This window comes from Nymphaea colorata, chromosome 3 (assembly GCF_008831285.2).
Source record: "Nymphaea colorata isolate Beijing-Zhang1983 chromosome 3, ASM883128v2, whole genome shotgun sequence".
Taxonomy (NCBI): Eukaryota; Viridiplantae; Streptophyta; class Magnoliopsida; order Nymphaeales; family Nymphaeaceae; genus Nymphaea; species Nymphaea colorata.
In genome coordinates this window covers 24,723,824-24,793,930 of record NC_045140.1, presented here as the reverse complement: position 1 = coordinate 24,793,930, position 70,107 = coordinate 24,723,824, and the positions used below count along the sequence as shown (strand labels likewise).

The window sequence follows — 70,107 nt, the reverse complement described above, 5'->3', positions numbered from 1 at the left end:
ACCAGAAACCAAGGAAAATCAACGAGAATAAAAAGGACTATTAGATGACAGAATTTTTTATGTTTACGCATGCACCCAAAAGGATCTACGGGACTCGCATATCTAAATTTGAAAACCCATAGTTCTTAATTTCACTCCAGTGGAGTTGTTTATCGCACATTTCAACAAAAGCGCAATGACACTCAATTTGCAATTTGAGATCAAGCAGAAATGACCAACTTCAACTTCTCAAAACTATATTTCTCCAATCCACTCAAAACTATATTTCTCAAAACTATAGTTAAGAGGAAAATTCAATCAAGGATGTAAACTGATAGAAGCAATCCATGAAGAAGACAATTGAATTTGCATCTTTCGATCAAAATATATGGCAAGAGAACTAAGAAACGCACGAAACCATCAAAATTTTTCAAAATCAAACGGCCATGCAAATCGCTCCAAAAACAGAACAGAGTTTATGAAAGAAAAAACCGACAAACTGGACGACAGAATCAGGAGAAACAGAAAGGAAACACCGGCTACATAAGTCACAAAGGGTCGTCAAGCCAGCAACAATGATATAGAGAGAGACCGACAGGCAGAGAGAAAGAAACGAAAGAGACAGAGACAGAGAGACTTACGCCAAGGCGGAGGGCTAGTAAGGCAGTAATCCACACCGGGGAGCTGCTCCTTCACCGGAAATGGTTCGAACACGTCCTGCGGCTTATGCCCCGTCATTTCACCGCCTGCCCTTCCTCCTCTTCGTCTTTCTCCTTCTCCGCAGCCACACCTTTTCTCCTTCCACTACGACGAATATGAGAAAACGAAGAGAGAGAGAGGGAGAGGAGAAGCAGGGAAGGAGTGAGGGGGTGAAAGAGAATATAAATGAAGAGAGACGACGACCAAATGCACTTCGACGTTGGTTTGGTGGCGGTGATGCCTGGTGCCTCCAGCCCTGCTGCCGCTGGTCTCACTCGTGTGCTCTCGCTCTCTTCGACTCTCTATATCTGTCTCCTCGTGCCGGTTTGAAAATCGGTTGCTTTCTTTTTTATTTCTCCTGTTGTGATTTCGAAATAAATAAAAAAAATGTTGTTGACTAATATACCCTTCCCAATAGATAATGATTTTTACAAAATAAACTTCACCATTACTTTCAGTTGGCAGTCCAGCTTCGTTCCTAATTTCAAAAGACCTCTTCTTACTTTCTAGCTTGCTGAGTGATCTTCGACTTTTATAGTTTTCCACAGTCTTGAAAGTCGAAAAATACTTTCTTAAAACTAAGAACATTATTTATAATTGGTTCAACCTGAGTTGGTTGAATCGAGTAGAAAGGATTTGAGTTTGGATTAAAGTGCTACAACAAAGAGAGGCATATGTTTGTCAATTGTTAGGAACACTTTTATAATTATTGGGAGGTTTTTTAGTACAGGTGGAAACTGGAAAAGCATATGCATTTTGTTGGTTTTCCCAACTAAGTTCACCTGTTTGGTCAGAAAAGAATATGTTGGAAAATGTCTCCCAATAGCGTTGCTTTTGTCTGGGGAAAAAAAGGGGTGAAAGAGTTTGCTGGGTAAAAAAAAAGTTCAGAATGGAACATTTACCTTTTCTCATTCAAAAAAGTTCATCCACAAAAAACTTTATGCTTGCAATTGGCAAAACATTGATGTCGACTTCATCTGCTAGAGAGTATGACCAGTTTCTATTTTGAAAAAGGAGAGGGAAAACTTATGGGATTCTACCTGTGACATTCATTCAAAATGAGTTCCTCTTCACCTCAATAAGTGATTTAATTAGAATTGAAAAAAAAAAAAAACTTTGATTAGGTCTTTAAATCTCTAAGATGTTGGAATAAATACCATGGCAAATAGGAAAAGTGGAGAATCAGGAGGCCCATATTCAATTTTCTGAATCATTTGAAGAAAGGACAAAAGTTATACACATTAATTATACATTTAAGGGATATGATTGGCTGTCCTGGCTCCTCTAATATGATAAAATTCAACTTCCACATGAAAATTTCTTTTTGTTTTGATGTCCATTATGTCCTTTTATGAGGTATATTGAATAAGCCAGCAGATCGCAACCATAAGTTTATTTCATTTATTCAGCGTGACGTAGGGGTATTATCGTCATTGTGAAAAATAGGAATTATTACTGCGGAAAGCGGAATGGCTGGCAAAAGGGGGAAAGACATTTATTAACCCCATTAATTATTTTTGATAATTGGACGGTTTCTTCTTTCTTCCCTCACGAGGCCCTCAGGTCCTTTTTCATCTTCCCCCCGTTGACGATTTTGCCCCCACCTGCTTACTTTGGCACAAGCGTGTCCCTAAAGCCAATATTTCCAAACGGCACCTCCGTTCTAGAAATATTACTAAAATAATCATCCCGTTTTGGTGCCCACCCTGTAGAATCCAGAATTCCATTTCAGTACCGTACCATATCTGGTCCATTCACAACTGACAGCTCCCAAATGCAGGTGAAAATAAATGGACCTGAGGTTCTCTTCCCATATATATATATATATATACATATATATAGCATTGGTGCACCTACTTATCACAATCATTAGATTATATAATACACAGTTTCGCATGATGTGTATATATATATATATATATATATACACATGCCAGTTTGCATGCATCCATGTGAGACATTATGTAAACTCCAATCTCACTCTACTTTGGTCAATAGTAAAGGATCATTAAATGGATTAATTAATCAAAGTCAAGTTGGATTTTCAAATCGGAAAGAAATCTTATGGTTAGAGTTTTTCCTATTCAAGTCCTGTAGGAGTTTTGATTTCAATGATTTCTGAATCTAGTTTACAGAACCGGTTGGTGCTGGCACTGTGCTTTGCCCATTCAGATCTGGACGGGTCCGGTCAGATCCGGATAACGGACTGGCGTTGTGGTAATTTTGGGAAGATTGGAGGGGTGAAATTAAAATTTTATCATATTTGAGAGGAAAGCCCTCACGTTGCTTCCATTTATGACAATGATTTGCTTAAACCTAAGGTTTCTTGGATCACTAATTTTCCACCTCAAATGACGTGACCTTTCCATGTTTCTCACCTTCTAAGATACTTTACTTCAATGAACCGGGGACAGCCGGCTCGGCCGATGCGGGTCGTCTCAGGTTTACTTTTTTTTTTTGGTATATTTTGAAAAAGATTTATTTTTTATAATTTTTTGAATAAGGAGCTAAAGTTTTTAAAGTTCACTTGACAAGGTCATGCTATTGAGAACTAAACTACACTCGATCTAAGCCAAAAGGCCGAGGAAGATAAAACTTAGAATACAAGAAGAATTATTTGATCGATGGTAGTTATTATTATGGCATTGCTTCTCACCTGCCACAAAGTGTTAACATCGAGAAAATCTGACTGGGTTTTTCCTTATTAAAAAGAAACAGCAAACAGCCGTTGAAAACCATAGTTTCTCTGGTGATTTCTTTAAGATGCCTTCAAGTTCTTTACGTATCATATGTAAAATTATTTTGTCAAAAAAAAAAAAGCGACACTTATAGTTGATTCTAATAAAAATTAAGTTTCTAGGTGAAATTTTATGAACCATCAATGTGTTTTTCGAATTTGTGAACACACTTCTTACCGGCCATTGAACAAAAAAAGATGTGGCTAAAAAAGAGGCAGGTTTCATAAGGACAACTTTAGAAAGCACATATGACCTTCCTCAATATAAAAATATTATTCAAGCCTTTCATATATATATATATATATATATTTGTTTTATGTATACATGTGTGTATTAAATCCAAATTACTGCTGTATATTAAAACTCCCTCCACCTCAGGCTCAATAGTAAGCATTTAATAATAAAAGATATTAAGATATATATATATATATAATCGTTTCATATATACATGTGTGTATTAAATCCAAATTACTGCTGTATATGAAAACTCCCTCCACATCAGGCTCAATAGTAAGCATCTAATATTAAAAGATATATATATATATAGACACACACACACACAACGTTGGGGCTTTATAAGTCAAATCTACCTAAATCCTCCGGGTCATGTTTGAGTGTTTCCTCATCAAGGCATTTGGTAGGTTGGTTTTACGTTGAGTAATTGTGGGCATAGTTGCTTCTTATTTTTTCAAAAGAGGTTTTTTCTGTCTACAAAGAAGGCTCGAATAAAGAACTTCCAGTTGTTGGATTGGGATGACCAGAAAATTGCACAAACGACAATCAAACAGAAAATAATACTTTCGTTTCAAAGCATTTATCAAAAAATTTGAAGAAGATTTCTGGGTCCATGCCCACTAGTATCATCTGCAGTAGAAACCCTGATTCATTGTTAAACAAGTTTTCCTTTGACATGTTTTAGCACCATCGAAGCTTCCAAAAGAAAAAAGTTGAGAAGGTATCTTACAAGAAAAAACTTTTCTAAACTTCTGTGTGGCCAATCATTAGGAACCAATTTTATTAAGAAATGGACTCATGAGAAACCAAGGACCATGTCAATTAAAAATCATAAATTAGAAACAACAGGACAAAGATTTAGCTAAGCCAAATCTTTGGCTTGGAACCAATTATGTATCACTATTCATTTGATGCTTTCATTTGCTCAATTATATAAACACAGTGTCATATAATTTGTTTATAGTTTTGGAAACGTTAGGTGAACATAGTTCTTTAGGTCAATGGAGTGAGGTTCAGTCACACAGAAAATGCGTTTGGTGCGGTTGTTGGCAGACCCCCATCAACCATGACTCATCAGATCATACGTCCGGATTTCTTTTTCCATCGCAGTGGTTCGGAGTATCAAGCGCAGAGGCGTTGTTTCTTCGTGAAGGAGACGGTGTAACGGCTACTCAACTCCTTTTCCAATTTTTTTTTTTCTTTTTTGAATTAGCTCATGAGATTAACTAAATTAATTTTGATTGATGATGATCAGGTGTTATTGAATATTATGTTGTCGTTTTCTTTCCTTTTTTAGGTTCATGGGAGGTCTCGATCTTGATTTGATTATCTTCGCATAACGAAAGCAAGGAAGAAGAAAAAGTAGAAAGTGCATGAGATTAATTTTGCATAGAAAAGAAGGAACGTAACCTAATCGATGCCCTACCTGATTACTATTTCCGGAAGAGCCTTCTTTTCTTTATTTCCGGTCAAAAGAGTAAGTAAGATAAGAGATGGAAGTTGGCGACCTAGATCAACTATTTAGAGAAAGAGAGAGAGAGAGGTATATATATATATATATATAACCCAACCTAGTTTACATTCGGGTTGGTTTAACTTAATCCAACGGAACCACAGGAGTTTGTCCAAATGGTACTTCGAACTTGGAACGAGCATGAAAAAATTAACGATACTTTTTTATTTTTTGAGTTGTTCTGTGTCTTCACCCGAGCCCGATAAACAAAATTGGATCACTTTTTATGGATTTGCTGAGAATGATTATAACCTCTCAGCTTGTTTTTGGTCCATCGCACCCTTGTTCTACTTCTATATCCGGATCAAGTCGGGTCCGAATCCAGTACTATGGGTTGGGTACCTTATAATCCAGATCCAGATTATGGCCCCACATGGGAGTGATGCACGTCGGATCCCTTGACACGTCAAAATGATCTGCTACGATGACACACGCATGCAAGTTGAAATCCCGCAGGGAAAAAAATATTGTGATCGTGGAAATTGTTCATGGCTGACCACCGGTAGTTGATGTGAGTTTCAAGTGACGTGCATTAGTTCCATATTAATTATTTTATTTTCATCTTAGATTAATTCATGGTAGAATTCCGTAGCTGGCTTTATAATTAAAAACTGATAGCGTCATGGGTTGAATATGACATTCTGTGATGAATCCAGTTCAAAACTGAACAGAAACTCCAGCCGATCGACATGTTTTTCTAATTAACCCGAGATTATGATTCCTTAATAATGTGTGTCTAGAGGATGAACTCATGACTCGGACGTAGTGGACGGAGGGATTCCAAATTCATGGATTTTAAGTCAGACAGACCCTTTCCCTTCTAAAATCCGTCTTCAAATTTGATATTTTAGCCATAAACTAAGGATCTCAAATTGTTTTTCATGTAGTCGTAAAACTTAGATGTATGTTTACTCTGTGGACCCCATGTAAAAGGAGCCTTAGATCAGTCTGAGACCTGAGATCGGATGCTGTATATCAAATCAAACACACCCTCAAACTAAACTTTTATAAAAAGAAACCAATTTTATCATAATTATGAATTAGATAAACTCCTGTCACAGATGCAACTCAAGCTGCACGTTTCATAGGAAAAGCATTGTATTTTTGAAACACATATGCTTATGAAGCATGGTTCGATAACACCATGTTCTGATTTTAAGAAATATAGAGTGATTATGTTTAATGTTTAACTGATAGATCTAGAAACAATATCTATTACAATCACATAAAGAACTTGATGTTCTTAAAACACTTATTGTATGAACACGCATTATATTAATAAAGTGATCATTACTCTCTCTCTCTCTCGCTCTTTATGCATCTGATTAGATAAACAGGTACTCGTGCAGTCTTTTGTTCATCGATTATGTTATAATTTGTTGCTGAACAGGGCATTATGAATTCCCAAGGGTATGGCGGTTGGGAATCAAGAACATTGCCAATGCCGTGGGAAGTTCAAGGAATTCCCGACAGATACGTGTTGGGAATTAAGAAAAATTCCCTAACGGCTAAGAAACGTTGGGAGTTGAATGAGTTCCCGACGACTGTTGCAACTAACCGACAATCCCCGGCGGTGACTACTGTCGGAATTAACTGATAATACCCACGGTGACTGCAGTGGGGGATAGAGCACACGTGACGCTTGAACAGTCCGAACGTCAAGCCCATTCTCTCATATTCTTCCACGCCCGCAGAAAATGATATGGTCCAAGTCCAACAACCCGATGTATCGGGGAGAAAGAGATTTTTGAATCTTCTGTTGCCCGATTCTTGAGATTGGGCTGTTGGTGAGGATGTACATGAATCAAATGTATCCAAATATATCTGATTATGATTCTGTTTTTGTCTCCAAATTCAGATTTGGTATCTTGTTTGGCATTTTAATTCTGATTTTTCATGATTACAGATAAATGAGGGGTTTTACGCTAGTCAGATCCAAACTCGGTTTAAAAAAATTGTGGTCCAAATCCAAACATAAGCCGGTTAAATGCACGTTGGTGAGAGTTGAATCTAACTCAAATCCCAAACCATTTGCATTCTTAGTAGGTTGTGTATTCTTCGCTAACCAAAAGTAAGAGTTAATGTAAACATTTTGAAAATATAATTTTTCATTTTTTACAATTTATATGTAAATGTAAAGAAAGGAAAAATTGACTGGGGGCCCAAGGTCATATCCTTTATCATTATTGTTTGGCATCTCCTTGTTCATAGGCTTAAGTGATTTATGATTATTTTAGGCAATATGGTTAGCTGCTTGCCTTAGAAAATCACCATCACATTCTGGCTGGTTGTTCCTCCTAATTTGGTGAGGTTTGTCCAACCAATTCCTGGTGGTTGATTTCCCTATCTCTGGCATTCAAACACTAACAATTTTTTTCGCCAATAAAAACTAAAAATGATCAACATTGTTAGTTGTATAAGTATACCAGCTGAGCATGCAAAGCAGAGGCCTTACATCTCCTTCCCATAGTTAGGTCGATGGGACTATAGTTCTTTTTGTGAACTTAACGAGCGAAATAGGTTTGATATCTCTTAGTACATGGAGAGGTGGTTACGTGCACGAGGTGCACCATGTACATGTGCATAAGGGTGAGCACGAGACCGAGTTTAGTCAGCTCGAACTCGGCTCCACTAATGAAACCTCGAGCTCGACTCGGCTTGAGCTTGACAATAGCTCAATGGAAGCAGCTCGAGCTTGACTCGGTAGTTATGTGTTGAGATTGAGCTCGACTCGATTAAGGCTCAAAAAACTCGTTTGAGTATAATTGATATTCATCGTTACATGTTGAGCTCGAGTTTGACTCGATTAAGGCTTGACAAACTCGTTTGAATAGAATTGATATTCATTGTTACGTGTTGAGCTCAAGTTCAACTCGATTAAAGCTTGATAAACTTGTAAACTCGTTTGAATATATCGACTTGATTAGGGCTTGAGTTCGATTCAGCAGTTACGTGTTGAGCTCGAACTCAACTCGATTATTTTAACGAGTCAACTCGTTAAGCAAATGACTCAGCTCGAACTCGTTCACAAGCCGAAGTTTAACAAGTCGAGGTCAAGTAGCTCGGCTCGTTGTTCATCCGTACATGTGCATAAGTCTATATGTTCGTAACTAGCTTAACAGTAAGCATGCTGAGTAGACAGCTTTTGTGATGCTCTTTTACCAATCATGGAGGAAATAGCTCAGATTGAGAACGAAGAGGCAGATATCCATATACATAAAGCAAGATGTAAATTAACCCACTAGAAGAAAATAGCATCCTTTTCTCGGCATAAAAATGTTCATGCTTCTGTTCTTGCTTGTGAATCAATCATCGCATTACATGTATTTAATTTTCCTTTACCAAAGCCCATCTCTTACAAGAAATATGAACATCAAGTGCATACCATTAATGTTAGTATCAGCGGCTGTTGTCGTCATAATATCCACACTGAGTTATGAAACCCACCTTATCTCCTAAGTTACATAGGTACATGTACGATATGGGTATGGGTATGAAGATACAGATATAGATATAGATATATAGATATGGTGATTTTAAAAAAACTGGGTATGGGATGTGGCATAGTGTATGTGTAAAATATATATACATATATATATTACATATGTGACAATGCACAAAAATTTTCAAAATTAAAGGAAAATGAATGAAAAAGTATAAAATCTTGATGGAAAGGAAATAGTGAAGAAGGGAAAAATTAAGATTAAAGAAAAATTAAGTTTGAAAATAATATATATTTTTTATTTTAAAATGAAGTCATACCCACATACCAGTGTCACTGTACCGGCATACTGCTACGGGTACATGGTCAGACCAATGATAACCATAGTTATAAAAAAAAAAAAAAAAAAAAATCTCGTGTTGTAAACGATGAGGCTTTTCTTTTTCTTGGATATAATATGGTGTGCATGAAAAAAATGGGGAAAAGTATGGCAGCTTTTTAAAAACTTTAAAAAATCTTAAAAATTAAGGGAAAATAAAATAAGTTATAAACTAATAAAACAAATATAAAAAAATAAGTAAATAAGCAACAAATAAAAGTTAAAGAATAAAAACAAACATTTTGGCAGTTGAAAAATGCCTAAAATGAAAAAAAAAACACGAAAAAAGACCTGAAAAACTCATTTTTTCATTTTGGTTTCAAAAAAAGTTTTAAATGGCTGACCTATTTGTTGCGTTTTATTCACAAAAAACATGTTTTGTGACATCTAATTGAAACTTGAGATCTGTACTACCTTTGGCTTGAGGTTCCTTCTTTCTTTGGGAAATCATCTTATGCACGCATGTCTCTAACTGCCGTTACTACTTACTAATCAGAAGTGTTGGAGGCTCAAGATGCTGAGTAGAACATAACTGACCGTTTGGCACCAACAGATGATTATTTGAGCAAACGAAACATGGGTGTCTCTGCCTGCGGTTTGGAAGATGTAAAATTTGGTCATTGTAGAAGCTGTTTACTTTGTAGAAATTGATCATTAAACAACGCCACAGCAACATTTTTTTACTTTGATATTGCACTCAGCTTTTACATATAGTAGATTTGTTCTTACTTTCCAAGGTTTAGAAACTATTTCTTCAACTTGACGCCTCTCTTCGTGTCCAAAACAGCATTGTAAATACCCGTCGCTTGTCAACTTTCATCTAATTGTACAGTACAGACCAATCTGCATATATGAAGATCTGGGCTCGGATGGGTCAATTGGCCAATAGAGCTCTGTTCTATCTAATATTTTATTATTCAAAATTATTTTATATACTTTTAATTGATTGTTGTGGTAAATATGATTCAATATGATCCTATCCGTTAGAGGTTGTCAGGTCTCAGAGACATTCAGAGAGTGTCTTAAAAATCTGCCTAAAAAATGGCAACATATTCATGAGACATCAAAACAGTTTTGATGTATTATGAATCTGTTCATTTCTTGAGGCACTTGCAGAGTGTCTCAAGTTCTGATATGTGACTAGACCAGTATTTCAAGTGAACAAAAAGATTATTCTATCGTTTAAACGAGAGTCGAAGCTTTCCTTTTTGATCTTCCTTTTTTTAAGAATCCAAAACTATGTCGATGCGATAAAATTCACATTTGTGAGGCAATACTTTGTTTTGGATCGGGTCAAGTCCACGGTGACATAACCATGAGGTGTCCATCATCTTCGGAGATGGATTTGCATGGAATTCATTAAGGTTGGCGTCGAATCGAGTGCTCAAAGGGTACCCACTACTCGGCCGGACCGGAGCTTGAAAAAAGGGCATTCGGGCTTAATGCTCGAGTGAACCCATTAAGATTTTTTTAATATATATTTTATTAGTTTTTATATATAAATATAATATTTTATTATAAATAATTATATTTATGTATTATTTTATACTAAAAATATATATATTTAAATTTAATCAGCCAAACTCGAACAAGTTTTAAGTGTTCGGTCAAACTCGAGCCTGACTAGGATCGGCCCCGTGTTCAAGACTCGAGTCAAGTGGGGCTCGGCTTCATTTTTCCACCACCGTCCATCAATCTGATGGACGGCATCCGTAGAAACGAGTGGCTCACATCCAGGCGCCATTGGGTGGGTGGGTTCTGCCGCCCACCATCAAGATGAACGGCGGATAAGATCGCCACCCGGGCGATTTACGGTCGGACGCATCCGTGACCTGAACCTCGCCCTCGCTCTTCTGCTGACTGGTCGCCGTCTCTCCCTTCGTCTGGGAGCGCAATCTCTCTCCCTCTCGAGATCTCCCCCGGCGACGATGAACTCATCAAGGATGATGGGGCTGTGCCGGGCACTCGCAAACGGTTTTGGCCGGTCTTCTTACTCCTCCTCTCGCGGTCTTTGCTCTGAAACGGCGGGAATCCGACCTGTAAGAAATCTGCTTCCCTCTCCTTTAACGCCGTTCTTTCTCCGTTATCTCCCCCGGCATTTTCTTTAGATATCCTGGAAGTATGGATTGCGGCAGAACTTAGAAATATACCAATGCCCTACTGTGACAATTCCGCAATAAAGTTTAGCGCTTAGTTGTGTCGTTGTTGTGGTTATATCCTGTTGACTACCACCAATCTTTTGGGAAATACACGTTTTCGGTGATCATGAATTGCTCTGTTTGGTCTCTGGCACAAAAGTCTGTCAACGACGAATTGCTTTGGGGATTGGGACTTAGTTGCTAGCGATCACGCTTTTCGCATAGATGGTTGGAGCAGTACCGATCGGCACCATCAGATAGGAATGAACTGGAGTTCTGCTTTTAGAATTCGTTCTTGTGGTTTCTTGCTCCAAGAGAATCGTGAAGTTAACGGAGTTATTGTCTCAAGGATATAAATCTCAATTATCGACCTCGTAGATCATCGGCCTTCTTAAGTCTGCTGTGCGGTCTTAGATTCTTAATGAGTTGGAGGGCTGCTGTATTCGGATGCCATTATTGCACAAAAATACATCCGTATTGGAGAGCTTGCCCGCCTCGATGTCTTCCATGTGTTTCTCGTGAGTGTTCCTTGTCTTACATTCCTTTCTCAGGAGCCATTTCAAAACTAGAAGCTCAATTTCTTGTCATGCACTATGTATCACATGGGATTCTTGATTTCTAGACGCAGGGAACGGTTCCCATCTAATATGTAGTTCCGATGTCGAAACACAGTGGCAACATTGCATGGGAACCACGGTTTCATTGAACACTGAAAGGGGAAGCGTATTGAGCCTTAAGTGTGGTGCTTCCAGTGATACCAATGTTAAGGTTAGCAGTCCGTCAACTACAATGAAGATCCCACTTCATATTTCCTAATGCAGCCTGGAAAGGATACCATTCTGCAAAATTAAGAAGGTTCATTTTTTTTTTCTTGTAAAGGAAAATGTGCTTAAATTATGCTTAGGGTTCCAGGACTAATGACGTCCATTTAGTAAGTAAATAAGATTACAAGAGCCAAGATCTTGCAGGTTTTCGTATTTTGAAACCAATCAAGGGGTAGTCTTGCCCTTTTTACTCCTAAGACCTAAGGCAGCATATGTACTCTCATATCTTTGTTTTTGTGATTATAATTTACTTCGAATTGAAGAAGCTGATTAGAATGCGTTTGTATAAGAAACATTACAAAACCAAAAAGCGAAGGTGCAGCTTGCAAGTCTTTCCAGTTCTCTCATTTTCATGTTATAACTCAGGAACAAGATGGTGCCCGGTCTGCTGGTGCAAAGTTGCTTGGAGCTTGGTCATTCCTTGGAGCAGGAATTTCTGGACTTCTTAGTGCTGCAAGTTTGGCATCTGCTGGAGATGAGGCAGAGCATGGTTTAGAATGTCCAAATTATCCTTGGCCACACAAGGGGATACTTAGTTCCTACGACCATGCATCGTAAGGCAATGCTTATGTCTTTGTTGGTTCTGCAACACCTTTTGGAAAAGATAGGAAAAAAAAAAGATTGTCCTGAAAAATATGTTTACATTTTGTTGAAAGACCATTGTTGTTAATATTTTGTCAATATGTAGACATGCCAATTAAAATGCTGCGAAATACATGTACTTTTTCTAATTGGCCACTTCATTTGAAGTTTTTTTAATACGAAGTACGTTAGGATCACTCTTCATACTTGTGTACTGATAATTGTTACTGTCGAGCATGCCAATTGTAGGATTCGACGAGGTCACCAAGTTTACCAGCAAGTCTGTGCTTCTTGTCATTCAATGTCTTTGGTTTCATATCGTGACCTTGTCGGTGTGGCATATACTGAGGAGGAAACAAAAGCCATGGCAGCTGAGATTGAAGTGGTCGATGGCCCAAATGATGAAGGTGAAATGTTTACCCGACCTGGCAAGTTAAGTGATCGGTTTCCCCAGCCATACGCTAATGAACAAGCTGCAAGATTTGCTAACGGTGGGGCCTATCCCCCAGACCTGAGCCTCATTACAAAGGTGTGAGTTTGTCGCTATGATACTTTAAATAGCCTACTGAGAATTTTTAACTTTTATAAAAAGGAAAAATGAAAATCAATTCCTGTCATGTTACTTTAGGCACGGCACAATGGGCAGAATTATGTTTTTGCTCTTCTCACTGGCTACCGTGATCCACCAGCAGGCGTAGTGGTAACTATCAGTAGCATAGTGCTTCTTTTGGTCATGCATTTCTTTACACTTGTCAGTCATGATATTTGTATTGTAATTATAGATTCGAGAAGGCCTACATTATAATCCTTACTTCCCTGGTGGTGCAATAGCTATGCCTAAAATGCTCATTGATGGAGCGGTTGAATATGAAGACGGTACACTTGCAACTGAAGCGCAGGTACAGTTCGGTCCTTCATGGCATTCTATCATTCTATGAAGGCCCTTGTTTTCTCGAGCAATTTTTTTGGTTGATTAAACCATTTCTTCTTGATATCCATCTGATGCAGATGTTACTGCAATTTACTCTATGTAGATTTGGACTTCCCATTAAAATCAATTATTAATGTTTTTTTTTCTTTTGCAATCTAGCTCTATAGATATGATCTTAAGGGTGATTTGGTGAGAAACATATATTAAGTTAGTTTTTTTTTTACTTTAATATATTTTCTAATAATTGAGAAATAAATGGCTCTTATAACATCAAAATAATTTCAACATTTGATTTTAGATCAGTGTTGAGAGAAAAACAAGGAGAAAAACATATACTAGATAACAAAATGCTGTTACTTTTTTTTTTTTTTCTGAACCACTGATCTGGAAAAGGGCAAGAACGGAGTTTCCTTATCCATTTAGCATCTAAGTGTCTAGCATCTACCAGTTTATATATATATATATATGGAGATAGAGAAATAAAGTTCGAGTTCTAGGGCATGACTTCCAGATGGAAACTCACAAATTGGATTTGACATACCTAATTCTGGCAGTAAACAGACTATTTCCAAATTTCCAGGTTTTAGGTTTACTTTCACATGTGATGGCGGATCTCTTGCATATACATGACCTGTTGTTTTTCGTTTTTGAAACTATGAAGTTTTGGACTGACTTACGGTTGCTGAATGTTTTTTAGATGGGAAAAGATGTGGTCGCATTCTTAGCGTGGGCAGCAGAACCTGAGATGGAAGAGCGAAAATTGGTACATCTGTTGGCTTACTATTGTTGGTCTTAGCTTTTATTCTTCACATTGATCTCACTACCGCTGTACTTCTTCCTTTTCAGATGGGCTTCAAGTGGATATTTGTCCTGTCACTAGCCCTTCTTCAGGCTGCATATTACCGTCGACTTAGATGGTCAGTGCTGAAGTCGCGAAAGCTTATTGTTGATGTGGTCAACTGATCACGTTCTTGGAAAGATTTTTGAGGGACTCAATCAGCAATAACGAGATCTATTGATGTGCAATTTCCTATTACCCTATTGTTCATTGACTAGCAACTTTGGGTATACGCGTGCAAAGAATTTTGATTCTTGACGACATTGTGCCTTCTCCAAGTGTCACATGAATTACTGAATGTGAACGGGAAGGCAGAAGGCTCCAGTTTTCCCATGAGATATGTATACTTCAATTTTGTCCTCCAAGAATAAAAGTTACTGAGGCAGAAATTTTGCCATGGTAGCTGCCCAACTGTAAGCGTCTTCAGCTGGTATATGTGTTTTAACATTGATGGTGCCATATTTGGTTCTTGATGCAACATATGATCTTACATGTCCCACAAATTGAACAGGGAACTATTCAAATGGAGTGGATGAGTAACATGCATGTTTAAACCATTTTTCTCTCTTGTAACGGTGTCACTTGATCTTCTCCTGAATCATCCACGCATAAATGGGGAGGAAAGGTCGTGTTTTTCTTTCAATTAAACGATGAGATCAACGGGTAACATGTTACCAGAATATTTCCTTATTTCTCCTAGTGTTATTTGACAGGTCACCTGATATTACAGGTTAATTATAAAACAAAAGGAAGACTATCATATTTTTCAATTCAACAGACAATGATATGCCATGTCTCTAGTATCAGCATGATGTCGGAAGCAAGCCAAAAATATGGAGGAATTGCCAATCAATGTCATTGACCATCGACGATATTGAGTTATAATGCTTAGTTAATCAACAAAAGCTCTATTAAGCAAAGTTGAAGTTAGGTTCTGAAGGTCAGATAAGGTCAATACTTCAATACCCAAAGTGCCACCTTCACATAATCTGCTAATTCTTTGCCAACTTCCAGCTACCACTGCAGGTGGTAAGAGAAAAATATAAAAGATAGCGAACACTCTGGATCAAATCTCAACTCATGTTATTGTCCTTGTAAAACTGTGTGGTTAGGTTTTCTTTCAATTCAATCGGTAAAAAATGTTTTCTACCATCTAGTTGTGGAACTACATGTATATCATTCTCAAGCTTATTGGTTTGGTGATAACCTCAGCTCTGCCAATAGAAATCAGGTAGCTATCGGTTATAGGGGATAGATCGGATTCGGGTCACATTCAGAATTCGACTTAATTGGAATATGGATCGAACTAGCACAAGTCTGCCATTCATATGTAACACAACCAGGTCAGATTTTTATCAGATAGCGGACTCACACAGCTTTAATTGTGAAGCTGTATACTGAATCTGCAGTAATCAAATACAGATCTTTTTACTAAATAGATTTGAAATCAGATCAGGATCGTGTAAGTTCGTTTTGACAAAAGAAATTGCCACCTAATTATCAGATTTGGCAATAAGAAACTGCCTGTTATCATATTCCAACGGGTCTCTGGCTAGGCGTGTAAATAATGTCACACTCCGATTCGATTGCAAGTATTACCAAGTGTAATCAAGTTTTTTCCATGGATTTTGGAGTCATGGAGTTCCTTTAAAATTGATCCAATAACAATTACACCGTACTTTTCTTCCGTGCAATCAAACAAACGATGTAGCCGGATGGATCGACCGCTAATTGGATCTTATTTTCATACCAAACCCGGAGGCAGTGACTGAAATGCCTTTTAGCTTTTTTTTTTTTCACTTTTCCACTGCAATATCAGAAAACGTCTGTGGGCTTCTGAAAATAGCCAAAAATTCAGGCGGTTTTCGGATGTTTTCAGGGGTCGATATAAGTCGTCCCGTTCTCCTTCCCCTGGGAAGGACCCAAGGAGGAAGAGAGGGAGAGAGCGAGATGGCGAGCGCGCTTCGACGACGCGTCTCGTCTCAATTTGTTCCTGCGTATCGGTTGTGGTATAGATCCTTCTCAGCCGACTCTTTGGTGGAGTTCAAGCCCGGCGAGGTTGGGATCGTTTCCGGCATTCCTGAAGAGCATCTCCGGAGAAGGGTAAATCCCCAACAATTACTTAGTTATGGCTCTCATCTTTTGTTTCCCCTTTTCCTCTGTTTTCCTGATAGATTATTGGGCAAGAACTTACTAGTTTAATCTTGGATCATATTGCCAATCTGAAATAGTAGTTTCTTCGCAGTTGATGGACAGTTTTACTGATTTGGTTCCTTTGGGATTTATTAAGGTTATTAAAAATAATAAGGGTGTGCTAATTACTTCACCATTGTCCTTCACTTTGTTAAATTTGGACAGAAATGTGTTGTGCGGCTTGGTGATGGATATTGCGGACTGAAATTCATGGTTAAACTGAAAATTGTTTTCGTACATGGGTATTTCGGTAGACCTGTAATGGGCTCCATGTGGAGAATTTTTGTAGTTGCCGGTTGCGATGAGTTTCTTTTCAATCTTCCAGTGTTGTGTGTAATGGAAGTTCCGAGTACTTTTGGATGATTGACCGCCTACTGTTTATGACCGTTGCTTCTAGGATGTTGAGTTCTATGTAAGATGAGCTGATTCGGACGTGAGGACTCTGGATTTTGCCATTGATTAGTGAGAGGTTTAATCTTCAGTTGTAAAATCATTTTTACACTTTTATGTATGAGTTTATGTGAAAAAGTATCAGATGAAGTTTAAATTTAAGTTTTTCTTGTTAAGAAAACGGATAAGGATGGATCATAAGGGCATATGAACAACTTTCATTAGTTAAGTGTGACAGTGGAATATAAAGACAAAGAAATGTATGGCAGTTAGAAAATTAACACTTTTATGTATGAGTTTATGTAAAAAAGATTCAGATGAAGTTTAAATTTAAGTTTTTCTCGTTAAGAAAACGGATAAGGATGGATCATAAGGGCATATGAACAACTTTCAGGGGAATATAAAGACAAAGAAATGTATGGCAGTTAGAAAATTATGTATGAAATGCAATGTCGTAAGTTGGGCCTTATGTCATACGTCAAAAGGGTCTACCAGGAAAGGCATCTTTTTTTCACTGTTTTGTTTCTATATGCAGGTTGTCATTTATTCACCTGCTCGCACTGCCACTCAGCAAGGTTCAGGAAAAGTTGGAAGGTGGAAAATCAACTTCTTGTCAACGCAAAAGTAAGTTATGGTGGTCCTTTCTTTCCAACAGCAGCATGTTCACATGTTTTGCAGGATCCTGCTGTCTTCCCGATGGTTATTGTCATAGGGAAGACAGTGTTAATGACTTCCGCTACAAAGCCTGCCAGGGAGATATCCCCAATATTTATTACCAAAAAATGGCTATGTAGTATGTACAATGTACAAAAACGTAAGGGGGAAAACAGCCTACAAAATCAAGGCAGTGCATCCCAATTAAGCTTGCCTCATAAGCAGCTGCTCATACTTTCTTGGCTCAATGTAGCTCATCGGCCTCAAACTTCATAGACAGCGTCAAGCTCTTGGATGCATGCCATGGCATGTGAGCCATACAAATGTTGAATGTGAGATTTCTATACATACGTCAACTAGCTAGGAAGAAAAAAGCAGTATGCCATGGTCAATGTACACTTCTATTCACTTACAGAATTTCATTTAGTGTAGGAATAGGAAAACCCTCGAGACACTTGTCAATACTAAATAACTAGTGGACTTGGAGAGTTGTATGATATATATATATATATATATATATATATATATATATATATATATATATATATATATATATATATATATATATATATATATATATATGTATGTGTGTGATCTGTAGAAACCACACCGTTAGGTCAGGGACAAAAAGCAGACCCTTTAATTTTTTGCTAAAAAATTATTTTAAATAAAATATAAACATCCTTATATATTTATGAAAAGTATTTTGATATAAAACATGCTTTATTTTAAATTTTTTTTATGAAAAATATTGATTTATGTTATGGGAGGCATTCATTTTTGCTTATATAAAAACACGATTAAAGTCCAAAAATTGATCAACTTAATATATATTTTGCAGTAACCTATTCTTTAGATCATATCGGTAAGGTTAGATTGCGATATTTTCAAAAATATCACGATATTGTGGCTATAATAAGACATACATACATACACGCATACATATATGATTCTAGAAGAATTCATATCGTGTGAAAACTGGAGACCTTTGAAGAAATTTTTAAGCAGAAATATGTGCTGCTACTGATGTGGAAAACTGGCAGATAACCATCACATGAAAGTAACACAGAAGTATAAGATGAAGTGACACCCTATAACACCTTAAATCGATTAATAGCAAAAGCATGGAATTTGCCTTACAACTAGGTGCTGTAAGGGTTGAAAAGGTTAGTGTTTCACTGAAAAAACAAAACTTCCTAGTTTGACAACAAGGCTTACGAAATCAACCATCAACCTTCTCGCAGTTCACAATGATTCTCCAATACCAAGAGTTCTATATCACTATCTTGTCACTTAGCTTGCAAGGATTATAGCTATTGTATACTATGTACTTGCTTTCTGGTCAAAGTGGATGTTGCATCTATGCTAGATTGGTAACTGCAAATAAATGCAAGTTTTTCCATAGTTTGGAGAAGTATAGTATAATGAAGTGCAATATGTCTCTTCCTACCAAATCTGAGTATCAGAGGAGATTCTTGAGCTATCAACTTATGCACGTGTGATGTGACTGATACTTACATATGGTCCTTTTCTTCTGCAATACTTAATTGATACAGTGTTCTTGAAGATTAAGCAAACATGATATGAAAAGCTGTAAAAGTTTGTGGTGCCTAAACATTAGCTGCTGTTTGTTTATAGATCGGAACCTACTATGAGATTGAAATTACTAAAGGAATTTGACTGATCCTATTTTATGGTGGCCACCACTGCCTTCATTCAGCAGAAAGAGAAGAAGGAACAGAGATGAGTATATGAACGAACTGTAGCCACCTGCCAAATCCCATTTAAGTATATATATCTAACATTACACATATTTACATGGACTTAAAAGTTCTTGAAACAAAAATGGTAATACTGCCACTACATGCAGTATACAATAAAATCACTTATAACATCAAACTATTGGATCTTGATCCAACCCAGCTCCACATATGTCCCTCCTTTGAGTTGTTCATAGACTCTAATTTAATTGTGTATCTGAGAACCAAAATTACAGCTTCATGCAGGCAAGTTGCTGCCTGCAATCCAGATTGTGGACGTTTTTGGAGATAGCTCACCTCGCTAGATTAGGACTCTGAGCTATAGGCGCCACCCCATCTCCATTGGATCCTATCATTCATGGACTTTGCTAAGATCCTTCGATTTAGAAGCACCTTTTGATGGATAGCCTTAACACTAATGGTGAGGTTTAAACCTAGTAAGCCGGATATTTAGGCACTCATATACGAGGAAGGGGGTAGCAACTAGCAAGCAACAAAATGATTTAGGGAGTTGAAAATAAGCATAGACCCAGAGAGTCTCAAATAGGTCAACCTTTTCAATTGATTCTCTGATAGGAGGTTCCATTATTTTCTTAATGGGAGTTGTAGTTATGGGTTTATATGGTTCCAATGAACAAACATTAAATTTTGAAATTTGGGTTAATCGATAGTATCCCTGAACATGTTAACGACTTGGCTTTCGAGTGAAATGTGATGAGACTCGATTTGTTTGTCTTCAACCTTATTTCTGATAAAGTGTTGATATATCTCAAATCTCAATATATCTTGTGCGACTAACAAGGTTAAAAACAATGCTAATAATTTCTACTAGTCACACAATAGAAGAGACAAGGAAACTATTTTTTTGAAACCAGCCAAATTTTGAAAATACTATTCCCCCTTTCCTAAAAAAATTACTGGCTCTGCCCCTGGTTGATGATACTATATTCTTTTTGCGAACGTGGCATAATAAGATCTAAATGGGCTTGGCATCTCCCGGTAAGCAGGCTGAGATAGACAGATTCTATGATGCTCTTTTATCAATCATGAAGGAAATAGCTCAGATTGAAAACGGAAAGGCAGATATCCATAAAAATTGTACATAAAGGAAGGATGTAAATTAACTCACTAGAAGAAAGTAGCCTTCTTTTCAGCATAAGAATGTTCATGGGTTCACGCTTCCTAAACCAGCCAATAGGTGTTTGACCCATGTAGCTTCGGTTGTCCTAGCTGCCATAGACCTGTATTTGGCTTTTCTGCTAGATCTCGCTACAGCTTTTTGTTTTTTACTACTCTGTGAACCTTATTTTTTCTAATAAATATGCAATATTTAGAAATATATCTTTTTTTGTTTTATTGAGGTCTCATGCTCATTCTGCATGTATGTAAGTAACAAACCTACACAGTTCTTTGGCAAGTCAATTTCCTTGATAAACAAAACCATCTCCGATGATTCAAATATTTTAAAATTTCCTTCACAACATTGACATAGCCAACTCTTGGTACATGCATAAATTGAGACATTTGGTTAATGGGAATAGACTTAACAATTCTCTAATATCTAATTGGATCATCATGCAAGTCCCCTTCTTTAGACAACTGAAAATTTATGGAAAAAAATATCATAGCTAGCAGCCTAGCACAACTTTGGATTGAATGGTGTGTGCTTTTGATTTTTTATTTAGGATTGACTTGTAGTTCATTGTGCTGCATCTAGAACAAGATCTTTTTCCTTTCAAATATAAACTTGTCTAGAGAACCTCTGAATTCCTTCAAGCCTCACATCTTGTGATGCACTTGAAATTTTCTCAGTCACATCTTGTGATGAACCTCAACGTTTTGATATAGGTTCTATTTTTGTGGCAGTGATGTAGTTTCAGAATCCTATTTATCAATACAACATTTTTGGAAATCTTTATATGTTTGGTAACAGGATCATAGTTCTCCCTCTTTTATTTTTCTCCTTACTGGCACTCTTTCAATCACATTCTTGAGTCACAATTTCGTTCCTGCAATCAGACTTGCTAACACAGTATATATATTGAGTTATGGACTGAGTACTAAGAAAGAAAGCACTTCGAATATGTTGAGAAATTTCAGATTATAACCATGTTGCAGAATTTTATATTCAAGAAAAACAGAAATTGATCAGTCAATTCTGATCTATGGCCTGAATGGACAAGATTTTGAGGTTGAAACGTAATTTGATGTGATAACAGATGAGATTTCAGAACAAAGGTTTGCTGAAAAAGAAATGTAGTTGATTGGAGATTATTGATCTAGAAGGAAACAAATACGAGAAACGTAGTCTAGAAGAAAGTAGGAGGAAGCAAAGAGGAAAAAAGAGTTTCAGACCAGAAAGCGAGGAAAAGGAAAGACTAATTTTTCTGACTGGATGATCAAAGTTCGGATTTTTTGCTTATGAACCTTTTGGAAGAAAGCCCCAAGCTGGCTCCGATCCCATGAAAGAATGTAAAGGATAATAAATTATGGTGGGTACAACAGCTCTCGTTCAGCAGAAAGAAAAGGAACAGATAGGGCATAAAGGAACAGCTGCCGCGTTATACTGTGTGCCTTAATCCTGTTTTAAGTATATATATGATGTTACACAAAGAAAAGGAACGGATAGGGCATAAAGGAACAGTTGCCGCGTTATACTGTGTGCCCTAATCCCGTTTTACGTATATATATGATGTTACACATATTTTATATTTTCATGGACTTGAGAGTCGTTGAAACAAAAATAAATGGCAATACTGCTATTACACACATAGGATACAGTATAATCAGTCACAATTAGATACATATGGATCTTGATCCAACCATGGCCCAAATATTTCTTGGCAATTGTGAACCAAATAGGATCTGACAGAATACTGTTTATAAAACAAGAGAACTCTGTCTAGTCTATGATCTATTTTATCACTAAATAGGTTATTTTCATTTTTTTGATTTCAAATGTGCTACTTATATGGACAAACTATTTTGCATTTAGATATCTTCATTATGGTTATAGGTGTAAAAATGTGACTCCACTTTGTGGCCTTCATTATAGCATACACAATGAATAGAATTGCACTTTATACGAGAACTAGAAAAACAAATATGCAGCTCTACTTTTCATGATAATACATGTGCCCTGATGACCTTATTTGAAGGTGGTTGTTCTTCTTATACTAATTATGTGATCAGTAAATTGTTGGGTCTTTTTCTGGTTATGAATCTATGGTTCTTCCTATTCTAGTTAGACATTTTAAAATTCCAAAAAACATGGTCTCCCTTATATCTCTTTTGGATTTGAAGAAATTTATTTTCATCATCTTTTGGTGTTCTCTTTGCCTGGTATTGATGTAGTCTTTTCGAAGTATATGCACTGGTAGTCTAACTTAATTTTCTTAGCTGGTGAGACCTTTGTCTCTTAGATGTATACCAAAAAGCAAAAACAAAACAAACACCTCATTCTTTTATTGCATGAAGAAATCTCAAGACTGCTGGTTTCTGTTTTGTTGAATGCAATTGAAATAACATTGTGTATTTAATAGTATACTGTTTTAGCAATTTTCTTCCATAACTAAAATATGTTGCTAATGCCATGATTAAACTCAACATAGAACAGGTTGATCCCAAGTGCACCTGTAAAATATTTTTCCCCAGGTCTGTTGCTAAGAGTTGCTTGTATGATACTTTTGTCATTTTGATGAAGGTGGGAGAATCCTTTGATGGGATGGACATCTACTGGAGATCCATATGCCAACGTTGGGGATGCAGGATTTAGTTTCGATAGTGAAGAAGCTGCTAAAGCATTTGCTGAGAGACATGGCTGGGATTACACGGTGGGTTCATTTCCCAGCTTCTATGGTTAAAAGAACCTTTTCTTAGAATAAACTTTTGAGTTCGCCTTTGATTGAATTAGCTGTCTTGTCAAAAGAATATGTTCGATCAAATAGAATATATATATTCACACTTCACAGTGTATGTGGGCTAAGTAAATTTGAGGACTCTGTATAATAGTTGCTCCTAATCCGTATATATGTATGCATATAATGAAATATGTTAGTCCATATATATGTATATACATAATGAAATAAGTTATAAGGAGGTTGAGTATTTCAACATATGAAGAGGAATTTCTGCTATTAAACCAAACGCAAGATATGACCAGTTAGTTTTTGTCGTCTGTTGAACTCACTTTTGTATGCTCATGTAAATTAAATTCATTGCAGCAAAAAGATGCTTTTCATTCCCTGCAAGGAAAAAAAAAAATAAAGTGCCAAAATTTATTTAGCCATTTCTGGCGTCAATGATGATGCTTGTACATTTTTTCCACATCTTTTGATAATATCCAAGATCGAATTCATGTTGGTACATGCACGTGCTCTTAACATGGTAAAATTAGAGATTGGTTGATTGGTCGATTCATCTTTTTCATTGTGTAACATTTAAAGGTATGAACTGTCTGGACAGCCATCAACTTGTTTGGTCTAGGTGTGTCTTAAATGATCAGTTCGCATGTTCTGTGGTTGCTCTTTCTGTGTTCCATGATTAGTTAATCGTAGCAAGTATATGCGATATCATTCGTGCCAGAGTATGATCCTATGTAAATCTCTTTTAGTGTTAAACCTAACAGTCTCCTTTCAAACTTGTTGCTTAGCTTTTGGAAAGATTGTGTTGTCACCTCAACTTCTGTGGAATTCCGCCAATTAATTCAATTACAAATGTATATCATGAATTTTGCTCTGGATTGGGTGAAGGTCCAAACGAATATCTGACCAAAATTTAATTCGTGCTCTTTAAAAGTTTAAATTACCTTGTCTTTCCCCATTTACAGGTCATACCAAATACTACTTTTTTTTAACTTGATTTGATCGTAAAAAAGTCTTCTAGTGACTGTTGCGGGTTATGACCGATCAATTAATATTACCAAACCCGTTAGTCCCTCTATCAACTTAAAGGTCTTCGGGATTTCTGGAAAGCAATCATAATTTTTTTTTATCCTGAATTAGTTGACCATGTCATTCATCTTTTCGCAATTAATCTTGTCTACTTTAGATCTGATTTTCAGACTATTCTATGCAGGTAAAGAAGCGCCACACACCGGTTTTGAAGGTACTTTATCACCTTCTCCACAGAAAATTGCTTTTTGCTGAGAAACTGATGATGCTCATAAACTCATAATTGTTTAGTGGACACAATATTTGTCATCTGAAGTATTTTTTTCTCATTTGACACCTCCAATAATGCGAATACAAAGAAATTTCCAAATTCTGCGTGCTTGACACAAATGGACATACTGCGTGCTCGTAATCACGATTTCTGTCGTAATAAGTATCGAATACTGCAATGCTGGCGTTGCAGATATATGGTGATCAGTCTTACCGTCCTCTGATCCCGTAATTTTGATCACGATCACAATCACACGACATATCCTGCAATAGAAGATAGTCCAATGAGTAAATAAGAAGCTAGAATTACAGGAGATGCTTAATGTCGTTCGGGCTTTGGTTGCTGTCAAGTTTGTATCTTTATTGGCTTTCCTTTTTTTCTTTTATTAACGGAACTGGTTATTGAGAGCACCATCGGCCGCATAAACATGCACAGTAGCGGCGATGAAAGTGCACTATGGATGCATTACAATTAAAATCCAATATAGAACGACGTACTTGCATTTGGAATTTTTGCTCATGAATCATTAAGCATATTTACCTATTGAGCTTGCCATGGATGCAGGTGAAGTCTTACGCAGACAACTTCAAGTGGAAAGGACCGGCCAACCCTGAGGACTGAGTGGAGACTTTTAGGTCTTCCGTTTCTGTTGAATTCATGAACGTATTTCATTTTCTTATTTGCTGTTTTGTTCTCGTCATATTTCTAGTTCTCACTTAGTATGGCGAACAAGCGAGCTTTCAAAGAACTGGCTGAATGGAATAAAAACGTGTTTTATATCTGGGGAAAAAAGAAAAAGAAAGTTGGCTACTTGTATTTCCACCGCTGAGTATGGTATATACAGATGCCCAGGTACAAGATCGCGCTTTACTTACAACTAGCATCGCAGGCTTCGCTAGTTACATGAAATCTCCATGTGAAGAGATAGTCCTTAGACTCGCAAGAGAGTCTAGTGACATTGCATGCAGCGGCGGTGGAGCCCTTCTGCCCATTATTCTCCCACTCTATCTTCACTGTGCATGAGAATGCATTTGAAGAGTCGGGCAATGGGCAATCCGCGAGAAGCAGCATCACCTCACCGCTGATCCTCTTCGCTGCCGGCCTCAGCTTCCCATGTCCAGCTACCATGGAGTCCAGCCAAGAGCATTCTGGTTGGCCCACCAGTTCCTTGTAGGCCGAATTCGCCAACCTGACCCTGTTGTTGGAATCAGACACAACAGCAGGAAGGGCTTCCGACTCCATCTCTTCTTCTACTTCCTCTGGCCTTTTGCACGCAGGAACAGCGGAAGCCCCAGCGTCCGACTCGCATATGCTCCTCACGCTAATGGTGGAGCCAACCGGCTTCACCGGCTGAGGCGCTATCACTTGCCCATGGCTCGTCCCTCCGGGGCTTGATGGTGCCTGCAGTTTCTGCAGCAGATCTTTCTCCTCTGCTGCTGCATGTTCAAACTTGTGGTTTTGATTGGAAGAGGCCATGTCTGTGAGGTTCGTAAGCACTGATTCATGCAGAGGCACGATAGAAGATGGAAAAGGCAAGAACGAGAGGTTGAAGAAATTAGGGGCAGGGGAAGTTGTTGGGCTTTTCAACTTGCTAACGAAACCTAGATTTCCAAAGGCAAAGCCAGCAAGGTTGTGGTGAAAGCCTTGCAAAGTAAGATCCAAAGTAGTGATTGTAGGAAGGGAAGCGGCCCCTACTAGTTGGATTTTTGCCTTCTTGGTTCTAGGAGAAGCGAGGAAGTTGGTTCTTCTTTTCCTGCCTCTCCTGGGCTTGCTTATGAGAAGGGACTGAGCTGATGCCGGAGGGAGGCCCATGAGGCAAGGGAGGAGGTTATTGTCTGTGATGGGAGAGGTGTCCCCATTGTGGGGTTGGGATACTTGGGGCTTAGGGGCAATAGGTCTATACCTTGCCATAATCTGCTCTGCTTTCGACGGTGCTGGAACTATGTCAAAGGGGTGAACCATCATGGATAGTGATCGGGGACTCAGGTGCCCTACAGAGGGTGTATGAAGGGGTAGTGGAGGAGGAAGGGGAAAGGCAGGGCCGCCCTTTAACCGCTAACCCTGCAAAGGAGGGAGGCATGCAGTTGGTGTGGAGGTGCCCATACGCGGCTCTTTTAGTATGATCACTAGGGCTGGCAGCCAATGGCAGGAGGCCAGGAAAGTGGAGCCATGGTGGTCTCGATGGAGGCACGTGTTGGCGCCATGGCGATCTCAACGGCGGCACGTGTGGGGTCCTCTACACGTGCTGGTCAACTACGGAAGGCTGGCAGAGGTGAGGTTCAGCTGGCAACCGATAGGAGGGGTGGGTTCAGGTTTCGCGTGCCAAGTTTCTTCCCTGGTTGCATAGCATTACAAATCAACAGGCGACACGTCTTGTCTTGTATCATCGAGGAGTTCGGATTCGATGGGCGCGTCGGGGATCCAGTAAAAGTGTCAGGGACTGCCCCAGAGGCCCTTGTCCCGTGCCCGTGGGAAAGTAAGTCTCAATTAATGACGTCTTTGGCGGGTCTTGACTTGGATTTGAACCAAGCTGGTGAACTGCATTGTCTGTACATTGCAGTTTGGGCCGAGTTCGAAGAGTTGAGTCCCCACAGATACGTAAATCATTTTAATGGAGACCGGGTCGTTTCGGTTTGAGTCTTGTCCTCAAGTCAGCAACCGCTTAAGCTGCTTGGACTGGCAGTCGGCAGTAGTAGGAACCAAAGATCTCTTGGCTACAAAGCGAGACCCAGTAAGACATCAAACGGTTTTCGCCTCTCCTCAACGTCACGACCAAGCCCCCCAAGTAATTACGGAGGGTCAAAAAGAATAGTTTAATATAAATAATAAATATCAAAGACATTCAAACATCAGTAGACAAGAGTCACGAGGCATTTTTGCTGGGATTCAAAAAATATTAATCAATATAAAAGAATACAATTTCCAACAAGGTTAAACAAGAAGACCAAGTGACAATACATCTTGCCAGTTTCCAGTATAATACAGCGGAACCGGACCGACTTTTTCTTTGCCCCCTAAAGCCCCAGCATTTATAAAACAGCCGAAGCGCACTCTGCAGAAGGTCCACTGTTTCCCTTAACAACACGAAACGTCCCAGGAAGCCTTGTCTGAAGGAACGAAACATCTAAAGGGATGCTCCTCGACTGGGAGAGAATTTTGAAGATCTTCCTACCCAGAACCCGACTTGAAAAGAAAATAACGTCAGCTAGAATCTCATCAGATTCGGTCGAATAGCTGTTCTAGCCAATTTTGGCCACATGCTCCACCGAACTAACATCCTGATGAATAACACATAAACAACTCATGTCCAAAGGGCAATGAAGGTACTTCCTTCACCAAGAACAATCAGATTTATACATTTGAGATTTTTCCAATGGTGATTCCACTATATTCTGGCTGTAGATTCTTCATATAGTACTTTGATCCGCGAGAAAGGTTTATCTTTTTCCTCTTAGCTTCAGGGATGAATTCTAAAGAGCATGGGGTAAATCCACGCCTAACAAACCTGCAGGACATAACAATGCCGACAAACATCAGCTGCTATCAAGACAAGGGTACCACTTCGGTAGATATGAAAGTTGAGCAACCAAATGGATGAGCATCTCAAGAATCCCAAATACGCCATATGCATCATAAAATCATGTGACCAGCTTACCCTTGCTGCGTCTGCGTGCATCCAATCTAAAATAGTGCTACGGTGTATACACACAAACATACATAAGCTATAGCTAATCAATTTTAGTCTATTCAAGTAGTGGTAAGATATTGATTCATGGTAAGATAATGATTCATGTAAAAGAAAAAGATGTGTTTTGAAAAACTAGCATGTTATAAAAACAGTGGAAAGATTTTTTCGGTTAAAATCTACCTATATTGTCTGCATTGGTTGGCTGTGTCCTAATATATATTTGTGTAGGTACCTGTATAGAATGACGATACGTGTCCTGTGTGCATCCACGTTTAATAAAAATTTTACTTTTTATCAATGAAAAAGCTTTTCAATCCATCAAATTCTTCACAATATAAGTTGCAAAACTCTTTTTGAAAACGATTTTCAGATCCTGTAATTCTGTAGTCATGACTGATAAGCATCCTAAAACTCGATGGCACACAATATGCCTCTTTCAAACCATGTTTGATATAAGCATGGTTCCTATCAAATAAATCACAAGTGCATAAATACGCTCTGACCTCGATAGTATAACCTCCAGTTTATTTTTCATGGTATGGAAATAGATACCCCACAGCACCGCAGTGTTACCCACAGACGTGTGTGCGTGTGAAAAGAGTGAGAGAGAGAGTATTAGTCCAAAACAAACTGCAGAATAATAAATTTGATGGTACGAGAAAAATTATAAGAAGCATTTTCCATGCATACGGCGGAAAAAAAAGTGTGGAAAAATGGTCATATTTTCCTCAAATCATTAGCTTGCGCACTTTTCTGAACATTTCATTTATGTTTGACTTATAGTCACAGAAAACACATTCTTTTAAAAAAAAACACGAAAAAATGCGATAAATTAAATGGCCGTTTAAAACTTAAAAAAAAAGTGTTTTTGTAAAAAAGTTAAAAAAGCGGTTTTTCACCTTTTTTCATTTTTTCAGTTTTTTTTTATTTGTTGCAAATCTAGATGTTTGTATTATTAATTTCTCACTTATTTTATTTTTCTTCTATTTTTAGTTTTTTAAAATTTTTAAAACTGTTTTTTTCTAAGCTCGCCGTATTATACTCGAAAAAAACCTCGCCGTTTAAAACTCCGAGACGTTATTTGTGACTATTGACTTTAGAATGAACAACCAGGTGAAAAATCACCAGTCTAGTACGCCCTTATATTACTTTCTTGCCTAACAGATGCGCCCTGAAGAAGTTTATGATAACAAGGATAAGTGGTTAAAAATGTAAGAACCTGAATCCATCTGAAGGAAATCTTCTTGAAGGTTACTTACCAATCAGCAGCACGAGTTGTCAGCAGAAACAGCTTCTCCAGACCCAAAGTTGTTGCTTTCTTCTCGACGTAGTCTGGATAAATGAAAAATAACCACGAATTTATTCAACAAGCAATCTTAACTCCAAAAACAAAAACGCAATTGGGATAATCAAGTCTCAACCCAGTTCCCGATTCTCTCTCTTTTTCTATCCGCACACACAGGGGTGTGGAGGGAAACTTTTTTTCATTTTTGGCTGTAAAATCTACCAATTAAGTGGGGCTTAACCAATTAATGAATTAACCAACCAGATGTAACTGGTCCAAGTAAGTCAAGGCTGCAGGACTCTTTGCTTGGTCTGTACATGTGTTCGTTTGATCCACTAGAAAGCATGCTTTGACTCGTCATTCAAATTAAAAGCAGGTGCATCCACTTTTAGCCGCTCTGCAACGTGAACTACTGATATTTGGACTAGCGATCATCCAAATGTTGGCATTTCCTATTCTCATATGGTTCTCCATTAAGTAATCTATAAAGACCACATGAACACTAAACATGAGTTGTAGCTGACCTGTTGAACCAGCTATTGAATGGTCAGAACCTACATGATCTCATCAGTCTTTACCCGCTGCAGAAAAATGTAAAGGCTTTAATAAAGAAGTTGAAAAAGGGTTTCAAGCTCATACCAAGCAGCTTGTCTCCTTGTCCATGTCCACGACATTCAGGAGAAACAGCAATACAAGCAACTTCTCCAGACTTGTCCTCAAAGTAAGGAAAAAGGGCAGCACATGCAATAATAGAGCCATCTCTCTCGACAACGATGAACGAATCCAATGCCTCACGCAACTTTGGTTATAAAAAATGATATGTTAGATGCACAATGGATCATCTCCAAATAAGACAGTACCATGTAACTGTCAGATAAAAAGGGACAAAGCACACAAAGTGTAAGAAAATAAAAGAAACACTCAGGCATGCACCTCATCATGAGTCCTTCTAACCAAAGCACCCGAATTTTCTAAAGGCTGTATGACTTGCTTTATTCCAGGAATATCTTCCATTCTGGCCATTCTTGTTCCCTCGTAAACATCACTGGAAGAAATAACAGAATTGTGTTTAACCATATAATGCACCACAAAGCTTGCATTCAAATTTAAGAAAGAATATGGAAAAGGAAAGGACAAAGTTGGAGTACAACAAGAAAAAAAGGCAGCCAAGAGCCGAAGCTTACTTCCCAATGGAAGAACTGAGGAAACTTTATGTAAAGATCCTCAAGTAGTTACAAATACAAACATAATTACAAGTTTACAACTTGCCTCCACACGTGGCTTCATAAAAAGAATTGAAAAATAGAATCAACATCATGTATCTGGGAACTCTTTAATGGTGATAGTACAGATGATCAAAATATACAGGACAAGAATACAAATGCACCCTGTTCTCACAGGAATATTCCATTTTGACCTGTATACATAAGGTCACACCCTGTGAACTCCACAAAAATTGCTGAATTCCCAATTCTCAAGTAGCTGCATCCATGTGACGTAGATGTCCTTTGGGTTGCATGATATTCTTAAACATGCAAAGTTTCCCTTCATGCAGTTACTTCAATATTTAAAATAAACTAGTTGTTCATAACACAAGCTTCTTGTTTTTCCAGCTATAATAAACTCACTATTTCTTGAACATATCAAAAGTTCATTTGAACATGATGAGGGGAAAAAGCTGCTGCACTTTATTATCATACATGGGATTGCAACTTCATTTTCAAGTCTTCATAGGCTCATTAACCCATACTACTTCCACCAGAACAGTAGTCAGTGCCGTAAATCCCACTCTTATGCTTTCCATCTGCCATGACATAAGATCCTTCCACACTGATACAAATAGTTGAAACTGATCAACCAACACTTGGATCATTGAAACATCATAACCAGAAAAGCCAAATGTTTGAGATTAACAAGACAGAGATAATATTTGTGACATATCAGACAATTTTCTGGTATGCCCTCAAAATATCTCACTATCCTTTTCCAAGTTTCCCAAAGTAAATTTTCTTATATGGCATATCCGACCTGATCAATATAAGTACTTGAAGCACCTATGATGCTCTTGTTGGAGCTTTGCATAATTCACCAAGTTCATCAGAAAGCCTTTCAATTCTTTGCACTCAGCACCCAGTCAGACTAGGATTGTCCACATTATGTTTCTGGAGCATATTTTTAACCATGTTTTTGTCAAGAATTAATATAATATTTTTCCCCTCAAAACATTGATCATAAGAATTATCATGACTTATTTAAATTATTTTATTCTAAACATCTCATCTTAAAAGGTTTAATCAGCTTTTCTAATTTCTCCTGATTGATCATTACCACATCATATCCCGAACAAATAGACCATCCACTAGTATTTACTGAGACTACAAACTTTTATCAGATCATAGAAACTTGGCACCAAACTGTGGGGGTGTGCTTCAGTCCATAAATTGATTAACTTTTATCTGCATATAAAGCTTCTAGGATCGACCTTGTTAAGAACCTGCAAATTAAACTTCTTCATTCAGCTAAACGTAAAAGTACATTTTCAACATCAAATTGACAAAATGAGGATTTTAAGATAAAACTGGTGCAATATAACCGATGCAACAACAAATAATCAATCTTGCATTGCTGTTTGTGTCCTGCTTCCAATCCCACTTTTGACTTTTCCATGGCACGATTGAATTTCAACTTCCATCTTATGTGCCCATTCACTTACAACCACTCTTTGATATTCTTGGCCTCTCCGACAGTACTGGGATGCCAATTTGATGCATGGTTACAATTTCTTTGACATAGCCTCAATAAAAAATGTACCCTTTAAGCCCCATAATCAAAAGGACGAAATAGCTAACGAGCATTAGGATATCATAGTTCATAAAATCCCTCGGTCAATGCAAAATCGGTTCTTCAACAGATGGGCCCCTAGACGTAAAGTGAACTACTAGCTTCTTCTGCTGAACTGATGAGTTATCCCTCTTGGATGCTTCTGATAAACTATATTGGTTTTGAATGCAACATGTATCTTGAGAAGTTCCTGTTATGCTCTTTGGGTTTTTTATTTACTTACCACATGATGATGACAATCTGTTATCGAAAAATTAAGCTCTATAGGCCCCTGGGTTGCTTGACAGGACAGTTGGAACTCTACATTATCTTCATAGAGGAAATAGAACTGCATATTCCATATTACATGCTTGGAAGGAAAGTTTTTTCTCATAAATCTGAACCTTTGTTAAGGCTGGTAGCAACTTTGAAAGTTGAAACTACATCATTCAGATATAGCTTAAGGCCATCGTCACAAATATCATTGTCAGGCTTCATTGACAAGGTTTTTCTCACGCATTATACAAAAAGTAGTTGTTCTTGAACACATCAAATTTGCCAATTTGGGAGGTGACTGTACTGTACTCTCTTCTAGTTGTCCCATGTTGCAAAACCATGTCGTCCCTTGCTCATGAAAAAAGTCTCTCCGTCAGTTTAGTCAAAATTTCTCTAGAAAATGGAAATGGTAAATCATTCACCAATTATAGTTTCACAAGTATGAAGGGTATACCTAAATGGCTAAATTAATAAAATAGGAAAGGATAATTTGAAACCAGCAAAAATAGAAATCCATAAGCATTAACATACCTAGCCACCATAGTCCCAACTCCATCTCTGGTGAACAGCTCAAGCAGTAAAGATCCACGCAAAGTACCATCTAAAAGATGCACTCTTTGAACTCCACCCTATTTTAAGAAAGCCATTTTAGAAAACGGAGAAAGAAGACATGCTAAAGTAACATTCCTTCTCCAGAATGTGTAAGTCTACTATGCAACATATGTAGAGATAAAAATTAAAATTTATCATTTCCAGCTTAGTGGAATGCATAAACAAGTTTTTCCTCCATTTCTAATGCTTCAACAAGTACCCATCTTCCTAAAAACTACCAAAACAATATACACAAAAGATACACACCCGTGCGTCTGTGTGCGTCTTCAGAATCAAGTTCCCCTGTACATATACACACATACACTAATATTTACATGTTTTTCTTTTCTTCCTGTTTTTTAGGGGGCGGGGGCATGTGGTAATTCATTCAAAATGATTAATAGTATTACTTGATGGTTACATAATCAGATGGATGCAAGTTACCAAGCTTGAATTGATCCTTTTATTCAGAGACAGTGTAGCATGTTTTGGTTCATGACATTCTTTGCATATATTTTATCACTAGAATGCCCAATTACAGATACGTATATGTGATCATAGGACCACTAAGGTTATCATATCAAAATTCAATCCCTTCAGATGGCAGGTATCTGGTCTCCATGAGCTAGAAATCCAAAACCATGTAATCAGTGCAGTCTATAGACTGTACATCACGTTTCGATCGAGTTAAACACTTCAAAATTATAAAAGCCACCAAATCTCCTATAGGTTTTAGATGTTATGAACCATGAAAAAGTGGGGCAGTGTCAGGTGTTGGATTGGCCAAGCTGGTATAGTCTACTTCAAATCTCATCAGTTTAAGGAGAAAGATGACAGTAAACTACAAATTGAGTAGTGTACTAATGAACCACACACCTTTTTAGAACTATATAATATTCATAACCCAAAGTGACTTTAATAGAAAACAGTAAGAGCCATTTGTAGCAATTTGATAGAATCAGTTTACTCCGATACTGGCAACAGAGATACAAAAACTAACAAAATTGTGATTCGAAGCCAGCAAGATAAAGAGAATCACAAGTAATAACATGCAAAAAACATCTAGATCAAATTATTTTGATTTGTTTCTTACCCTGCAGACAAAAGCAGCAGCAGCTAGCTCCGAAAGGTAACCATTTAGCCTGCCCAGCCGATCTTCCCCGCCAATAGCAAACCCTTGTTCGCCAGTCCATATGCCCTCCCCATTGTCAAAGCCAACTCCATTTTGGAATGTTGCACTATATCTGCTCATGGAACCATTACCATTCTCCAGAGTATGGCCAGCTTCATAATTAGCAATAGATCTAGAGGAAGCAACATCGTCTTCACCAACAGCTTTAACATAGTTAGCAGCAATTTCACTCTGCTCAGCACGCTTTCTTATCAACATGTCTGCATCTTGGAGAGTCAAGAACCTAATGAGCCTTCCATGATCATCGTGAATAGGACCATCCATGAAGCAGATCATTTTGTCTGCCTCAATTGCTAGGGCACAAGCAGTTGCCACTTCATACATGCTGCAATCATTAACTCAATGATTTTAGCGAATGTTTAGGAAAACTTAACACATAAAAATTATTGGATAGGTCATGAAGAATTGCAGTCATACTCATACATGATTCAGAAATCAATGCTTAATCATGTGCATGTGCAAAAAAACTACACACACATAAGCCTGAAAACAAGCCCTGCATATCCCAAGAGCTAAAAGTCATATATCAGTTCATGGGCAGAAGATGAAAACATGATCTTAGTTATGAGCCCTAAATTTATGAATTTTTAAGACCAATTGATTCTTCAACTGGTATAAAAACTTGGTGCTTGAATTAGATGTTTCAGGTGTCAATTTCTTTAAAACCAAATAACTAGATCAAATCAATACTGTTGAATTTCTAAAACAGTAGCATAAAAGTTCCGGTCCAATTTATATGAACTCCTAGACTCCTAGTAATATGGGGCTAGATGGGATCTCTGAACTCCTTCTTACAAGCCCAAATCCCTTAGCCCCCCAAAAAATCACCCACTTTCTCCTTCCTCTTCCACAAACAACAGTTTAAACCATAGTTACAAAAAACACATTTTTTTCTAAAAAAAAAATGTTAAAAACATGAACAATAAGTCAGCTGAGCTGAAAACAATGGACAAAAAAAAAACGCTGTTTTGTTACAAAAAACACCAAAATGAAAAAAGCATGCAAAAACACATTTCCCCCCTTTTTTCAATTTATGCATTTTTTAATGCCAAATTGCCTGTTTCCATTTTTTAATTCTTATTTGTTCCTTATCTACTTTTTTTTATGTTGAATTATTATCTTCTCATTTATTTTGGTTTTCCCTAATAGGATTTTTTAAAAATTTACTTTCCCTTTTTTTTCAAGGTTGTCGACTTGCCGTATTAAACCCAAGAAAAACCTCGGCGTTTAAAACCCAAAAACAATATTTGTGATTATGTTTTAAACAAATAAAGTGAAAACAAGAAAAGTTAAAACACTAAAAAAAAAATGTGCATAGGTGCCCAGCATAGGTTGTAGACTATGTTGCCAAGGCACCACCTAGGCATGGACGAAGTGTGAGTCCACACTTGTCGCGCAGACCCATAAAGAAAGAGGACAGAACAATTCCTGAAATGTCCTATTGATCACTCTTTTGATAGGCTGGTCAGCTACCCAGCTATGGGTTGCTTATCCAGATCCCAACATGTTGACGAGCAAGTAAAGTATGTCTACTTACAGAACCCCTGAACTGAAGTATGAACATGGAGAACATAAATCTATAATATAGTTGACATATTGGAACACACAAGATCAGATTAAAACAGCGCAAGCAATTATAGATAAAATTTATGCGTAGCATACTTGCAGTTAAGTACTTCTCCAGAGCTGGAGTAACCCAGGTTGCTCACTACAACTATGCAATCAGCTTCAAGCCTTTCCTGTATTTGAGAAATATCTATTTTCTTTACTTCACCAGTAGCTCCATAATCAATTCCATCGACAACTCCTCTTCTCTGGTATAACAATATTATAGGAAAAGAAAAGGAAAGGAAATCAGTGTAGTCCATAGGATTCACCTGGAAGGGAAAAAGGTTCAACATATAATGTTTTTTACAAACAACAAAATTCTGTCATGGCAGTACCCAGAAATCAACCACTTCATGCCACAATAACAAGCAAATAATTCCAGGTTTTGGTCATCGTAAAACCTCGTCAATCACGACAACAAACTACCCATTTAGTTTCTTTATTGAGAAAAACAAAGGAAGCAGTTGACAGTTGCACCATGAAATATGTGATCATTGGAAGGAAATTTTTGGAACTGCTGAATAAAAATTATTTCTGTAAGGCATTGAACAGGTTGCATTTCTCATCATGCCCCTACCAAAATCAGTTCTACTGAAAATTATGCATGTGACAGAACCACCACAATCAAACTTGGGTGTTAGGGCAATCGAACTTGGGTCATAGTGCAAACAAACATGAGATTTACCAGCCAGAAAAGAGTGGACATGGCACACAGATGTGAGAAAAAGCACTAATGAGCATCTTACCTTAGCTGCCAGAAAGTTTCCACTAACAACCCTGACACCAACATCATGCCAACGACTATTGTCACCATGCCGGCGAAGACTCAGTATAGGAGGGCCAGGAGAGAGCTTTGATTGTATTGCATACTGAGCTGTCCCAGCAGCTTCCATTGCTGCTTTCAGTGAATCAGAATCTGTAATTCTGTAGCGACCAGCATACTTTGCTCTTCTTCCTACAGCGTGGAAAAAAAGTTCATATCAAGTTTGAAAGATTCACGTAATGTCCCACATTAGTACAAAAATGCATGGTAACTACAAAATATAATACACTATTTGAGACTATCGTTCCATCGAGAAAAGGGTAGATTTGGATACCTCTCTCTGTCAAAAGCCTATCAATGTGCAACTGAGTCCCAGGAACAATAACAAACTTGATCCCCAAACCATGCAGGAGAGACAAATCCTGACACCAAGAGCTTGTGCACATCAGTATCTTCGCGAACGCTACTGAATACACGTTTATGGACATGGACGTAGCAAATCTGTAAACAACGGTAACAGCCATGAAGAGAACCAACGGACTTATGAAACAGGTCCATATTAATCTGCTCTTACAAACAATTAACTTGCCACAAACAAGGAAAAAACGCCCTTGTCCAGATGCATCAGTCATCTATATGCGCACGTGAACTGTAAACAAGGCTAAAGTCAGCTTCCTTTGCTTCACAATCACATTCAGTCAATCGTTATGAGACATGAAACAAGAGAATTCCCCAAACTTTTGGCGTGCAAAAACTCTCATACCGTAGCTTATACTTTCCAGAACAAGACACGGGATCAACCCGTCAAGCGAGAAACCGGTGTTTAACAAAGCTCTGGATCCAAAGTAAATAAGAACATCAACAAAGAAGAAGAACAAGGACGACTAGAAAACGGCACAGCCGCACAGCCCTAATGTCTTGTACATAGAAGGTGTTTCCTACGTGCTCTATAAGAACACTTAGCTTTTACTTCATAAACACATAACTCTTTCAAAATGAAGAAGACGCTTACAGTGTTAGAAGAGTGTTATCTTTAACAAGATGAGTTTCATGAAAACTCAGAAGGTTCCTTTGAAAGCATGAAAGTACATTGACGAGCAGATACTTCCACAAGAAACTTCCATTAACTAGAATCCAGCTTCAAAAGGAACAACGGGAAAGTAGAACATAACGATGAAAAGCAAGCCGACAATTCAAATAAAATAAAGAGCAGAAGAGAAAAACGAGAATGGAGATACGAAAAGCCGAAGCCACGGGCATTCGTTCCATATCCACCTGAAGAATTCCATCGAGCAACTCAGGATTGTCCACGATCTCGCTTGAGATGACGACGACGAACGTGCTCCCTCTGTGGCCCCGGATATACGGCCACGCCTGGTGGAACCACCCGACGAACTGATCGTTCGCTCGGTTAGAGCCCTCCGGAAAGGATCCGTTCTCCGTCTCGTTCGAAAAGCATTTCGGCGGCTTGACCTCATTCTTCCTGCCGCCGTTCTCTGGCGAGAACGTGGCTTCGGCGGACGCTCTCGCGGGAGGAAGCAGGTTCCTTCGGCGGAACCCCAGCCGAGACGGACCAGCGGTCCCATCAAGTCTCCCACGATAAATTTTCAATGGAATTGAGGTCCTGAGGCTCGGTCGCACACTCGCGGCCATTGGAGGAAAATCTGGAGCTCAGAGACTCAGAGAGAAAGGAATATACGGAGGAAGGAGCGAGGTGGGTTGGTGTAAGAAAGGAGGTCGGTATATTTATAAGCGGGGCGCGGCGAGTGGAAGGTGAGAGTGACGGCCGGAGCGGATTCCGTGGAGCTGCCATTGTCTGCCCCCTCCCCCTCGGCCGCCATAGTTGAAGCCAGCCCCCACAGTGCCGGAAGGAGAGACCCCTAGTAAAAAAAATGCTCCGTTCAACGAACTTTTCAAAATTGACATATTTACTGAAAGGCTGTTCTCAAATGCACTAATCTGTAAGACGCCGTAGCTACAAACTAATCCGTTCTAACATGATATTAATTCAAAACCCAAACTAGTGATAATTAGATCGTCAAAATAAAAACGAAACTTTTTTATTTTGCAGTTCAGCAATTTTTTTACATCAACTGTGCAATATAAAATATGTTCAAAATATTAATATTAGTTAGTTAAGATGCATCTATTCCTTGATTTGTCGGGTTCAATTTCAAAAGAATGATTATTTTTAATTAGTAGAAGGTGGGAAACCTAACAGCAACCCTTACATTGGAAATAGCTTTCCACTTCCGATCATGAAAGTTGACAGGTTAGTTTTTAAGAATTATCAACAGATATCTGGCGGCTCGTCGAATTTTCAATTTTTCCCTATTGATCCACCGCGCACCAACCCCACGGTCCAGGTTTTTCCCGCTGGATTGAGAATATATTGTCTCCGGATTTGTCTTTTGCTTCACAACGTCTATAACTTGAAGAAGAAATCCTCAAAGTCCAGACTACCTCTCGAAGTTGTGACAAAAGCTTTTGTTGCCGTATGGTCCTCTTCCTAATTGATGCTTTTCATTTTTCTTTTCACTTTTGCATTCATGTATATGGAATTCGGGATTTTGGATTGTTCTAAGCCCATTTTGCCACCACGAGATGTAAAGGTCATCTAGCAATTTTAACTTCTTAGTTACACTTATGAATTGTTTGATAAGAAAAACGTATGTTCTTAAAACGCATGAATGACTTGGTAACGAATATATTCTTAAGACGACAATATTGTTATTAATAAGAACCCTTTTATAATTATTAAGACATATAAGTAGGATGCATTATATATATAGTAGGTTGTATATTATGGTCTTTCATCTGTGACGGTAAAATGCTCCAAGTTTATCACATATCGGTTTTTTATGATCACGGTGAATGTAACACCCTGGTCAGCCCCTAGATCTTTAATTTAATTTATGTAAAACAAAAGCATGGATTTGAAATTGAACTAATGTTGATGAGTCTATTTTGAAAGAACCAACGTAGGAAAACATTAGCATCGCTGTGAAGGAGCAGCAACCAAATCGTCAGATTTGGAAAAGAGACATTCAACTGACGTGGATGGTGGTGGAACATATCCTCTCGTGGCGGCGCCATGTATTCCAAAAGTTTTGCCAACAAGATGAAATAAAAATTCTACAGCGTTGCTGTTTTCGATCTATTAGTTGTTGAAGATGGCGTGGTCTTCCCCCACACTTTGACAAATCTCCTTCTTTTTATATTTCTTTCCATTTTAAAACAATGGTGGTAGCTGGTAAGGATTGAATCAACTGAGAAATTTCATTTCAGCGTGCAAAGTTGTCGATCAGCTTCACAATATCGTTCTCACCAACTTGGAACGGCACCTGACTACTTTCTTGGAGCCGATATTATTATTTTTTTAATAAAAGAAAGAGAGCCTACCTCTCAACAATTCACAATTCATTTAATAGAAAGAAAGAGAGACCCACTATTTAATTTGAATTCTTGAATTATGAGCAAAAAAAAAAAAAACTGACATCTAAGATGAAGCGCAACCAGGGCAACACTCTAAAGCATAGAAAGCATACTTTGTATCATAAAAGTTTTGGCTATCATCTATAATATAGGATTAAATATTACTCATACTCGCCCAAAAAATAAAAAATGACATAATAAGAAAAAATAGTGAAAGTAAAGTTTCTTTTGTGAAATGAAATAAGTTTTTTCTCCACTCATAATACGGCTACTTGGAAGCGGTAAAAAAGTTTCACCACAAATTGTAACCTCGCAATCAACCAGCCCCGCTGCCCTATCTGCGCACAGTTTCTTGTTTGGTCCCTTACGATGGGCACAGTTTCTTGTTTGGTCCTTACGGTGTGCTCGTACTAAGATAAGATGCTTCCTGCCCCCAAGTGGATGTAGTCCCATCAAAATGATTGAAAATTAATAATGGTGGTAGCTTTATGCATAGAATAACTTTGCACTTTTTACTGGGATGCTAATAATTGTACTTACTAGAGGTGAGCATTGGGTTGAGTACCCAACCGGTACCTCGGTTCGATTGGGCGTGAATTGGTTGATGGGTATTCGGTTTGGTTTGGTAAATTTTAAATATTATTTTTAAAATTAATAATATATATTTTATTATTAAAATATATTTTATATTAAAAATAATTTTTATTATGAGCGGGTTGAGCCAGGTTAGGCTTGGACTTAGGTTTTGAGCATCGAGCCCAGGCCTGAGCTCAGGTTTTTGATATCAGGCCAACCCACTCTTATAAGGCTGGGTCAAGGTAGGTCGGGCCGATCCGATGCCTAAGCCTAGTTCTTACATCGTATTTTTATCATTGGCTGATAAGTGGCTGAGCAAGACCGATCATAGATGTGGCTTCACAATAGGTCGACCCTTTCATACTTTACAATTTAGCTATACTCCAAGTTTGTGATATTCGGCTGAAGTGTACTGTAGCCCTCCAGTTTACATGGTTCTTATATAGAAGTTATTAATCTATGTGAGTTTTTTCTTCTAAAATTGTCTTATCATTTTCTTGAATGTTCACCGTCCAACATTTTAATGAATGTGAAACTTTGTTCTTATTGAATGTTTCTTGTTAAGAATGCTGCGGAGAAAGACGGACACCTCACAAACACAATGAAAAAGTGATGTAAACAAAAAATGGTGACATTGCCATGTTTAATACCATAATTTATTTTCCAAATATATCATAAAACTAAAACTGCGAACCTTAGAGAGTAGCACAACTTAATTGATAGGTCTATATCCCTCATAACTGAATGAATATTCACTGTTCAATCATTATGAAGAATAAGAAAGAATGATAGTGTTACTTACGTATATAATGACCAGTGATCAAATCTAATATTATGAAAAATAAGAACCCCAACGCCCAACTAAAAAAAGAAAAAAAAAAGTAAGTAGTTCCAAAAATGTTTTCACGCGACTTAATCATACGCCACTTGTATTATATATATATATATATATATATATATATATATATATATAGATTGGGGGCTAGAGGTGCTATTATTAAACTTTAATGCGTGCCAACATGTCTTTATTGCTTTCCAAATGAGACATTTGTGATCAATCTTTTGTTCTGTCTTTTTGCTCAGTTTGTCAATCCCTTTCTTTTTATATTGGCAAGTTAGGGTGAGACAAACCCCACAAGATTACTGTGCCTGCTATAGCATGATAAGCCTTTTTAAATTAAAAAGTGGCCTAATCTCCAGGGCAGCAATTGGAACTCTAAACTTAGCTTAAATTTAGAATTGATGAATTAAAACCTTCATGACATGTATCCTAAAGAGAAATGAAAAAAAGTCTAAAATTATGGGATCATAATTTCACCCATAGGATAGAGTCACAATTTCAGGATATTCAAGGATAAGCCTATAATTACAGAATCAAAATTATTTGTTTGATACCACAATTCCCATACTATGAAAAATGAAATTTTAATTTTAAAATTCCACAATTCCAACACCATCAAACACTCCCTAAGGATTTAAGGCATCTTTTCAGAGTTGACTTGCAAAGATTTTTCCTTCCACAGTTGCCTGTGAATGCTTAGTGGCCGTTTGTTGTGGCAGACCACAAAACTTAAAGTGGTAACTGTTTTCGCCTTTTCACCAATTTGTGGACGTCCCTTTTGGGACCATAAGGTTTGGCTAGGCTATATATATATATATATATATGTGTGTGTGTGTGTGTGTGTGCTATTTGTAGACTATCTGTTGATGTCGAATAGGCTTGTCATTATATGTGTGTCTCCGTATATTTTAATAAATAATGTTCATACCTGTTATTATACCTTGCCTTTATATCACTTCAGTTTTTTTTTTTCCATCTAATGCACAAGAAATGTTGAAACTTTAGTGCCTTCCTGTACCGAGATGATTCAATAGCGACGCAAAAATGGTGAACTAACGGAGCATTTGGCTACAATAACAAATTGTTACTGTTTTATATATCTTAATGATTGTGTAAATTTATGAAAACTTTATTATAGTGTCACATAAATTTTCTTCAAACTGATACATGAAACAATATATTATTGTTGCTAATGGCAAACAATCCTGAAAATTTATAGTGTTTGCTTCAAGGGGAGCCTTCCATCAATCTCTCCATGTAATGGCATTCGCTTTTCTTGAATGCGTTGTGAGTTTCAAGGCTAGAGAAATTAATTAACTTTTTACTGCAACATTTCATTTTGCAGCAACTCATGTACATAATAGATGAATTAGAGATCTTTCGTCCGTTATGTAGATATGTGCTTGACTTTTGGCTACAACTCCACGAAAACTTGGGTTGAAAAACTTAAGTTTCTTGCCCTAAAATTGAAAGACCTTTTGGCTATAATCCTTACTTTCCAACTTATAAATACTTCAGTTTGTGCAGAGAGTTGCCGTTCAAAAGTTCCAATGAAACTATTTGTCTAACAGCAAAAACCCAACTTCACTGTACCAAACTTCTTAGGCTTACCGCCAGCTTTGTGTTTTCTAAATAGTACTTTAAGTATTTAACCTATTACTTCTTTTTGAAAAAGAAGAATATCAATTTGGTGGAGTTTCATCTGGAAGGAGTTGTTTGGCAATGGTAACTCATTGTTACAACTTGTGAACCTATCCCAAAAAGTAGAATAGATGTTTCAAGAATCTACTCCACTTTTTAGGGTAAATTCATGGGACTTCTACTTCACCTTTTGAAGTATAATTATGAGACAATAGCATAATGTTACTGTTGTCAAACACCCACTAAATGTCCATGACCAAAGCAAGTAACTTTTATAAACAACAAGCAACATGTGACTACGTGAGAATGTTTTAAAAGAGTAGGAGTTTATCTTAAATACTTTAAAAAATAGATGGTTGACTGTAAATTAGTCATTAGTTGATTGCCCGTGGGTAAGTTATCAATTTTGAAAGATAACATTAGCTTTATGTTCAATTATAAGTTTTTAAGTCAATTATGATATCTATGACTCATTTCCAGCAGGGTTACCCATATAAACATGGTGAACATTGTAATGTCTTCGCCTTTATTTTAATATTTAACGTTAACATCCATGTTTAACTTTTGGCAAATTGTCTTGTGCATGCTCTATGGATAAGCAATAACATTAGTTTAACGCTGATATAATTGCTCTCCTCGTCAAGTTGAAACTTGATTGATGGGAGTCCTACCTGATATTATCCAAATCTGAACCTTCATTTGGTCTGGCATTTTTCCTGTTATTCCAAATGAGTCGTTTATTCGTGACTTTTCCATAGGAAGCACTAGTTTTCTCAAAACTGTTAAACAAGGATATCATCTTAGGAAGCATGTATCTTGAGCTTTTCATCATTTTTAAGACTTAGTGCAACTTATTTTCCATCACTTTTTTCTCCTTTCCTCTCGCTCTATTATATATAAAAAAAACAAGTAACTACCGAACCTTCTTATGCAAGACTTGATGAAAATTGGCTAGACTGTTGATTTCAAGGAAATCAAATAGTGAAGATTAAGTAGAAAACAAAATGGAAATTTAGTTGTATTTTAACATATTTGTCATTACAATATATTTTTATATATTAATTTTTTATATTTTTTATTATATCCGAGTAGGGCCGAGTCCCCAGCCAGGCTCTTGCCGCATGCTCAAACCCTAGCCCAGCTGGATGCCCAGCCGTAGTGGAAAACTTATCTCAAGCTAAGTGTCGTCTAAATCGGTCCCACAAGATTGCGGAAGTAATCTAATAAAACAAAACGGCTTTGAAAAGCAAGTTGCTTTTTAGATTTTAAGATATCAAATGGTACTTGATTCCAAATAAGAGCAACCTACATGGATGTAACAGGTTTCAAATCACCCACTTCGTGTCCTGAATCACCTTAGAAAATACAAGAAAACACAAAATGCCAGCCCTTGAGTTCGTCCACAAGAAATCCACGTCACACCAACACGCGGCAATGTCAACTAACTAAAAAATCAGTGCAAGAATGATCAAAGATATTCGCCTGCAAGAAATTGAAAACATCAATGTGAGTGCCCAAGGGAGTTCAATCCACTTGGTTTAGATGATTAGATGGCCAAATAATTCAATAGCTAGCCATAGTAGCGGAGCCACTTGTAGTCTGATGTGGGCAGTTGCCCACGCGAGCTTCTTAAAAATTTCTTGATTTTATACATGCATTTTTAAATATTTACTTTTATACGCATATAGGTGCCCCTCCAGATATAAATATGAACCAAAAGATGGAAAGTTATGAAGAGAAAGTGCAACAAGAATATTTTCCATGATAGATGAAGATATACGTCATGGTTTTTGTAAACCTATACGGTAGAGTTTCGATCCAGAAAAATAGGTTTTTAAAAACCTGGTTTTGTGAAAATCAATTTATTTAATGAGTTTTGGAAACCATGTTTGCGTGTTTGAGCACCATGATGAAAAACAGTTTATCACCTTTTGAAACCTAGTTTTTGTTTGGATGGCAAAAACTAGGCAGTGGATGGTGCTTTTAAAAATTGATTTCAGCTGAATGGTAGTTAGTTTGTTGTTAATTAATCAAAGTGCAAGGCTACTTGTCTTTTTCCAAATATCCGAATTCATGATATTTACAATATTACGGAGGCAAGATCCACGCATACTCAGCCAGATAGTTAATTTGGATGAACGGTTCCGTCATTCTAAAATGCACGAATCGACTTCATTTTGTGGGGAGAATCAATCTCATAAGTTGCAGACATTATATAGTTTTCTTTTCAATTTGACTTGGCTCCGCTTTGTTATGAATGTCATGTGGGCTTCTTTTTTTATGAACTTGAATTGACTGTAAGAGCTCAGGTCCCTCCCTCAATATTCGGTAAGACCACACGCTTAAATTTTTATTCAGCTAATAAAAAAAGTTTTGCTAAGTTTAGAAAAATAAAATACCATCAAAGTGGGCAGTCTTTTTTGTTAATTATTGAGCTTTTAGGTTTTACAATTTAACGGAAAACATTATGTGTATATTTAATTTTGTACAATTTCTTTTAAAATATATGAATGACTGACTTAAGAGGAGGTGGGAAGCACGACCATGCTGGTTTGGGATCTTTCAGTTTGAAGGGATATGATTTTGAAAGAAAGAAAAAGCACTCTCACAGCCGTTGATGAGAGGGTGAGAGAGAGAGACAACTAAATGGAAAACATTAACAAATTTTGGTGACAAGAAGTTACTCTACTACAAAACAAAAGAAGCGAAGGAAGAAAGCAACAAAAAGAGACTAGTAGGAGAGGATGAGGAGGGAGGGGGAGAAGAGGTGTAATATAAGCGGTGTCGAGTGCAAAGCACAAACTAAGGTTGCGTTTGATAGCCTTGTTTTTAGATTGAGGCTGCATAAAAAAAAAAGTGTGTTTTGAGAGAACATCAAAGGATCTTAGTAGCATGGATTTTAAATTCATGCTACACAGGAGCAAAGCCATGATTTTTTTCAAGGATGGGCCAAACGGTCCAATAAACTTATTCGGATAGGGCCAAACTAAATCAGAATCCAAAAAATACATTACGCAACTATAAATTTTTAATTTTTTTTAATGTATTTTTTTTTTCAGTAAGCTGGGGTAGGGCCACGGCTTAGGCGGGCCCCCCTCCCTCCTCAGTCTGCCCCTAATGCTACATGTTAAAAACCATGAATTTAAGGTCAGATAGAGGAGTGGTCTTATCTTAAATCCATGAATCTGTCCATGGTAAAACAAACACAACCTATAAATATCCAATTGAAGCAAATAGCCAAAAAAAGCAATAAGTTGCTAAGGCTCTAAAAACATGGTTATTCTGCTCCTCCCAGATTATCCACCACCAACAACTCATTTACCAAGACTGCAAAACGTCAGACATGGCTGACAAAAGAGGAAGAGACAAGAACAAAGAGGATGCGCAGGGTGAGAGGAATTGGGAGAAGGGCAGACAAAGAAGTACTAAGTACCAGAATGAAGGTGGGAGAAAAAATGAGAAGCCGTGAAAAGATTGAAAGCAAGAGAGAAAAAGAGAGAGTTGAAGCTCTCCTATGAGAGAAGCTGCAAAATACTCAAGCCATGCTAACTATATTAAATGTGTTGGTTTCTACAAAAAGGGTGGGTTTAATTGTCAAAGTTGTTCAGGCTTGGGCTTTTTGTCGGGTGGTGAAAAACCCCGCTAACCGGAAAGATGTACACCCATTTGTATCGCACCAATGTGAGGTAAACCACAAGCAGGACATGACCACACACACTGTCTTAATAAAGTTCAAAAGCATGTTAACCGGGTTGTAAATAAGTTATAGTGATTGATCAACATCATATATAAATTTAACTCCAACATAAACAGTAACGCTTAATCAAGCCCACTTGAAATTTCAAAAGGATACCATTCATTAAACAAACAAACCTAAATGCCATACCAATGGCTTCGACAATGTTATTCCCATATAAGGCCGGGCTACCCCGACTAGCGAGAAAAGCAACCGTTACTCTCGAAGATTGGGTACCAGAAGGGTCGGTATGGCTCGTGACGAGCCCGTGGGTCGTTGAACAGCCAACCGTTACTTTCTTTCCCACGCTAGGGCAAACCCAGGTCCAAAATTCCCCGCCTCCTTGTTTCCCTCCCTCCCTCTCTCTCTCTCAACTGCGTGAAAATCCACCCGCGGTGTCACAGTCAATTAGTTTTCCTCCTCTTCTCGTTCGTAATCTCTTTTCATTCTATACTCCCTCCAGAATCATCTCGCTTCGGAGTTCGGACCAAATTTGGTACCTATCACTCCGAGATCCCTGTGTTGCTCACTCATCGAAAGCTTCTTGGTCGTGGGTAGCGCGGATCGGTTGGCGAGGGGCGAAATTGGGCAAGCCCATCGGAAGAGACTTTCTTTTCCTCAAAGGAACGGATTCGTCCAGCCTGGTCCAGAGCTCAGAGTTATACCGCCTTCCTCAACCCTCAATCTAGCAACGACAACGAAGCTTCTTTCCTTCGTCGCGGCGATGAATTGTTCCCCCCTTCACGTTTCCAATCTCTTTTGGTTGTTATAATTGTCATCGGGTAAGTTCATTGGATTTTTCTGGTCCTTTTCCTGCTGCCGTTCTTTTTGCCCCTTGATTTTTGGGAATCGCATAATTTGCAGTGGAACAGTTGGAGAAGACTCTGCTGTCTCCTTTTGCTTCTTAGTTGGAACAGCTTGTGTTTCTTTTTGTGAATTGATGTCTGGAGGTTTGTCTGTTGTATTTTCCTCCAGTAGTTACCGCAAAAGTGTAATGTTGCAGCCCTGGGTTGTTGTTTTTGTTATAGTCCTTGTTTGTCTGCACGATATTCTTTTATTTGGTATGTCAATAAGTTGTTGCTGTCGATTGTGTTCATTTAAATTTGAGATTAGGCTACAAAGAGAATGAAGAATGAAGATGAATTAGTTCCCGCAGTTGAATGGTTGAATTCGTCGGAGAATCCACTATTAAATGGAAGCCTGAGAAACTGTAATTGTTTCATGGTCATGTGACAGCATGTCAGACACTTGCCCGTTGGATGTAGTTATGCTCAAAGACTGTGCAGTGAGTTTGACACTAAGTTAACACGAACCACTAATTCGCAGCATTTTTTTTTTTTTTTTGGTGTTTTCTCCTAATACTTTTTAGTCTTCCAGTTTGGTTGATAAGGCTATTTGATTTAGTCATGCTGTCTCTTGTAGTCAGCTTTGGGTTGATGTTTGTCTTATTTACTTTGATCGTTGCTTAAGGGGATTTGTTTTGTTTGAGCCAGCAATGGGGAAATGAATTCTTGATTTCTTGTATGTGTCAAATATATCTTGCGATAATGACTGACATGCTTTTATCTACCCCATTTTTCTCCTAGGTATGGAGGGGATAGAAAGCACTAACTATGAGTTGCTTTCAAGAATTGCACAACTTGAACATGGTAAGGAAGTAAATCTTCTGACCAAGATATGTTACTTGAATTCATTGATTTATTGTAGTGCAGAAATCACTCTGAAACAATTATCTATTATTTTTTTAAAACAATTTTGTTACTGTCCAGAACTTTCTGAACGAAACAACTTGTGTATGACTTGGGAGTTTGTGTTTATCTTGTGTATATTCACATATTTGTAGAAAAATCGCTGTTGACCTCATGAAAGAAAGTTACATAATGCTAGAAATAGATTTTTGTTGATAATCTCCTAGGGCATAGAGTGCATGATAGACCTTATCTTTCCAGGTCAAGATCCGCTAAACAAGTTCAAGCTGGTATATGGTTTTCCATTTATCAAGGTAGGTAGAAAATGAAAAACCTCCTGAGGTATGGATCCCTGACTTGGATCATAAGTTCAAGTATCTTCCAAAAGCATGAAGTCACTGAACAAGTAAGTATGTGGATCTTGTATGCAATCATTATTGACAAGTCACTGAACAAGTAAGTATGTGGATCTTGTATGCAATCATTATTGACTATGCATCAAACTAGAAAAACAACCTTCTATTGATCTTATGTTCATATATATTTGCCATTGAGGAGGGTATAGTGTCTGATTTATTCCATATCTTCATATAAGAATTAAGAAACAATAACTTCTTTTAACGCCACCAATTATATTCTAATTTTTGAAAAAGATAACCCTTCAAAGAAGAGGAGAAAAATCATTCGAGGGGTTATGATTGCAAAATGATGAGTAATAGATAACATGGTGGGCACTTCTTGCTTGGATTGGATATAATTGCACGGTGCAGTAGGTTGACTTCAGCAATTTGTTGATATAATGAATTGCTTACCAGATGGCATTTGGATTAGAAGCTTATGAGAGAAAAAGAATAGAGGTACAAATAATCTACTCTTAAGCAGAAGATAAGAGGGAGAAAGAAAAGAAGAAAGACAAGAATATTATGCAGAAAATGGCTTCGTGAAGCAGAAGATACTAAAATAGGAGAAATTAGACATGCTGAATAAATAGCTAGCATAGCATGAGATCTGTTCCCCACCGTGGTGTATACTCATACTTGATTCTATCATCAATATCTTATCCTAGTTATTCCCTATATGTTGTGATCAGGCTTGAATGATGAATTTCCAGTCATGACATTGACATCAGATTCCATGTTTAGATGATCTCAAATGTGATTAAAGAAAAGTGCTGCTTCTTGCAACATCATGAGATTAAAAAAAATTCCTCCTAAACGAGTGAGGCTATGAATTTTCTCACTGAACTTGCAACCTTTTGCTAATACCTTTCTTCTGCAGAGAGGGACGCACTTCAGAAGGACATTGAACAGTTGTGCATGCAGCAAGCTGGTCCTGCATACCTTGTTGTGGCAACCCGAATGCATTTTCAGAGGTTTGTAATTCCAAATATAGTATTACCATTTGAGCTTCTGTAGTGATTGCATGTTTATATTCTCTTCTGCAAATAATTTGAGTTAGCTCAAGTTGCTTTCAGGACGACCTTGTTGGAGCAGGAGATTGAAAATCTAAAGAAAAAATTATCTGCATGCATGAGAGAGAATGTTAATCTTCAGGAGGAGCTTTCAGAAACTTACCATGTCAAGGTGCTAGATCAATGCTGTTAACCACTTATTTGTGTCAATGTTATTTTTTTCTGGCATCTAATGCAGTGCGTTTATTTTTTCTAAGGCTCAATTAGCTGAATTGCACAGTCAAGAAGTCTCAAAGGTAAGCATTTGTTGCTTTCAGCTTGTTTCCTTCATTCACATTTCAAACAATGACTTACATAGTTACATGCATCTACGTAGTTGTTGTTTGAAGGGGAATTGTTTGAGTTAATGAGTTCAATAACATTCTTGGGCAATACAAATCAAGGTTATTACGAGATCAGGTTTTAAAGGAGATTTTTGTGTGATTTTTTTTTCAGATGCTACTGATATTGTCATTTACATTTATTGTGTGGAAATATTTCTGTGTGCTTTTTAAGTTTATGACTTTTCTGGAGAGTTTCAGAACAAAGATGCTGAAAAACAAGTTAAATTTTTCCAAAATTGCATGGCTGCTGCATTTGCTGAAAGGGATCAGTCCCTTTTGGAGGTATGGAAGAATATTGTAAGTTGTAACCTGCTTCCCCAGGAATTTCATGTTCTCCCTCATCTAAGGCCCTTATAATCTACTGCAGGCAGAGAAGGCAAAAGAGAGTGAGGAAGATATGTTTATTAGGATGAATGACATGCAAATAAGGTAACTATGATTGTGATTTGTGAAGCATTTCTTGGACTTTGCTTTGACTACAGGCTTATTATGTTTGTCAAGCTATTGAAACATTTTTCCCTAGCAATACATTCTCACTTCTCAAGTATTGAAGCTATTATACTGAATTTGTTTGTTTTGTAAACATTGTATAGTCACATTATAAATCAGCAGATATGGGTTTATTAACTTTATTTCTTTAATAGGCATTTCGTTATTGTTTGTATCAAATTGGGGAATTAACCTATACATAGCTCTAGAGGAATTCTGCTTCATGGGGCATATATTCATAATGATTGGCCAGTGAGTGGATGACAAAGTTAATATGATTGAAAATTTGTTGGATACCACACAGACATGGAACTCTATACTTTGTAACGTAATGGGCAGCAAGCATGTGAAAACTGAAAACAAAACATATTTGACGCAATGGTCTGGATTTTCCGTATAAACCAAGTGTACGTATTAAGACCAGAGACTGTCTTTATGAATTACCACAGAACAGTCCACCCAAGTTGCAGCCTGGACATGCTACAAAAGGCTATAGCATAACATATTAATTTGAATATAAGCCTAAAAATATAAAACAATTCATAATTATAAAGGGTGGATAGAGGAAGAACATAACTTTTACCACCAAGAAAAATACCTTTTTAGTAAACCATAACATAAAAGGTCTTGCTCTATTCAATACTAAGTGTACCAGATTTTTTTTTTGGGGGCTTGTCCCATGCTGGTGCTGATGTTACTGGCTTTTTGTTGAAAGCCATGTAGCTGATGATCCCAATGCAATTAATTCTGTTTATCTTCTGACCAATTTAGTGTGACCAAGTAAATGTTGCTTTTGTTTTTATAATCGTTGCCATTTCAAGTATCTAATTTACTTCAGACAGGTTTATAAATGTTGCTCTTGTAATTGTAATTGCTGTCATCTCCGGTGTCTAAATCTTTCTGTCTGACAGGTTTGAGGTATTGACAAAAAATTTTGCCGAACAGAAGGCTCAGAATGATGAACTACAAAGGGAGTTGGCAAAGCTGAGAGAAAGCATGAGGTTGGAGAAGGTATGCTTTAGTTATTTTCAGTATGTTGACTGTTGAGTAACTTCAGTTCTAGCTGTCCCACGAATTACATTGCTTACTATCATTGCATAGACTACGCTTAGGTGTATACATGTTGATTTAATATAAACCTGTTGCTCAATTCCAATTTGTGTTATACTTAAGGGGCAATTTCCCCAACCTTTTCAGCTTGTAAACACTAGAAATAACATGGGTGCAAGTATGGGTACAAAGGGCACAACGTGGCAGTTTAAAAAATAGTGGGTATATACATACATACATACCGATATATATATATATATATATATATATATATATATATATATATATATGTATGTATGTATGTATATTGTTCATATGTATGTATGTGTGTATATATATATATATATATCATGATCCACAAAATTCAAGCAAAATAAATTCATATGTGCACACACAACCTAATCCATTGGGTCATTTCAATAATCCACAAAACTCCAAAATGATATATAAGTTCATGTACAGTTTATTGCAATCAAAATTACAAAATTATTTAATCGATAGTAAAATGATTATTATGAGCCTAACTCCATCTCCACTTCATTGTCCTTATCCTCCTCCTCCTCCTCCTCTTGCAGATTGGAGCATGATAAAATGGAAGGATCACATAATTCCAAATTAAAATATTCTGCTCATGTTTGCATTCTAATTAAATTCTTCCATACTGACATCCTAATATTTGTTGCCTTCCTTTCCTGCAACACATTCAACTATATCTATATACAAATAAATTAAAGAACCTTCTTGATGTTCATAATTCTAATAGAAAAACATATACAAGTTTTTTGCATTCATTTTTGCTTTGTGAAAGCAACCAAAGGTTGGAATGGAAAAAAAGGCAAATTTTTTGCACATGTTAATCTAATGTGTTTGGCACAAGTATGGTGAACTGGATGAAAACATATTTATGCCACTTAGATTGTCATAGATTGTCACATGACAATAGGGCATGAGAAATCCCTTCGCCTCCTTCTGTCAACAAATGTTGAACTCAAGTAGCCTCAGCTGTGGCAGCAGCAATGGATCTGTACACTGCCTCAGTATGGAATCTAGCCACAACCTTTTGTTTCTTGCTAGTCCATGATACTAAGTTCATGTCAATAAACATGTGAGATGGCTTGCCTCTCGTATGGATCATATGCTCCATCTGCATTATTATAGACAACAAGTTCATGTGTGGCTAGTGAAACCATGTCTGTGATATAGAAAAATGTGTGGTATAACCCTTCTAGTTTCTTCTCTTTAAGTGGATTCTTGTATAGTTTCTTTGCAAATATATGCACAAATATGCATGCCTTATTGGTAGTCATTTGAAATGGCAAAGCCTCATGATGATGGGAAAGCCTCATGATGATGGGATAGCAAAAAAAGAATCCTTATTTTTGCTTGTTTATAGGAATCATTGGAGAGGGAGTTGTTGGCATTGAAAGCCTCAAACCTTGCTCTTCAGGAGTATGTGAGTGTGATGCTTTGCAGTCGTTTGAGACCACAAAGTTATGCATGAATTCTTATATTTTCTTCTTGTCATGTAGGAGAATCAAGTGGTTGCATTGAGAACGTCAAACCTTCTTCTGCATGACAAACTCTGTGAGGTATATGAATTCAATGAAAACAACAAATGGTAGTTTACTGTAAACCAAATTTTTTACACCATAACTAATTAGGATTTAAATCTGGTTTTCTAGAGTTTCAGAACCGAGGAGCTTTTGAAGAAGGAGGTTCACATATTGAAAAAAAAAAATGTAAAGTATCCTTTTTTTACTTATCACTTGTATTGTAATCTTTCTTGGTTTCGCTTGAGTAATGCTTGTGTATTTGACAGTACCACTTGGAAGATGCTGTGCACAAAGGCCTTAAGGTTCTTCATCAAGTTCACAGTGAAATGAGAAATGAAGTTGTGGCTTTGTTGGACGAATGGAGAACTGTAATTTCATCAGTAGTTTGTTCCTTTCAAGAAATTTTTCAGTCAAACGTGCATAGGCAGTCGAGCAGACCAGAATGCGATGAGCCTGAGTGCAAGGACGTCCACATAACCACTTGTGCTGATGTTTGTAATACGCCAAAGGTATGTTTATAATTGAAGACACCAGTTAACCGATCAAGGTAGATTCTTCCACATGGATATATTTAATCAGGGTTGTGGGTAAAATTCAAACTTTGAATTACTCAATTCATTTTTAAGTTTTTGACATGTTTTTTGAGGTACAACTATTGTTGGATTTTATTTTGGAGAACAAAGTTTAATTTTAGTAAGTATACAGATCATGCTGTTATAGAGTTGACTTCGTTGTCAATGTGAATGTTTCATGATCTGTATCATGCATGTATTTTCTACATGATTGTTGCTTCTTGTGCTACGACTTGTTTGCTTGGAAAAAACACTAATACATTGTACAAGCTCTGGTAAATTGCTTTAGGATCTAAAGAAACTTCTGCATTTAATGAACAAGATTGTCTTGTGGACAGTCGGGTCAAATGCAGCAAATGTAAAGAAATGGAGCACACATTTTTGATGCATGTCTTGTAGAGGTGCTGAGGAAGCTGAAAGTCTCTCAGCGGATTATATCTGATGGGCATTTATTCACTTATACTAACCAGTTTAAGTCTTGATAAAGAAAATCATGCTTACTTCCATTCAGAAAAAGTTACCTAGTCCGTTTGACTCGATTATCAGAAACCACTATAATCTTGTTGATTAGTTATACAGCTTTTGAAGCTTCAAAACTGCTATCGATTATTTATGGGACCATGATAAAATACAAGCATTAAGGTTACTCAGACATCCTTGCTTGAAAGGGCTTCAAGTTCAGTGATATCATGAATAAGTGTCTTGCCTGGCAAAGTACAGGTGTTGTCTGTAAGAGTAAGATGACTAAAGAGAAAACAGTGACATTAACTGGAGGAAAGAAAAGACTGATCCACTTAATGATAAATGTCTAGATTAAGCAAGAGAACCTGTTTTCTTTTAGATAGCTTATACGACCATGAAGCCAGTAGGACATAATGACCTTTCAGAGCAAAACAAGGAATGAAATCATTGACAACAATTTGTACATTAAAAGTATCTACCTATTGGCACCCTGGTATCTTTCCTGACAAACTTTACCTTTGTTTGTCTCCCTAAATGTGCTTATTTCATATTCAGTGGAATTGTTTTTTGAATTGTTTGTCTTGGGCTTTGGACACATTACTTAGTTTGCTTTTTTTTTTTCCCTTTGTGAATATTTTCTTAATAAACTTGGACATTAATATTTTAGAAAATAGACTTTTTTGGTTACTAGTTTTTCAGAAGATACTCTGAAGTATATTGGAGTTTGTCACTAAATGTGCTGACGAGATCAGCAGAAGGATTAAAATTATCGCTGAGGGTCTTTGACAGCCTGAAATGTTTTAGTGGGTGAAACATTTCCAGAAAATTTAAGCTTTTCAAGTTGCAAATTGCAACAGGTGAAATTTTTATGAACAGTTTCACCTGTGTTTGATTTGTGATGTATGAGTGGTTGAAAGATCTCCCATCCAATGCATTTTCTTTTTCCTTTTTTCTTTTTTCTCAGGGTAATCAAAGCCCCTAGCTGAAGGTTTTTTGCTTCTTTTCTTGCGTTACCTAGAAAGTTAATTTTTTCACCTTTGGATCTTTTGCAGGAAGTCATCTCTCCCTCAATCATGGTTTGTTCCAAAGGTTCTGATGATGAGCATAAAGCATTAGCTCAGGCAATGCAAGAGAAGGTTCCACTTTTATCATCCTTTCTCTTCCAGGATGCTAAATTTTTTCTGAAGCCTTGAGTATCGGTGTTGCTGAACCTGGAGTCATCCCATTGGGCTTTTTAACTTGGCCAGGCTCAAGGGGTCAATCCAGTTAACAGACTCAGCAACTGACAGAAAGTCAGGCGTTGCTCAGCTGAGTCACAGTTTTACCTGCTTGCTGACACTAGGATTAAATGATTTTACATGTGCACATGCAAATACATTCATGTGTGTATGTATCTGATAGTTGTCAAGTGTTTCTCTTAAATTTTAAGGTGTTGCTAATTCTGGAGTCATCCCATTAACTTGGGTAGGCTCAAGGGGTCAATCCAGTTAACAAACTCAGCCACTGACAGAAAGTCGGGTGTTGCTTAGCTGAGTCACAGTTTTACCTGCTTGCTGAAACTGGGATTAAATGATTTTGCATGTGCATATGCAAGTACATTCATGCTTGTATGTATCTGATAGTTATCAAGTGTTTCTCTTAAATTCTAAGGTGTTGCTGAACCTGGATTCATCCCATTGGGCTTTTCAACTTGGCCAGGCTCAAGGGGTCAATCCAGTTAACAGACCCAACAACTGATAGAAAGTCGGGTGTTGCTTAGCTGAGTCACAGTTTTACTTGCTTGCTGAAACTGGGTTGAGATCCCTTTGAGAGAGATGTTGGGGCTTTGGGCGGAATCGGGAATAAAATATGTGCAACAATGGGAGGGATTTCCGCTGGAGCTCCATCGCTGGCAGGCATACCAAATCCGGCGTTTGGGCTCCCCACCGGAGCTCCCCTGATTTCAACCGGAGGAGATGGAGAATCTGCCATGTCCTCTTCCCTTCGTCAGGCAGAAGTCCCGATCTTCTTGGGTCTGCCCATCGGCGAGCAGATGAAGGCTTCAAGTTTGGCGAAGGGAGCGTCGACGACATTGGGTCCTTCCTGTGCACTGGAAGAGGTGCGGCAAACATCTCCAGCCGGTGGAGGTGCAAAGGACGTCGCCAGCAATCCTCCTCAACCAGTGGGGCAAAATCTGGTGGCGCCTCCGTCTGTCCGGCCGCCTCCCGTCGCTCTGCCTTCCGTCGACGATCGTGGACTGAGGGGGAGTCGCCCGCCATCGCTGTTCAACCACCATCATTGCGGGTGGGAGGCAGTGGGCGCCCCTCCCTTCGTCGGTGGTTTCCCCTCTCTGCCTCACGCGGAAAGGAGGAACCATGACTCTCTCGAGAGGGAACTCGAGAGGCCTGACGGTTCGGGCCGGTCTCTTTCGAGACCGGTTCGAACCGAGTGGGCCACAGAACTGGTTCGAGCCCATGCCGCCCGATTTAGGGTCATATGGGTTCGAACCCGGATCCAAAATACCTAAATGCCCCTTTTAAACCCTGTTTGGATCCGATGTTGTCTCCTATTCTAGATCCAACCCAGTTCCTTCCATCATTTGAGAATGGATCTGATTTGGGGATGCCCATAGATCATATCCAAGCTCGCGTTCCTTCTCCGAAGCCACCACCTTGATCATCATAAGAAGATAGTGAGCAGACCACCATTTTAGCATACACAGGTGAGTGGTGGGACCTTTTGTTCAGCAGATCCAAACCTTGTCCAAACTCTCTAAGGTGAAGAACCATTTTGGCAGGATGGAAGGTTTAAACTCGCCGAGGACGACTCTTTTCCAACTAGGGGAGTCTGATGCAAGATGAAAGCATAACCAAATTTTGTAATTGGATCCAGTTAGAATTTTTAATATTTGTAAATGGATCCAGATCTGCAGTCCATCCCTTTCTCTATAAAAGGGGACATTGGGTCATTTTGTAAGGGGGTCAGTAAAAAAGTTGAAAGAAATGAAGTGTTTGTTAGTTTTCTTCTGTTCTTCTTGTTCGTTTGATCTTTGCTTGAGTTTTTAGTTAGTTTAAGTTTAGTTGTGAGTGCAGTTGAATTAAGATCCGTTAATCTTAATTCTAATTGCATTATTTGGTCATGGATTTTGTAGATCCTGACAATTTGATGCAACGACGTATATGTATTCTGTTTTTCTTTTTCTATTTTATTTTTTTCTGATATTTTATGTGTAGAATCATGCCTTGAATGAAACTTTTTCTTATAAATAGTTGGATGCTCTTGTTTCTTGTGGTTTTCAATGTCATGTTACAGTACTTGCAGCTTATTTACTAACAGGCAGTTGTGTCTTCAGGTGGATGCACTGTTACTTTTGTCACAGCAGGAGGAGCTCTATTTATTACAGAAGAATGTCCAAACAGCTCTAGAGAAAAAGTGTGATGATCTTCAAGCGACCTTGGCTCAAGTAATATTTCTCTTAAATTTCATCCTTAGTTGCCTCGGATATAAGAGAATCCTCTCTCTATAATTTACTTCAAAGTGTGCAGTGCTGCATTTGATTTCCACCACACATCCACTTTATTTCTAGTAGATTGTTTGTGTGTGTATATAATGTGTATATATAGATTATTATATTTATTCATATATGTTTCTCACTTTCTGATATACATTTTTTTGTTTTTTTTCATTCATTATTTTCTTTTCATATATTTTATTTATGTATTTGTAGCTAGCTAGTTGACTGGCCATTGTTGTATGTAAGGGGTATGCACCCTTCTCTGTATGTATTTGAGCTTTTGTTCATTTTGGATTGAATGTTATTGATACTTTTGCTTTATTTCTTGTGGTTTTCATTTGCACCTTGTTTTTATGCCCGTTTGAGCATTTGTATGATATTTGTGAAGATAGAGTGTTTGTGAAGCTTATTTGAAGGATATGTATTTCAGTTCCAAAGAGCTTCATTCATTATAGATGTGTATGCACGTACAAATATAACTAAGAGCTCTAGTTCACAAACACATGGACATAGTTCAGATAAACATTGTTCCTATGGTAATCATATATACAGTCGATGTAATAGTTTATTGTTCTTTTTCCATTTTGTGCATCTAGTCCTATAAAGGTATCTAGGTGGCTTCTCCAATGGGGTTGGTTTCTTGGTTGTTTAGATTTCAATGCATTGAAAAGGCTTTTTTGGAGCTAAAAGTTGGCAACTATAAAAGTCTATTTTGACTAAAAAGTGCTTCTTTTTTGAGTTGCAAAATCAAAATATATAACACCCCATTATCAGAAGTTTAGTCTTGTAGTAAAGATTGTTAAAAATCTTCAAGAGCTTATAAGTGGTTGATTAAGCAATTGGTTGTCCTAGTTTCTTAATTTTTTTTTTTGAGGCTGAAACTAAAGCTACTAGGGGACAAGTTTAGAATCCGCCAAACTAGAAGGCAGAAGCCTAAGTCTAGTATGGGAGTTTGAAGTTCTTACAGTTGGTATAAATGGCAGAGCAAGAAATTTTTGGCTGAGAATGACTAAGTCAAAGAACATTGATCCTTCAGATACATAGAAATTGATTAAACCATATATAAATCAGTAAATGTTGAGGGGCATTTTCTATATAAATATAGAAAAGTTTAGGGTTAACCTGTATGTAAATACAATAACTTTATGGGTCAATGTGGGCAACTGCCCACAAAAGCCCTACATGTGGCTCCTTCCTGGTTGGTATCAGAGCATGGTAGAACGCTCAGACCTAGGTAACCACATGCATAGATGAGTGTGCCTTAAAGGGAATAATTATAACACCTTATAGTGGAAAGTTTAGTCTCTTATTGAAGATTATTGGCAACCTTCAAAGGGCTTATACGAAGGGTGGTTAAGTGAGTGGTTGTCTTAGTTTCTAGTTTTTTTTTGGGCTGGAATGAAGCTGCTATGGGCAGCATTGAATCCACTAATTAGGAGCCCAAGCTTGTTATGGGAGTGGTCCAAGTTGTTACAGGCTATCTCGCAAGCAACATTGTGAATGTGAAATATTACCAAGGCTTTGGAAGACCCACAGTTTGAGGAAAAAGTATGATCAGAAGGGACTCTTGTGAAAGTCTCAAGAAAATAAGAGTACTCGGGAGAAAGGTCATCTGAAAAGGATGATAATGTTTATGAGATTTCCATAATGTTAGCAACATTGTTGGATCTGATTTACCCTAGGCATGTGACTCATGTTTCCTAAGCAGAAATGTGGTTGAATCATTATTTGTACAGGAAAAAGCACACTTTAAATTTCGGGTAGAAGGCTAAGAAAATTTAAGTTTAGTTTCTAAATTTTATATTAATGACAAAAAATGCCTCCTTAAAGTGGGAATCTTACTGTTAAGAGAACTTCTCTAGAGCCCTTGTCAGTTTGCTAGTTTGCTTAGAGGTAAGGAAAATGGCAACAAGGACAAAGTTTTCTAACAATACTTTTGCTTCTATGTTAAGGGTTCTTGCAATATCTTGAAAAGTTCATTCCTTCTGAAAGGATATTGAGGAACAATTGCTCGTTAGAGTGTTAGTGACACAAGAAGGGATTATTTATAGGTGCACAAGGATGCATGACAATTGTAAAGTCTTTGTCTGAAGCATAGTCACAAAAAAAGTATTTTCTTTGGAAAAAACGTGAAAAAAAATGCAATAAATAAATTAGCCGTTTCACTGTTTTTTTCAAATGTTAAAATGAAAAAAACGTGAAAATGGAAAAAACATGTTTTTCCTTGTTTTTCATTTTATTCATTTTTCTTCACGTTTTTTAATGCCAAACTGTTTTTTTTTTTCATTTTCTAATTTTTATTTGTTACAAATATACTTAGTTTTTTGATGTTTGTGTTATTAGTTTCTCACTTATTTTATTTTCCCTCATTTTTAGTTTTTTTAAGTTTTTAAAAATTTACCGTATTTTCCTTTTTTTCAAGCTTGCCGTAGTATACCCGAGAAAACCTCGCTGTTTAAAACGCGAGAAAGTTTTTTCTGACTATGGTCTGAAGTCTCCTCTACATGTTCAGAATCTTCAGATGCAAAATTCTCTTTGTATTTTCTGTTGTAGTACATTCTTTTATCCTGCAAGAGGTGTTTTCTTACTCAGCATCAATCATATTGTTTTTTCTTAATAAAGATGTGAACATTTTATTTTGTTTTGAGCAACCCATATTTCCAGAAATTAGTACCTCAATAGTTGTGAAAAATGGTTGTATGGTAATGTCAACGTGCAATCAAGATGGTTGTTTGTTGTCCCAACAGTTGTTGTTAGTTCCAACCTGATAAGAAAAAGGAACTATTTGACTGAACTGCAGCAACTTTACCTTAGTATGACTGGATTTTGTAGGTACTTGAATATTTCACAGTTCCTCTGCTGCAGTAATGGTTATTGCTTCCATGAATATAATAGGCAAATAATGTCATTTATGTACATAACATATTAATAGTAGGCGACACATATATTCCTTGCAAATGTATATTAGAAGACAAAAAATCATCTGATGAATTCTTTTACCTGTATTATCTCCAAGATTTAGGACACAAAAATTTCACATTTTTCTCATGAAATTCTGTATTATTTTGAATTAAAAAAATTTGATACTTGTTGGTGTGAACTGTCTCAGCAGTCAGCACTTTGCTGCTTATATCATTAGTTGACCTAAGGAGTTTACCACAATTTTTTACCCCTAACTGAACTGTGATGATGCTGACAAGAATATTTCTGCAGAAGCACATTCATCTTTTAAAGAAAAATTATCTTTGATCTCAATACCAATAATTACTAATTTTAGTGGCCACCCAGTAGTTATACGAAGAATTGATGAGTTCATGCTTGTCCATCAAGATGGCAAACACAAACATCTTTGAGATACGAATTGCGTGTAAAATTTGAATATGAAGTGGTGCAACTTTCTACCTTAAATTATTTCCAGATTATTAGCTGGTGGAAGATACTGCAATCTGGTGATATCCTAAAGTTATAATCTTATTTTGACCTTTAACAGGTTACCAATGAAAAGGTGAAGGCCCTTGTGGAGCTAGCACAACTAAGACATGAATTTCAACAACTGCAAGAGTATGGATCTTTCTTTGTCTCTCTTCCCCTGCCCCTGCATGTAAACAGTCTATCTTGATTGGCACTACCATTATCAATAATGAATCCTTTTCTTCGTGGAGAAATTCTTTGTTCGCTAATAAGAGGGGCTGGGAGTGACTGGTGGCATCCTTTTTGTGTTATCTGGAAAACTTTATTAGTGGCTCAAATGCTACATTAGTTCTTTTGACAATTTTTGCAGTCATGTGTATATTGTCTGCCATTTATGAAATATCCTCACCGTTAGATAAATAGTAAGCCGGTTTTTGCAGAAACTAATCTTATGATAGTAAGAGACAGGAAAAAGAACACTATCAAATGATGCTGCTACGCAGTGCTGAGAGCAGGTCCTTTTCACAACTGGGTTGACAAGTTTCACCATCTATAATAAAAATAGAACTTGTCTTAGCAGTTCAATCTTTTTGAAACTGCTGAAAACCAATTACGTTGCTTCCATTGAGGTGGGGAGGAACTAGGGTAATGGATGGAATACTGTTCAATTTCAGAATAAGCTAAACGGTGGTTGCTTTTCACGTTTTGGATATTATGCTATGGAAAGTAGAAGAAACTGGATGTGGTGGAGCATGTATTCTGCACGGAAGCTCCTATTTTAGTACTCAATAGAGCAACATCTGTTAAGTTATCTGATGCAAAATGAAAACTTCGGGGCTTCATTTATTGTTTTCTTTTCTTTAGCAATATCAGTATTTTTGTGCAATTGGATAAATAAAAGCCACATATCATCAAGAATAGTGTCAACATGTTTTTGCATCTACTAATTTTTCTTTGACTAGATCCCTGGGAGTGAAGAAGTTTTCAATTGGATCTATGTTTGCATATGTTCCTACACTAGAAATCTTCTCTCTTTCCTTTTGGAGATACTGATCACTTGCTTCATTCTTTTAGAACTATCCGTGATGGACATAGACAAGGCCATGCCTTTGACAAAGAGGGGAAAATTAGAAGTATGTTCAGGAGATCGTACTTGAAACAGTGGATAGGTTTGTCAGATGGCCAGGGAAATAGCACTATCACTAATGCAAATAACAGAGACAACCGTTCATCCACCACTTCCAGCTACAGTTTGAATCTTGCTACGTAAGTATGGACTTTGGATTAGGGGCTGCATTTGTTTTGGGAGGGACTTATCGTAATTACTTTGTGATTTGTTTCCTCTCTTTGGTTCATCTCTCTCTCTCTCTCTCTGTGATGGAGAGGAAAACTGCAGAGTTTTCTGTAAACGTCAAGAATTGCTGACTTGGTGGTGTTTACTGTGTTGTGCTTCGAATCACATTTAGCTGTAGCATGCCAGGTTGGACCTGCAATTCTAGGCCCATGAGCCTTAAGAAAACTTGGTTAAGTTAGCATGTGTTTATCCATCTAAGAAGAACCAAGATGTGGTATCCCTTCTAAAGAGGACTTGAGGCAGATAGGCTCCATCCCCGTTAGGAAGAGAAGAAAGAAAGTCAAGCAGGATGGAACTCAGTAACCAGAGTATGGTCGAGCAATGATTGGTTGATCTGGGCATTACTGAACATATTGGTTTCAGCTTCTGGCTCGATAAACCTGGTTTTTTCTTGCTAAGTTCATTTCCTTACAAGTTCAGCTTTATGTATTGTTGCACCAAATTGACACCCTTGGATGTTCTCCTTGGTTTGTGGCCTTCTTGAGCTCTTCATTTTTTATGCCTTGCCTAATGGGCTAATATAGGTTGGTAAGTTTCTATTTGTACATATGAAACATCACAGTGTTCATTGCAGGTTGAAAGTTGAAAATGCAAGGCTTCAAGAAAGCATCACTAGTATGGAGCACATCACATCTTGCATACACAAGCTTCGCCTCTCGTTGATGAAGGCATGTTTGGTTTCTTTCTTCTTTCCTTCATAGTGGTCATTCTAGTTGTGAACTTGGAACTTTATATTGCAAATTCTTTCTCGTCTGCCATGACAGTCTAAAATTTTAGGTAACAGCAAAAGAGTGATGACGTAAGACCGGTTTTTTTGGTATGAATATTCTAGATGGTTACCAGACGCTACAATATTGCATGATTTTTCCCAACTTTTGTAAGTTTCATAGCATGGGTTATAATTGGTACAATGTTTGAGGAGTTGGACCGTGTTGCTTTTCCAGTCTTCCTAGGGGTCCTTCAATGCATGTGTCCATCTACAACGGTCCTGATAGTATGCGTAATGTTAAGGTTTTGATTATGCTTTTGTTTGGAGAAAGAATATATGATTTGGTCATATTGACGTACCTCCACGACAGCTTCATGAAATTACAGCTAATGTTGTCTAGGCTCTAGAGGTTGAAGTGTCTAAGATGGACAGCGGCTTGTTGGAGAACCTGGATGGCATCATCTTTGAGGCAAATCTTATTAAGACAGCCCTTGGAAGTTCCCTTCCTGTTAGTTGGTCAGCCGAGGCTGACAATGGATCACCCAATGGACCTGCTGCAGATGATTTGGGTGGCAATGACGATGTAGACTGTGTCTCTGCTGCTGGATTTGAAATGGTGGAGCTTCTTCTAGTGGCAGCTCAGCTTAAGAAGGCATCTCTAGTTCAAAAGAATTTGACAGGAAGCTTAACCATTTGAATAGGATTAAAGACCAGATCATCTCACCAGTTCAAATTTACAACTTTCACTAGTATGGCAGAAGTCGCTCAAGTTTGAATTGTAAATTCCTCATTTCTTTGTATTATGTGTAAATAGATTGGAGAGGTTTCTCCTCCTGCTAATTTATTCTTTTGTGCCATAAAAATTATTTTTAATCGATCCATCGACTTTTTGTTACCTTTATTAATTGTCTACTTAGTATGTGCTGTTGAGGTAAAGAGAAGCCATTTTACTAAACCTGATCATCATAATTTCAGAATAGCAATAATCCGCTTAGCAAACACACATGCTTCATGTCTGATCATTAGCTGAACAAAATAAAAATTTTGGTTTACAACTTTGGAATGTATTGTGATCATCTTTTTTCCAGGTGAGTAAGAGGGTTAATCCCACGGCTCAGGCAATGGCCGAAGCCCCTCTCCTTACTTTTGCTTGCAAGGTCCAGAGCTGTGTTGGTACTAGGTAGTGAGATCAATTTTATGCTTGACAATTACAACTTGGTTGAAAGACATTGCTTGGACTAGGCCCTTCTCCCAAGCCAGAGAGCGATGACCTGCTTTAACTTACATCGAATGTGAGTGTTCATGGGTTCTGAGCCTTCATCCGTCAACCTAGCGGATGGCATGACCTGCTAACCACACTTTCTCCGTTCAATTTTATGGTTCTTTACTCGTGCTCATGCCTACATAACAAAAAATTGTTGAACGTCAGTAAGTTGGCGAAATTTGAGTAATAATTTCAAAAATGCGCCTCACGCTTAGATTTCTTGACGGGGCCTTTTTTGGGTTGAAGACTCTTAAGCAGGAATATAAAGTTGATGAGGTTAAATAAGAACTTTTTTTTTCTCTCTTTCTGGGGGTGCTCAGGACGCACCTTTCAACTCGACAAACTGTATGGATGAAGAGTCTTTTAAGGCCAGACTATTCTATGGGACAATGTCATAAATCAGTTTCCAAGGTTTCTGATACGCTTCATCCATATATTACAGAACTATATCAATTAAAGTGGCTCATCGTGCAGCCCTCATTCAGAGGCACGATCCCTCTGTTAAGGACGACTTGTGAATGCCATACGATTGACAGCAACTTGCAAGTTCGAAAGTCACGGGAGGCATTTCCTCTGCAAGATTAACACCGAGGGTACACCACCAAGCAGTAATATCAGTACACCTTCTAATATATAGCAGGTGATATAGAGGATCTTTTTCACCAACTAAAAAAGCAAGCCAACCAAACATTATTCGAAAACATTGAGCCTGTATCCGTAAATATCCCCCCGGCCACGCCACTTTTCGCTCGAAAATTAGACCGTTGGAGCTGAGAAGGATTATATGGAAAGACATAAAACCCCTCAGAGGACGGGGAGACGGACACGTTAGACGAGTGGCATACTTGGTCTAAGGAGAAAAGGATAGGCGTGAAGTGCAGCAGAGACACCGCTGGCAAAAGGGGACCGGCTGTACCGTAACTTAGAGAAAGAGAGAGAGAGAGTCAAACTGTTCCTTGCTGGTGTTTGAAAATGACGGGGCGTACCCGCAATCTTGACCGGCTCAGCTTCACCAACACTCTCCCCTCTGAAAATTTCAGAAAAGAACTGCAACCATGATTCCCTGTCAGATCACACCCATCACGCCCACCTGCTACTACTGGCGCAGCAGCAGCTCTCTCTATTTCTCTCTCTGCACATCTTACCTCTCCTGATTCCAGGGGTCAAAGAAAGTAATAAAAATGTATTTCAATATTAATTTTAGCTTCCATAGTTGATGGTTTTCCCCATGCAATGCGAATGTTCAATTTGAATCTGCCATTTCTGTGGCAACAACAGTACTTGGACAACTGATTCGAAGTACGCAAAGTATTGGCAGTGGAGACAATGTTGGCGATTGTGGAGCTTGTTCAAATATGCTTGATCGAAGATCATGCCTTATGGAGGTGTTTGTTTTGTCAGAAATCAGAAGCATATGTTAGGTTAATTTAATCGCATTGTAGAAGTTATTTTCAAAAGCTTCTAACTATGATTGTCCATGATGCCTCGAAGTTTCGAGATTGAAGGAATCATGTTCCTATAAAACCCACTTGACTAAGAGTTCATATCAATAATCAAATCACAATAAGAGTGGGCAGTCCTGGGTCAGGCACCAATCAAACAAAATCTGACATCCGTGGAAATTTGCCTGAAGTACAGATTGTGTCATTTCATGGGGAAAGTAAAGATTTACTTGAATTCTGCTGTTAAATATAAGAGTTCTGTTCACTACTTCAGTGAATAAGCAGGGATTCAGAATTTCCTGAACGAGGCCGTTGATTAAGTTTTATCAAGGAACCCTATGCGGAAAGAGGTTTTCAGGGACGCTACAAGTCATGGAAACTTGTTTCCGGAGAAATGGTTTTCACTTCTGCAACGAACTTGGGCAGCCTTGAATTAAATGAGGGCAGCATCCCAAAAGCATCCTGTCCAGCCTCATTTGTCTTTTGGCACAAATGGGCACGCCCACCAAGAAAGAGGAAATTCTCACCCTCCGTTGGTGCCTGCACTTCTTTACATTAAAATATTGGATGTGAATCCACCGTGGGCTACTTTTTTTCAATGGGAGGGAGAATATCTTTTCTATACATAAATAAGAGGTCAAAAATGCATTCGCAGCCAAGAGAAAAAAAAAATTACAAACTAGAATCGCCCACTGCAATTTAAATTCCAAATGACGAAAAAGAAAAGAATTTTCCACGCGGGTTTCACCGGGGACCGGACAGCTCCATTGCTTGAGTGTCAAGGGATGAACCATCATCATCGTCATCGTCATCGTCGGGCATCATCATCATTCTGGCATCGTCTGAAAGCAAACTGCTGCCTGTTAGTTTCTTGTTGCTGTTCTTCTTCTTCTTCGAATCCCATTCCATTGCTTGACTGTTGCTATTCTGAGAGGCTTCCCATTTATGTGCAAGCCCATCTCCTTCCAACATCTTCACTACTTCTGACATCTTAGGCCGGTTGATGGGCAAGTATTGAGTGCAAAGGAGGGCCACTTGAACCATCTCACTAGCCTCGATCCTGTCATAATTGCCTCTCAAATCCTTATCAACTAGCATGTCATGCTTCTTCTCCTGATGTATTTTCTTGACCTGCAACCCACTTCAAAACAAACCGATCATCCCCACTGAGCCTATTCCATCTCACACAAGATTGACTCTACTTGAGCCTAAGCTTAGGCTGTATGTCCATTCCAGCTGTGGATTCCAGACTTTTGTCCAGGTACAAGACAATAGAGATAAACCGCACAAAAGGTTTCCGATGCATCCATTTAAATTAAATAACTAAAACCTCAAGGCGATTTTTTGATTATATCCGATGTAGTATTCCTATGTCCACACACGGATGTGCAAAATGCCAAGATGAATAAAGCCAAAGCAAGGCCACCAGCAAATGACAAAAAGTCCTCACAGGAGCATGCAGAGTATTTTTGTTTATAATGATGAAATAGGGATGAAAAGGTGTTCTTGTCATTTAATGGAGAAATTTTATCTGTTAAATGGAAAGTTTGGTAGATGGTGTGCGTATTATTGACAAAGGGAAAAAAGTACAAAACTTCAACGCTTACCCAGTCCAGCATTGCTCCTTTCTGATTTGCAGCTTTGTTGCCAAAATCAAGAGCCGTTTGGCCTGTAATGAGCTCCAAGAGGAGAATTCCAAAGCCGAAAACATCGGTCTTTTCCGATGATTGACCGGTAGAGAGGTACTCTGGAGCAATGTGACCTACTGTTCCTCTAACAGCAGTTGTCACATGTGAATCAGCATGATCCATAAGCTTTGCTAAACCAAAATCACCAACTACTGCTTCGCAGTAATCATCTAGAAGGATGTTTGCAGCCTTGACATCTCGGTGAATTATTTTCGGATCACATTGTTCATGCAAATAGACGAGGCCTCTAGCTGCACCCAGCGCAATTTTCTTCCTTGCGTTCCAGTCAAGAGTGGGTTTTCCTGTCATAACAAAATGAAACTGCATAGCTGTTCCCTTGCTCACTTCTTTAGATCAATGGGGCATTTACCAACGTTTGCCCACTTAATTTTTACCCGATCAAAAGAAATTGGGTCCAAATATTCTAGCTTATTATTAACATACAATCTACCAAAATTTCAAACAAATTACAGGACAACTTAGTGAGACCAAATTGTCTTTGTTATTTGTTAAAATCCATCTGGACCCAGTAAATTGAGAGAGAGAGAGAGAGAGAGAGAGAGTACCTCTGAGCCTAGAAGCAACACTACCATTGGACATGAAGCGGTAAACAAGGAGCCTCTCGGAAGGGGTAATGCAGAAACCAAGCAGCCTCAGAAGATTACGGTGCACGGCCAAACTGATCATCTCAATCTCTGTCTGAAACTGAGTCTCACCGCTATTACCACAATCTTTCAGTCTCTTGACGGCCACCACCGTGTTATCTTGTAAATAACCCTTATAGACATTTCCAAAACCACCCTTTCCCAATATCCTCTTACTGTTGAAATTGTCAGTTGCTATTTGGAGTTCCCGGAAGCTAAACGTCTTGAGGTTTCCCAAACATAACATTTCCTCATCATGATAATGATCTGCATTTTAAAAATTAACCAAAATTTAAAATTCACCAAAGTTTAAGGCACAATATGTCAAAACATGAAAACTATCTTAATTTTTAAAATACTCTTCTCGATTGAAATTTAAGGCACGAGATTAACAGGGGCAAACCATAGTCATCTTGGATCAATTGTCTGCTTTGCTTCTTCTTCCACCATATCAGGAAAGCTAAGACAAGAGTGACTCCAAAAGTACAGCCAAGGGCAACTCCAAACGCGACGGCTACTCTGTGGCCCCTTGATTTTCCTAAACAAGAAAACTCTTAGGAATATGAAGTAAAGATATACAGCAAATTGAACAGAAAACACGAAAGTTATACAATAAAGCATGCCTTCAACCCAATTCTAAGTTCCTAAATGCGCATACGGAGATGAGCAAAAGAATACGGGAAAACATACCCTGTGATGCATTTGTGGATGAAGAACGAGAGCTTGACAGAGTCGCTGGGGAACAATCTTGAGCCGAACCACTTCCACATGTCAGAAAATTACCCTGAATACTATCACCAAACAGAAAAGAGAAGATGGGAAAGTCAACAATATGAAAGGGAAAAAAAATGGAAATACATAGCACGTTTTTTACTTGAACGTTCTAGCTGGGACTCTTGGCACAGGTCCACTCAGGTTATTGAAGGACAGATCCCTAAAATATCAAATCATTCAAAAAATCACTGAATATCATCGTATCTGAAAATTATTGAGCAGTCAGTTCAACAGTACAGTGGATTTCTCCCACAAATAAGAAACTCACAGGAAAATAAGTGCTGGAATTTTTGAAAGAGAAACAGGAAAGCCTCCATTAAGACTGTTATTATTTAATCTCCTGAATCAACAAAACAAACACATTTTACTATATGGAAAACAACATATCCATCATATTTTTCTAAAAAAGTATGAGGAGATAAATGGAAGTGAGAAACCCGAAACGGGGAGATGAAAACTCACAGGTATTGTAGACTGGTCAGCTGACCAAGGCTATCAGGAATAGGACCAGTAAATTTGTTATTAGAAAGATCAAGTGTTCTCAAATTTGGAAGTTTCCCCAGCTCTGCCGGTATGACCCCAGTGATATTATTGTTCTGAAGCAGCCTGTATAACCAATAAAAAAATTCCAGACATAAATGGCTTGCAAGACAACAGCCCAACAACAAGACTCTCAACGAAAAGAGAAAAACAAATCTCTTCACCTAGAGGAAAGCGAAAAGAAAAGGGGAGCTGGAGATGAATTCTTACACTTGCTGGAGATTGGTCAAATTTCCTATTGCTGAAGAGAGTCTTCCAGACAGACCCCCGC

At 37.8% G+C, this 70,107-nt stretch overlaps 7 protein-coding genes across 12 annotated transcripts in view; 3 read left to right on the top strand and 4 right to left on the bottom strand.

Moving 5' to 3' along the window:
- The window catches only part of LOC116251282 (nucleobase-ascorbate transporter 7-like), a 7,027-nt gene extending 6,046 nt beyond the window's left edge, over window positions 1-981 (bottom strand). The window contains exon 1 of the mRNA XM_031625448.2: window positions 621-981. Coding sequence (XP_031481308.1) covers window positions 621-717 — 97 coding nt within the window. The 5' untranslated portion in view covers window positions 718-981. The remainder of the gene's footprint in view (window positions 1-620) is intronic.
- Window positions 982-10,822: 9,841 nt separating this feature from the next.
- LOC116249590 (cytochrome c1-2, heme protein, mitochondrial-like) lies at window positions 10,823-14,865 on the top strand. Its single transcript, XM_031622726.2, has 7 exons — window positions 10,823-11,023; window positions 12,313-12,500; window positions 12,778-13,057; window positions 13,157-13,228; window positions 13,311-13,427; window positions 14,157-14,222; window positions 14,306-14,865. Exons 1-7 carry the CDS (start codon window positions 10,913-10,915, stop codon window positions 14,420-14,422), a joined length of 951 nt encoding a protein of 316 aa, XP_031478586.1. The 5' UTR covers window positions 10,823-10,912; the 3' UTR covers window positions 14,423-14,865.
- A 1,335-nt stretch (window positions 14,866-16,200) lies between these two features.
- LOC116249511 (NADH dehydrogenase [ubiquinone] iron-sulfur protein 4, mitochondrial) lies at window positions 16,201-25,236 on the top strand. Its single transcript, XM_031622625.1, has 5 exons — window positions 16,201-16,400; window positions 17,416-17,504; window positions 22,998-23,127; window positions 24,371-24,400; window positions 25,022-25,236. The coding sequence occupies exons 1-5, from the start codon at window positions 16,248-16,250 to the stop codon at window positions 25,076-25,078; spliced, it is 459 nt and encodes a 152-aa protein (XP_031478485.1). The 5' UTR covers window positions 16,201-16,247; the 3' UTR covers window positions 25,079-25,236.
- Window positions 24,410-26,422, bottom strand: LOC116249510 (uncharacterized). The gene is made up of 2 exons (XM_031622624.2): window positions 25,333-26,422; window positions 24,410-24,720 (listed from the first exon to the last, which is right to left on the bottom strand). Coding segments are annotated over exons 1-2 (1,092 nt in total). The 3' UTR covers window positions 24,410-24,718.
- A 920-nt stretch (window positions 26,423-27,342) lies between these two features.
- On the bottom strand, window positions 27,343-38,549 carry LOC116250189 (probable amino-acid acetyltransferase NAGS1, chloroplastic). Of its 2 annotated transcripts, none has more exons than XM_050076740.1 (10): window positions 37,956-38,549; window positions 37,015-37,181; window positions 36,664-36,872; window positions 35,972-36,123; window positions 34,211-34,634; window positions 33,058-33,155; window positions 30,364-30,475; window positions 30,070-30,229; window positions 29,405-29,477; window positions 27,343-27,962 (listed from the first exon to the last, which is right to left on the bottom strand). In XM_050076740.1, the coding sequence occupies exons 1-10, from the start codon at window positions 38,264-38,266 to the stop codon at window positions 27,809-27,811; spliced, it is 1,860 nt and encodes a 619-aa protein (XP_049932697.1). In that variant the 5' UTR covers window positions 38,267-38,549; the 3' UTR covers window positions 27,343-27,808. The 2 variants fall into 2 exon arrangements, with proteins under 2 accessions (XP_049932697.1, XP_031479527.1); XM_031623667.2 differs by having other exon boundaries at window positions 37,015-37,102; window positions 37,956-38,548.
- Window positions 38,550-47,149: 8,600 nt separating this feature from the next.
- On the top strand, window positions 47,150-64,385 carry LOC116250224 (uncharacterized). 4 transcript variants are annotated; one of them, XM_031623749.2, is made up of 19 exons: window positions 47,150-47,232; window positions 47,373-47,691; window positions 48,496-48,558; window positions 49,876-49,969; window positions 50,072-50,180; window positions 50,266-50,304; window positions 50,590-50,673; window positions 50,759-50,820; window positions 51,792-51,891; window positions 53,324-53,383; window positions 53,460-53,519; window positions 53,613-53,669; window positions 53,750-53,992; window positions 55,570-55,653; window positions 57,849-57,959; window positions 61,501-61,571; window positions 62,496-62,687; window positions 63,350-63,443; window positions 63,885-64,385. In XM_031623749.2, exons 3-19 carry the CDS (start codon window positions 48,498-48,500, stop codon window positions 64,179-64,181), a joined length of 1,818 nt encoding a protein of 605 aa, XP_031479609.1. In that variant the 5' UTR covers window positions 47,150-47,232; window positions 47,373-47,691; window positions 48,496-48,497; the 3' UTR covers window positions 64,182-64,385. The 4 variants fall into 4 exon arrangements, with proteins under 4 accessions (XP_031479609.1, XP_031479608.1, XP_031479612.1 ...); XM_031623748.2 differs by lacking the exon at window positions 47,150-47,232 and having other exon boundaries at window positions 47,241-47,691; XM_031623752.2 differs by lacking the exon at window positions 47,150-47,232 and having other exon boundaries at window positions 47,241-47,691; window positions 48,859-49,969.
- A 2,351-nt stretch (window positions 64,386-66,736) lies between these two features.
- LOC116251676 (probable LRR receptor-like serine/threonine-protein kinase At4g30520) overlaps window positions 66,737-70,107 on the bottom strand; it is a 4,460-nt gene continuing 1,089 nt past the window's right edge. Inside the window, exons 3-11 of one of the 2 annotated variants that reach the window (XM_031626068.2) lie at window positions 70,047-70,107; window positions 69,759-69,902; window positions 69,565-69,636; window positions 69,397-69,456; window positions 69,213-69,313; window positions 68,926-69,060; window positions 68,445-68,789; window positions 67,798-68,180; window positions 66,737-67,321 (exon numbers count right to left, since the gene is read on the bottom strand). The exon at window positions 70,047-70,107 is cut by the window's right edge and continues 11 nt beyond it. In XM_031626068.2, coding sequence (XP_031481928.1) covers window positions 66,935-67,321; window positions 67,798-68,180; window positions 68,445-68,789; window positions 68,926-69,060; window positions 69,213-69,313; window positions 69,397-69,456; window positions 69,565-69,636; window positions 69,759-69,902; window positions 70,047-70,107 — 1,688 coding nt within the window. In that variant the 3' untranslated portion in view covers window positions 66,737-66,934. Of the gene's footprint in view, window positions 67,332-67,797; window positions 68,181-68,444; window positions 68,790-68,925; window positions 69,061-69,212; window positions 69,314-69,396; window positions 69,457-69,564; window positions 69,637-69,758; window positions 69,903-70,046 lie in introns of both variants that reach the window. The other variant, XM_031626069.2, reaches the window with a different exon arrangement.

Excerpts from the sequence above, each read along its gene's own strand:
- LOC116249510 (XM_031622624.2), bottom strand. The coding sequence starts at position 26,422 with ATGATGGTTCACCCCTTTGACATAGTTCCAGCACCGTCGAAAGCAGAG.
- LOC116249590 (XM_031622726.2), top strand. The coding sequence starts at position 10,913 with ATGAACTCATCAAGGATGATGGGGCTGTGCCGGGCACTCGCAAACGGT. Across the intron at positions 13,229-13,310 it reads ATCCACCAGCAGGCGTAGTG|ATTCGAGAAGGCCTACATTA; the intron begins GTAACTATCAGT and ends TTGTAATTATAG. Across the intron at positions 14,223-14,305 it reads AGATGGAAGAGCGAAAATTG|ATGGGCTTCAAGTGGATATT; the intron begins GTACATCTGTTG and ends CTTCCTTTTCAG.
- LOC116250189 (XM_050076740.1), bottom strand. The coding sequence starts at position 38,266 with ATGGGACCGCTGGTCCGTCTCGGCTGGGGTTCCGCCGAAGGAACCTGC. Across the intron at positions 36,124-36,663 it reads GAAACTTTCTGGCAGCTAAG|AGAAGAGGAGTTGTCGATGG; the intron begins GTAAGATGCTCA and ends TTGTTATACCAG. Across the intron at positions 27,963-29,404 it reads ACAACTCGTGCTGCTGATTG|GTTTGTTAGGCGTGGATTTA; the intron begins GTAAGTAACCTT and ends TATGTCCTGCAG.
- LOC116249511 (XM_031622625.1), top strand. The coding sequence starts at position 16,248 with ATGGCGAGCGCGCTTCGACGACGCGTCTCGTCTCAATTTGTTCCTGCG. Across the intron at positions 16,401-17,415 it reads AAGAGCATCTCCGGAGAAGG|GTTGTCATTTATTCACCTGC; the intron begins GTAAATCCCCAA and ends TTCTATATGCAG. Across the intron at positions 24,401-25,021 it reads GCCACACACCGGTTTTGAAG|GTGAAGTCTTACGCAGACAA; the intron begins GTACTTTATCAC and ends CCATGGATGCAG.
- LOC116250224 (XM_031623749.2), top strand. The coding sequence starts at position 48,498 with ATGGAGGGGATAGAAAGCACTAACTATGAGTTGCTTTCAAGAATTGCA. Across the intron at positions 49,970-50,071 it reads ACCCGAATGCATTTTCAGAG|GACGACCTTGTTGGAGCAGG; the intron begins GTTTGTAATTCC and ends AGTTGCTTTCAG. Across the intron at positions 57,960-61,500 it reads TTCAAGCGACCTTGGCTCAA|GTTACCAATGAAAAGGTGAA; the intron begins GTAATATTTCTC and ends GACCTTTAACAG.